Raw genomic sequence first — 72,089 nt, forward strand, 5'->3', positions numbered from 1 at the left:
CGGGCGAGGGGTATAACCCGACACGGGCACAGAGGAGCGGGCGAGGGGTATAACCCGACACGGGCACAGAGGAGCGGGCGAGGGGTATAACCCGACACGGGCACAGAGGAGCGGGCGAGGGGTATAACCCGACACGGGCACAGAGGAGCGGGCGAGGGGTATAACCCGACACGGGCACAGAGGAGCGGGCGAGGGGTATAACCCGACACGGGCACAGAGGAGCGGGCGAGGGGTATAACCCGACACGGGCACAGAGGAGCGGGCGAGAGGTATAACCAGACACGGGCACAGAGGAGCGGGCGAGGGGTATGACCAGACACGGGCACAGAGGAGCGGGCGAGGGGTATGACCAGACACGGGCACAGAGGAGCGGGCGAGGGGTATGACCAGACACGGGCACAGAGGAGCGGGCGAGGGGTATGACCAGACACGGGCACAGGGGAGCGGGCGAGGGGTATGACCAGACACGGGCACAGAGGAGTGGGCGAGGGGTATGACCAGACACGGGCACAGGGGAGCGGGCGAGTGGTATAACCCGACAAGGGCACAGAGGAGCGGGCGAGGGGTATAAACCAACACGGGCACAGAGGAGCGGGCGAGGGATATAAACCAACACGGGCACAGAGGTGATGGGTTAGTCACTAGGGGCAGTACTATAACTTCTGTTACCTATACTTTCCCTTAGGGGTGTGCCCCCTGTGATATTGGCACTGTCCAGGTCTCATGTAAATCACAGCCCTGGCACTATACAGCTATGGGGGCAGCAGAGCCGTTATGATGCCCCTCCCTGTTCCGGGGGACGCCTGGCGGGACCCCTCTATGTAATGTACAGTATTTGGCTGCATAGCAGTCACTCACCTCTCCAAGGCTACCTGCTGTGCGGTGCAGGGCTCAGATCACGTAGTCCATGGTGCGCCCCCTTCTGCCCATCCTCTTCAGTCCATTACAGGGCGCCCCCTGCAGGTAGCGCACAGATCAGGGGGGCTCTGGTCGGTGGGAAGTGCTGGCAGACTGCGGGGGCTCATCAGAGGCGGCCGGGGGCGCTGCTCACAAGTCCGGGAAGCTTTTTGTTTACTCCGTTGTAAGACTACGGGGTGTTTGAAAGACTCAAGCCACTCCCGGGGCGGCGCCTCCGGGGATGATGTCAGCACTTAGGGGGTGGAGCCGCGGGAGACGTCACCGAGTTATATAGAGACGCTGGAGGAAGCGCCTCAGTCTGTATACATCCACAAGACCGCAGGCCAGCGCCCCTAGTGGCGTAGCTCTACTCCTGCATCTTCAGCCTACAGTATCAGTATCATGTACGTGCAGTAATGCAGTGAGACATGATACATGCCGTGTTCTGTCCAATTCCTTATAATGTTTGGTTTCTTCTAGAACTATTATTAAAATTTTAGTAAATATGCCACATCACAACTGGCAGCAACTGGGCTCCTCACTGGCTGGTGCATTTCTCTGGGCTCCTTGCTGGCTGGTGCATTTCTCTGAGCTCCTCTATGGCTGGTGCATTGCTCTATGCTCCTCGCTGGCTGGTGCAATGTTCTGGCCTCTGTTCTGAGCTCCTCGATGGTTGGGGCAATGCTGAGGGCTCCTCGCTGGCTGGGGCACTGCTCAGGGCTCCTCGCTGGCTGGGGCACTGCTCAGGGCTCCTCGCTGGCTGGGGCACTGCTCAGGGCTCCTCGCTGGCTGGGGCACTGCTCAGGGCTCCTCGCTGGCTGGGGCACTGCTCAGGGCTCCTCGCTGGCTGGGGCACTGCTCAGGGCTCCTCGCTGGCTGGGGCACTGCTCAGGGCTCCTCGCTGGCTGGGGCACTGCTCAGGGCTCCTCGCTGGCTGGGGCACTGCTCAGGGCTCCTCGCTGGCTGGGGCACTGCTCAGGGCTCCTCACTGGCTGGGGGACTGTTCAGTGCTCCTTGGTGGCTGGGGCACTGCTTTGGGCTCCTTGCTGACTGGTGCAATGCTCTGAGCTCCTCGCTGGCTGGGACAATGCTCAGGTCTCCTCGCTGGCTGGGGCACTGCTCAGGGCTCCTCACTGGCTGGGGCACTGCTCAGGGCTCCTCACTGGCTGGGGGACTGTTCAGTGCTCCTCGGTGGCTGGGGCACTGCTTTGGGCTCCTTGCTGACTGGTGCAATGCTCTGAGCTCCTCGCTGGCTGGGACAATGCTCTGGACTCCTCACCGGCTGGTCCAATGATGTGGGCTCCTCGCTGGCTGGTGCAATGCTCTGGGCTCCTCGCTGGCTGGTGCAATGTTCTGGGCTCCTCGATGGCTGGTGCAATGCTCTGGGCTCTTCACTTCCTGGTGCAATGCTCTGGGCTCCTCTATGGCTGGTGCAATGCTCTGGGCTCCTCGATGGCTGGTGCAATAATCTGGGCTCCTTTGTGTCTGGTGCAATGCTCTGGCCTCCTCAATGGCTGTTGCAATACAATGGGCTCATCGCTGGCTGGGGCAATGTTCTGGCCTCCTCGATGGCTGTTGCAATGCTCTGGGCTCCTCGATGGCTGGTGCAATGCTCTGGGCTCCTCGATGGCTGGTGCAATGCTCTGGGCTCCTCGATGGCTGGTGCAATGCTCTGGGCTCATCGCTGGCTGGGGCACTGCTTTGGGCCACTCTATGGGTGATGCCACATATGGTGTTTTCAGTCTGTTTTTAAGCATGCATCCGTTTTTGACCATTTTCCCAATTATCTTAATAGATAAACAGGTTGTGAGGAGCCAAAGCATGGTAAAGTCTAATGATCACAGTGGTATCAAATTTACTGACACCGGATACTTATGAGGGTGCGGTCACACGTTGCAGTTAAAACTGCATCACAATTAGTTTTGGGGTGGTTTTAGGTGGTATTACTTATTTTAACAAGTGAAAGACATCAAATCAACAGGTGAATGACATTTGTAGAACAGCTTTCTCCTTCAAAATCAAATTCACTCGTTCAGTTCATGTCTTTCACCTGTGAAATTGACAAAACTGCACCTAAAACCACCTCAAAACTGATTGAGATGCAGTTTTAACTGCAACGTTTGAACGCACCCTTAGGGATTTCACTCCTAAGAATGTGTAAGTCTGGATCTTTCTCTGTGATTAGCTTGCATGTACCCTCATATTTTTGGGCATCCCCCTGAGACTAATTCAGTCCTAAATAAAAAGTTATTTTCCCACAAGTAAAGCAATCTGTGCTAAATAAAATAAATCAATGGACAGCCCCCTGCTGGCATACTAATGATATGTGCAGTGATGGCGAACCTTTTAGAGGCCGAGTGCCCAAACTACAACAAAGACCCACTTATTTATGGCAAAGTGCCAACACAGAAATTTAATTTGTGATTTATACTCCCTTCTCTGTCACAGTTTTCATTGATACCAGCACCTGAGGACACCAATAAAGCAGAAAATAGTCCAAGGTAGTCCTGTCACTTTAAAATAGCTCTGTGCACAGCAAGTCCTGGGCTGTCTGGGACTGCAGGAAGATACCTGGAGTCCTCTCTGGTGATGGCCTGAGTGCCCACAGAAAGGGCTCTGAGTGCCACCTCTGGCACCAGTGCCATAGGTTAGCCATCACTGGATATGTGCGAATCAGGCTATGGCTTGGAGAGGTTTCATCCGGAATATTTAGGATGAATATAGTATCATGCATATAGTATCACTATCACAAGTTGTATAACTTGATTTGCTTTAATATTTCATTGCTGTTCAAAGCTTCCAATCACAACAAAATATATATACATTATAAACACTACAGACACACACAAAATATTGTAATGGGAAGGTTTCACAAATAGCCCATGGAGGCACATTTATAAGGGCTTGTATGCCTTAAGTATGGTATTAAAAAAAAGGGTCAGTTCCTGTTGTGTTTAAAGTGGGCATGGAAGGGGCACGACCAGCACGGAGTGTTCCTACCCACACCTACACACAAGCCATATCAGAGGAGGGCTATGGCGCAGGAGCAGTGCTGTAACCGATCGGGATCAGAATGCCGAAAACTCCGATAAATCCAGCATTCTCCGGTGGTAGAAGGGCAACCTCATTTGATGAATGTGCCTTGTGGTGTTTTGTGTTGGAAGTTTAAAGGGTCTTTGTAACCAGATTTTATCCTATTAAACACCTCAGTGTGTGAAAAACATTTTTCTTCTACCTGCAAACTACGGATCTCTCATTCGTTTTTAATGGTCTGGGGGGATTCTGGTTGTTCTGATTGGTTGCCATGAGCACCTAGAACAGTTTTGCACTTGGACGTTTCTGATAAATCTCCCCCAGTGTGTCCTTGATATTTTGAAAGTGTGTGATCTGCAAAATTGGTCCTCATGCCACCAATTTTGTCAGTAGTTTGTCTCAGCCCCATGGAGTGTGACAGAGAACACCTGCATTGCCTCCGTATATATCTCACATTCCCAGAGACCTCTACTGCTCTGAGTTTTGTTTTCTCAGGGGCACTAGACTCAGACAAGGAAAGAAGACACGGGAGTCGCTGCCAGAGGTGAGTATAGTTTCCTTTTTTTTTTTGTTTTGTTTACCAGCAGCAAATAGATTGTGGCGGCCAGGGGGGCCCTGACATAAAAAAAAAATAATTAATTATGGGGGCATTATATAAAATAATTTATGATGGAGGGGCATCAGAAAATAATTAATGATGGAGAGGCATCAGAAAATAATTAATGATGCAAGGGGGGGGGGCATCAGAAAATAATTTATGATGGAGGGGCATCAGAAAATAATTTATGGTGGAGGGGCATCAGAAAATAATTTATGGTGGAGGGGCATCAGAAAATAATTTATGGTGGAGGGGCATCAGAAAATAATTTATGGTGGAGGGGCATCAGAAAATAATTTATGGTCGAGGGGCATCAGAAAATAATTTATGGTGGAGGGGCATCAGAAAATAATTTATGGTCGAGGGGCATCAGAAAATAATTTGATGGAGGGGCATCAGAAAATAATTTATGGTGGAGGGGCATCAGAAAATAATTTATGGTAATAATTTTCTAAATAATTAAATTATGAGTGGCAGTCTAGTAATTAATGGGAGGGGAAGGCAGCATTATTCAATAATTAATGGAGAGGGGTCCCCATATATTTCAAAATTAATTAACCCAATTAATTAATTAATTGGGCCAATATATAAAATAGTTTACAAGGGGGTGCAGTATATTAAATAATTAATTGAGGGGGCAGTGTATCACGGATGAGGTCACATGTACAGCTATTTATTTTTAAACTTTAGTCCAGCCCTTCAACGGTCTGAGAGGAACAGTGAACGACCCGCTATGTAAAAAGTTTGGGGACCCCTGGGGCTAAAGTCTCAAATATGTTTGGTCTCTGCAGGGATGCAATTAATGTATATAATGTAAGAGTGCTGTCTCCCAAACCAATGATGTAGAAACCCCATACACCGACTAGTCAATGTAGCTAAACATATTACTCTTACCTGTCTCCTTAGTAAAGGACATTTCTTCAATCTTGAAACAAATTTAGCAGGTCCTTTACAAAGTCCATTTCCAACATAAGGATTGTAGACTCCATCACAGCAAGGCAGCACATAATATGAGAGAAATCATTGTAATTCTCCATTAGTTATTAGGTTTGTCCACCTATGAATCATTCTCTGCGAGTGGATGACTAAAGCATAACACCTGAAAAGTTACATTCCTCCACATTTATACAGTAGTGTCATCATAATTATGTCTGCAGTATAAACAACATTGTCATCTCCCGCCATGTCTGCTGTTACGATCATCTCCATTTCTGTCCCCTTTCCTCACAAATAATACCTTCATGTCTGCCCCCTCCTCACACAATAAATACCTCCATGTCTGTCCCCTCATCACAAAATCATCACTTCTATGTCTGTCCCCTCATCAAAAAAGTCATCACCTTAATGTCTGTCCCCTCATCAAAAAGTCATCACCTTAATGTCTGTCCCCTCATCAAAAAGTCATCACCTCAATGTCTGTCCCTTCATCACAAAGTCATCACCTCAATGTCTGTCCCCTCATCACACAGCCATCACAATGTCTGTCCCCTCATCACACAGCCATCACTTCTATGACTGTCCCCTCATCATAAAGTCATCACCTCAATGTCTGTCCCTTCATCACAAAGTCATCACCTCAATGACTGTCCCCTCATCACAAAGTCATCACCTCAATGACTGTCCCCTCATCACACAGCCATCACTTCTATGCCTGTCCCCTCATCACACAGTCATCACAATGTCTGTCCCCTCATCACACAGCCATCACTTCTATGACTGTCCCCTCATCATAAAGTCATCACCTCAATGTATGTCCCTTCATCACAAAGTCATCACCTCAATGACTGTCCCCTCATCACAAAGTCATCACCTCAATGACTGTCCCCTCATCACACAGCCATCACTTCTATGACTGTCCCCTCATCACAAAGTCATCACTTCTATGCCTGTCCCCTCATCACAAAGTCATCACCTCAATGTCTGTCCCTTCATCACAAAGTCATCACCTCAATGTCTGTCCCCTCATCACAAAGTCATCACAATGTCTGTCCCCTCATCACAAAATCATCACTTCTATGTCTGTCCCCTCATCAAAAAAGTCATCACCTTAATGTCTGTCCCCTCATCAAAAAGTCATCACCTTAATGTCTGTCCCCTCATCAAAAAGTCATCACCTCAATGTCTGTCCCTTCATCACAAAGTCATCACCTCAATGTCTGTCCCCTCATCACACAGTCATCACAATGTCTGTCCCCTCATCACACAGCCATCACTTCTATGACTGTCCCCTCATCATAAAGTCATCACCTCAATGTCTGTCCCTTCATCACAAAGTCATCACCTCAATGACTGTCCCCTCATCACAAAGTCATCACCTCAATGACTGTCCCCTCATCACAAAGTCATCACCTCAATGACTGTCCCCTCATCACACAGCCATCACTTCTATGCCTGTCCCCTCATCACACAGTCATCACAATGTCTGTCCCCTCATCACACAGCCATCACTTCTATGACTGTCCCCTCATCATAAAGTCATCACCTCAATGTCTGTCCCTTCATCACAAAGTCATCACCTCAATGACTGTCCCCTCATCACAAAGTCATCACCTCAATGTCTGTCCCTTCATCACAAAGTCATCACCTCAATGACTGTCCCCTCATCACACAGCCATCACTTCTATGACTGTCCCCTCATCACAAAGTCATCACTTCTATGCCTGTCCCCTCATCACAAAGTCATCACCTCAATGTCTGTCCCTTCATCACAAAGTCATCACCTCAATATCTGTCCCCTCATCACACAGTCATCACCTCAATGTCTGTCCCCCATCACAAAGTCATCACCAGTGCCATATTTGCCATATTTGATGTCTAAAGCGGCACGCAGAAGGAGGGGGGCAGCTTGGCCTGGGGAGATATTTTTATAAAAAAAATTGAGTTGGGGGCACAATATTAGGGGAACAATATCAGGGGGTACAGAATTTAATAGGGCCATTGTGAGGGGCAGCTAGTAGAGTCACAACCTGATGGAAGGGACCCAAGTAGGAAATGTACAATTGTTTGATTTATTTAAAAAAAGTTCAGAATGGGAAAAAAAAGAGATTTTATTTATCAACCCCTCGCTAGTTCTCAGGTCTAGCACTGGTCTTTGTGTGGATCCACTGGACCACCGCGGTGGTGTTACTAGCCGACACCTGGGACCGCAGTCTAAGTGGCATCTGGTCTTCACCAGAACCCCCCGCAAAGCGGGGTGGACTTGACGCGGCAGGGTCTCACCAAGTTGTTCCAGAGGTGCAACTAGCCCGCGGTGGCAGCCGAGGTCGAGGTACCTTAACGGAAGACAGACTTGTGGTCGGGTCCAGGCACAGGGTAAGGGCAGGCGGCAGTGATGCAAGGTCAAGTCCAATCCGGGGTCAGCAACAGGAGGTCCAGGAAGATGGGAACGCGAACACAGGCACACGGGACACAGGAACACCGCAACGAGGGAACACAGCAACGCAGAAATACACAGGAACGCAGGAATATCGCTGGGGAGCTTTTTCTAAGGCTGTGAGGCACAAAGATCTGTCAGGGGACACAGGAAGGGGCTGGAAATTCAACTGAGAAGGCGGCTGGCCAGCGCCAATTATCGGCGCACTGGCCCTTTAAATCTTTGCGAGCCGAAGCTGGAATTCCCTGCTGGAATTCCCAGGGTTGACTTTATCTATTTGCATTTATGAAATTGCATGCATTGGGCCTAGTCTGTGTTTTTAACACCGGAGGCTCCACTTGGACTGCATAAGCATTAGTCAAGACATATGACATTTTTATTAAAAAACATAAACATGCATCTATCCGCTATTATAGCTTGGGATTTAGAGAAATAGATCAAGCTTATATTTTTTAAACTGAGTCTCCTGTGAATAGGGGAATCAGAGGGGCAATCTATAATGCATAGGGGCCCCTGAAATTATTTTGAAGGGGATACATGGTAACACAATCCCTGGAGATATTGTTTTTTTACTTGATATGTTCATAAAAGGGTTAATGTGTTTCTGTCACAGTTGAATTTTGCCGCTCTTTTTTTGTGTGATGTTTATTGCAATTCTCCTCATGAAAACAATGCCACCTGATTGGTGGTTAGGCAAGATCAGCTGTGATTGGTAATCAGCTGGGTCAATGGCATTCCTGTTTCCAGGTGAAATATAGTAGGCGATCAGCTGATTGGCAGCTGGTCGCCCTTACTTATGAATATAAGGAGCTGTCACCTGGGTTTCTGGGACAGTTCTTCAAGACCTTCAGAGAGCAGCGGCCCGCCCAGCCCGCTCTTAATTGATTCACTTAATCTTGTCGGAAATTATTTATTAATATTTATTCTTGGTTACCCAATAATAAAACATTGCGGCCATTTTTCTCCAATAAAAACATTGTCTTGTGTCATTTATTTATGCTATTTATATATAAAGTTAATGAAATATGGGATTTGTGTTACCATGTATGTGCAACATCCTCCACCGGGGCATAGCTTTTCTTCGGTGGCTTTAGACAGCCAGGGCCCAGAATACCAGAGTGGCTGGCTAGTGCGGCCTTGGGCACACTATGGTCACATGCTTGGTAATGGGACCGCAGAACAGGCATACAGCCTGGCAGGTCTCCAGCAGGTGGTGTGTGCAAGAAATATGGAGGAGAGGCTGATGCAATGGTTTTTCCCTGGGGCAACCTCTGAGGTGTATGTAGGAGTCCCTGGGTGATGGATGGGGAGTCCGTGGTGGTAGACAGCCGTATCCAGGGATCACACGGAGGCAACTTTGTGCAAATCAACTCACAGTTCTTTATTTGAACTGGAAAAGCTGGCAACAGGCTAACATCAGCAGCAGGATCAGCAGTCTTGGAAGCTGGTAGAAGATAGAAGTTACTCACAGCCTGGTAGAAGCTTCTGTAGCAGCCTTCAAGATAGGTTCTGTAGGTTTGTTATTAAGTTGAATTTGTATGTAAGTCATAACTGTATATTTTATAATTGTAACCCCAGACAAAATTTTTTTGGTCTCTGTGACAAATGGATTTTAAAAATGTTGGGTGGTCATAAGAACCAGTATTAACTATAAAGCTTCATTACAGACACCTTTAGTAAATGTTATAGCTGTTTATTGTAGCCTGGGGCTAAAGTACAATAAATTACCAACATCCAGAGGTCCGTTTGTAACTAGGGGTTACTCTCCGATCAGCTTCCAGCTTGCTTTACAATAGTACAAAGGATATCATTGGTTAACAACTCTTGCCCTCCCTGGCAGTGGTTCCAGCTGCAATTACTAAGTTTACCCGACAGTAGCCTCTGAGTGAGTTGCGCAGGCTCAGCAGATTCCTGATCTTGTCAGTTCCTGACAAGCAGAGGGCGCTATTCGGAACAAATACCCACCCTATGCATTGGCAGGGTTGTTGCATATTTAATAGTCAATGGGGGCTTAAAATGCCAGTTTTTTGGCGTTAAAAGCCAAGAAGCAGGGCTAATTTCCTATAACCTTCACCGGTTATACTTAGTCCCCTTTCAAACAGGAATTTGCGGCCACATATATGTCCTCATAGACACCTATGGAACCTGATGGTTGGTGAGCACACCTGTGTTACCGTACTGTCACCGGGCATGCTCTATCCCAAACATACAGCCGGGCACCCTGCCTCTCCAGCCACACATGTGCTATGACCCGGTCCTGGCCCGGGTGTAACACATGTTTGTGTAAGGCAAGTCTTGGGGTACATTTACATAGCCATGTGCCCGTCCGGCATATCGCTGTGCACAGCAGTGCATGGCTGCACACATGGGGAAAGATAGAGCATGCTCTATCTTTTTCCTGTGTACGGTGCAGAACAGTGCAACACATGTGTGGCACCGTACCGTCGCCCAGGGGCGGACTGGCCATTGTACCCACCGGGAATTTCTGGGGCCGGTCCGGAGCTGATCGGGGCCGCCCGCACTCCCTCCCTACAATTTTTGATTTAATGTATAGTACCTGCATCGTACAATTGTTCGATGCAGGTACTATTGATTAGTACACAGAAGCAGCGTAGCACCGCTGTTTCTGCATCTGTGTATACAGGCAGCTACACAGGTCGCGCAATCGACGTCTTTGCGCGACCTGTGTAGCGTGGAGGAGGCTGACACTTACCAGCTGTGACGTCACTATCCAGCGCCTCTACACCAAGCTACCGAGAACAGGAAGAAACCTGCGTCGAGAAGTGAGTATTGTTTTTTTTTTTTTAATTATAGAAAGGGGGAGATTAATTATATGTCTGGGAGGGGCATTATTCTATATCTGGGACTGGCATGGGGCATTAATTATATGGCGGGAGGCATTATTCTATATCTGGGACTGGCAGGAGGCATTATTCTATATCTGGGACTGGCAGGAGGCATTATTCTATATCTGGGACTGGCAGGGGGCATTATTTATGTGTCTGGGGCGGGGGGGGGCATTATTCTATATCTGGGGCTGGCAGGGGGCATTAATTATATGGCAGGGGGCATTATTCTATATCTCGGGCTGGCAGGGGGCATTAATTATATGGCGGGAGGCATTATTCTATATCTGGGGCTGGCAGGGGGCATTAATTATATGGCGGGAGGCATTACTCTATATCTGGGGCTGGCAGGGGGCATTAATTATATGGCGGGGGCATTATTCTATATCTGGGGCTGACAGGGGGCATTATTTATGTGTCTGGGGTGGGGGGGCATTATTGTATATCTGGGGCTGGCAGGGGGCATTAATTATGTGGCGGGAGGCATTATTCTATATCTGGGACTGGCAGGAGGCATTATTCTATATCTGGGACTGGCAGGGGGCATTATTTATGTGTCTGGGGCGGGGGGGGGCATTATTCTATATCTGGGGCTGGCAGGGGGCATTAATTATATGGCAGGGGGCATTATTCTATATCTGGGGCTGGCAGGGGGCATTAATTATATGGCGGGGGGCATTATTCTATATCTGGGGCTGACAGGGGGCATTATTTATGTGTCTGGGGTGGGGGGGCATTATTGTATATCTGGGGCTGGCAGGTGGCATTAATTATATGGCAGGTGGCATTAATTATATGGCGGGGGCATTAATTATATGGCGGGAGGCATTATTCTATATCTGGGGCTGGCAGGTGGCATTAATGATATGGCGGGGGCATTATTATATGGCGGGGGCATTATTGTATATCTGGGGCTGGCAGGGGGCATTATTTATGTGTCTGGGGTGGGGGGGCATTATTGTATATCTGGGGCTGGCAGGGGGCATTCATTATATGGCAGGAGGCATTATTCTATATCTGGGGCTGGCAGGGGGCATTATTTATGTGTCTGGGGGGGCATTATTGTATATCTGGGGCTGGCAGGGGGCATTAATTATATGGCGGGGGCATTAATTATATGGCGGGGGCATTATTCTATATCTGGGGCTGGCAGGGGGCATTAATTATATGTCTCAGGCAGGGGGGGCATTAATTATATGTCTGGGGCGGCTGGACACATTATTCTATGTCTGGGGCAGGCAGGGGGCATTTATAACATCACAATGTAGATAAACAATTGTCGTGCAGCTCACCTCTCCAGTAGTTTCCAGTGATCAACCATTCGAGGAGTGCGGTGGCGTGTGAATCCAACACGTCTAATGGTGTGCCTGCGTGGCCTGCTAGGACTGCAGGTGTAATGGTAGATTCTCAATCAAAGTGGACGCGGCACTTCCTTAAAATCTTGCTTCTTTATTAGTTCAAAAATTTAAAACATGAAAGGTAGGACAAAGTTACAGCTGATGCGTTTCGAGCTATTGCATGTAAGTGTACAATAAGTTAAAAATTTCCTTTATATTTTTAAACTTATTGTACACTTACATGCTATGACTAAGAGCTGCAATAGCTCGAAACGCGTCAGCTGTAACTTTGTCCTACCTTTCATGTTTTAAATTTTTGAACTAATAAAGGAGCAAGATTTTAAGGAAGTGCCGCGTCCACTTTGATTGAGAATCTGGCATTTATTATATGTCTGGGGTAGGATGGGGCACTTAATTCTATGTCTGGGGCGGGCAGGGGGCATTTATTATATGTCTGGGGTAGGCTAGGGCCATTCATTCTATGTCTGGGGTAGGCAGGGGGCATTTATTATATGTCTGGGGTAGGCTGGGGGCATAAATTCTATGTCTGGGCTAGGTTGGGGGCATAAATTCTATGTCTGGGGTAGGCTGGGGTAGGAGAGAAAGAAGAAATAAAATATCCTTAGTATTACAGTATGTTACATTATGGGGCACTATTTGTGTGGTACTAATATTTCAGGGGGCTCTATAAAGCTCTATTACAGTATTGGTGGAAGCAGAAGAAGGGACAATAGGAAAGTGCAGCCACGGAAGAACATTTTTAATGCTCAAATTTTTAGTCGGTGCCTGAAATATGTTCTATTTTCTGTATATAGAAAAAATTAGGAAATGTCTATGCCTATGGTATTGTTGATCACATCAGTGTCCATAACATGTCCACAGAATCTATAGGTCTCACCCGCAGAATTTATAGGCCTCACCCACAGAATCTATAGGCCTCACCCACAGACTCTGATCATCTGGGTCACAGCTCTCATAGGAGGCAGTTCGGGCCTTCACAACCGTTACTATGACAACTGCTACACCCTACAGCAGCACAACACAGCCGTCCTAGGGACAAGCGCTCCGAAACGTCTTCCTATTGGCTGGATCGCTTCCATCAATCACGGACTGGAACACAATCCTCCCATCTGTTTGCAGCAGTGAAACAAAACTCAGTGATTGGACGATCGCATACGCAGCCGATGTTCATCCTTTTCAGGCATTGGTTGAAATTCATGTCACTCAAAACATCTCACTGAACTCAGCGCATGCGTATAGCGAGAGGCTAAAGTGCTGGTCCAAGGAATTGGCAGGTCCCGGCCGAGGTGTCTGGGGCCGGTGTCGCGTCCGCTGCTCGGGATTGTCCCGGAATCATCACAAAGATGCCGGTAATGAGGGGCAGGGGCGAGGGCTGGCTGTGCCTGCATGGTGGAGCAGAGAGGACAATTCATCCATTCATATACAAGGCCTCCCCCTCCCAGAACATCCCTGCATGACACATCTCATACTGTACACAGCAGGGGATGTGCTGCCCATGACAGGAATATGGTATACAGCAGGGACTGGGCTCACTACAAAGTGCCAGGAAGGTGGGCACCGCACACTGGCATCACAGCATGTAATCATTTCATTATAAATGGTTATTTACTCTGTTTCCCCTCAAATAGGACGTCCCCGAAAATAAGACCTAGTACAATTGTGTTCAAGCTTAGAGATATAAAGCCTCCCCTTAAAATAAGACCTAGCGGCAGTCATTGCTGCACCTACCCCCACGCCGTACATTAGTGATAGTAGAGCATCTAGATGATGAAAAGGTTGGGACACGGGCGAAGAATTCTTGAGAAAAAAATAATTGCTGAATGTTGCGCTGCAATCATCTACCCGGACATGAGGAACTCATTTAAGAAAAGTTTTATTTCTAAACATAAGAGATTGGGGCCAAAGATTCCAATAGAAATGGAGTCACATGAAACTCCGAGTTTGGAGAGTTATAATGATGTTAGAGAAGTAGATTTTTTTTGTTCAGCAATAAATCTGAATCCTTGTTCATGCAAAAATAAGACATCCCCTGAAATTCAGACCTAGCGCCTATATAGGAGCAAAAATTAATATAAGACACTGTCTTATTTTCGTGGAAACAGGGTAAGTACCAGAAGTTTTGCAGTATCCTATAGCACCTTATGTCACTATATGATGGTTTCAGTAATTTTCTCCTAAAGTTCCCTAATGATAATTCTCGTTTATCCACAGATCAACAAAGCCGAGAAACCAGAGTCCTGTGACAATGTGAAGGTTGTGGTTCGATGTCGCCCTCTAAACGAGCGCGAAAAGGCCATGGGTAACAAGATGGCCGTCCACGTGGATGAAATCCGTGGGACTATCGCTGTCCATAAAGTGGATTCAATGAACGAGCCCCCAAAGACGTTTACCTTTGACACGGTGTTCGGGACTGACAGTAAACAGTTAGATGTATATAACTTAACAGCCAGACCTATTATAGACTCCGTGCTGGAGGGTTACAACGGTATGTATACACTGTGTGACACTGATTGCACCTGATCAGATGGGGGTCCTGAGCCCTGGTTTCTGAGGTGTCTAAATGTAGCGGTGGTGGAACCTGTAAGGCTCAGCTGCTATGTTTAGTCTGAGACTGATGGAGGTTGTTGGATATGACACTTAGCTAACTGTCTGTGGGTCAAGGGCAAGGACATTATTGGTAACTGTATATGGGTGAGGATGGTCCGTGCATCGGAGACGCAGAGCTGTCACTGTCCTCTGCTTTGTGGTCAGTGCATGAAAACCGTCCAGCATACGATTGCTGGTTAATGGATCAACTACACTGCAGAGGACGGGACTCTGTGCTTCAAAGTTATATTTGATTTTTGGAATCACTGATTGTCAACGCAGCTGTTTTGCGGGGAAGCAGGGACTCCTTGCATCATATGACTATGATGTTCTGCACTGGGGGCGGTCTGTGAAATCCGGCCATTGACCCACCACAATCGTATATTTGTAGCCTAAATCTGGGTGCAAATTTCCAGTGCATCTGAATGCAATGCATAAACACATTTCAATTTTGAAGTGAATTTTTCAATCATGAAGATGATTTTTCCATTCTTGTTGATAGAGGAGATATCTTTTGGTGATTTCGCAACAGAATTCACATTCTATGACATTTTAAATCCACATCGGCTTTCTGTTTGTTGTCTACTTCTGTAATATCATTGATATCATTGATTACCTGTCCGGTAGATACACCAAGAGGCTGGATGACTCCAGAGGGGTTGGGATTTCATCATACACTGGCACACAAGTGTTGGCGTATAATCAATCTCCCCCACAGTCTATATTACTTAACTGAGTGACCGATTTTACCCTCGTCCCCTACCCCTTACTAAAATGATGAGCTGTTCTCCCGTGTACAGCATGGACCATCATTGCTCTTTTTGGGCCAGACAACAAATCTTTTTAGCCACTCATGGCACATGTGATATTTGCACACGTGAATACAGTTTTTCTGTTTTGGCACAGACTATGGTAATGAGATAAGTTCTTTTTAACACATGACATATCTGTCAAGAGGAAGAGGTTCTGGACCCTATTACTGCATCCATCTTTTCTAGGACATCTGGATATCAATGTCAATCATTGTAACTGTATACTTTATTATACATCTGCGCACCATGTGTGGCAATTGCTGAGATCAGATTGCGGATGTGACACACAATTGTTCCCTTTGTATTTGTTGTCCTGCCAGAAGAATGACACGGAATAGAATATTTATTTGCACTATTATTTTGTGTCACTTATTTCTATAGAAATGTCGGCTTTTGCGCTCTAGAACTGCCGGTAGCTTGTTTTAGTAGCAGATAGTCTATTGCTTTGCTCTCTTAGTTCTCAATCTATTCTTAAATTTACAGGTACTATATTTGCCTATGGACAGACTGGGACAGGCAAAACATTTACAATGGAAGGAGTGCGAGCGGTTCCTGAACTTAGAGGGATCATTCCCAATTCTTTTGCTCATGTATTTGGACATATTGCGAAAGCGGAAGGAGATACACGGTAAGGTTGCTTGGTGAAGGTTTTTTTTCCTTGAAAGTGGTTGTCTTAAGTATTAAGTTCTTTTTAAATATGGGCCCCAAGGAGTGTAAAATGAATACATTCACTATATCTATCTTATCCCGGTTCTCTAGTCCAATGTGGCACCCACTAAAGCCTATGCCTGCGGTCTGCATCGGTCTATAGTGGGCATGTGGCTGTATGCTGCACAGGAGGGCTACAGTGAGTTGACCATAGCTAGTTTGATGTTTTTATAACCCTATATTTATTATTAAAGGAAAACTACCATCAAAAATCAAGCATTGTAAACCAGTGACACCTGCTCATAGATACAGGCACTGTGACTGTGGTAATCTTATTATTTTTATTGTGCATGGCCTCCATCCTCCTAAAATGAACTTTTAAAATTTGCTAATGAGCCAGAAAAGCTATGTGGGGTGTTATCAAATCTCCTCCCAGTATTAGCTTCGCAGGCTGTAACACTGAGCAGGTGCATGTCTCAAACCCCCCCTTTGGCACTCCCTCTGCCGACTGTAATCTCACACAGTGGGAGCACTGAACTGTTTAACAGCCTGTGAATCTGCAGCTTGGAAGGGCTCTGGTAATGCCCTCAAATAACAAATATAAGAAGATTACCACAGTCACGGCGCCTGTATCTATGAGTAAGTGTCCCTGGTTTATCATGCTTGATTTTCATGGTAGATTTCCTTTAATCCCCTTGAAACCTCCTTTAAATAGGATGATTAAGTGACCTACTCACAAACTGCCACTTGTGTACAGGTGCCCTGTAAACCAAAAGTCTGCAGTGCCATAATTCTAAAATTTGAAGAATCTCACCAATTTAAAGCAAACCTGTCATGACATTAACATCCCGAAGACCAAACATTACCTTCTTCTTTAATATGTACGTCCCCTGGAAGTGATTTGATCATATTTCTAGGTTGCAGAAAGAATAAAAACGGAGTAGAAGGGTAGGACAGCAATCTTTTTGTTTTAGGTGATGTTATGGTGGTTCTCGCAGCCAGAGTTTCTGATGCAGGAAACCGGGAATCGACAATCTTCAAGGAGGAAGCCACAGCACATTTAACCCTTGGTGCTGTGGCTCCCTCCTTAAAGCAAGAATAAAAAATAATATCTTATTCTTTTGTAGGATGCTGTCGGGCAAACCCGCCTCTTGGCGGCGGGAGGCGGGGTTGCCTGACGGCGGGAGGCGGGGTTGCCTGACGGCGGGAGGCGGGGTTGCCTGACGGCGGGAGGCGGGGTTGCCTGATGGCATCCTACAAAAGAATAAAAAATTATTTTTCATTCTTGCTGCAATCTAGAAATATGATCAAATCACTTTCAAATCACTCGCCTGCCTGACCGACTGCTTCCTACAAAAGAATAATTCATGCTGCAACCTAGAAATATGCTAAAATCACCTCCAGGGGATGGACATATTACAGAAGGAGGTAATGGTTGTGGGCTTGGGAGGGTTAGTTTGGTGATGGGTTCCCTTTAAGTACTTGTATTCCTCGATCATCTGAACTTCTATGTTTGGAATTCATTTGAACCTTTGTTAAAATAGCAGTGACTTATGGCATCCCCATATAGAATTCACAATCCCCACACCACATATACTATATATACTCTTATACATTTTATCATTGGTCTTTAACTGGGAACTTGTTTTTTTAGGTTTCTGGTACGAGTATCTTACTTGGAAATCTATAATGAGGAAGTACGGGATTTACTCGGGAAAGACCAAACGCAAAGACTGGAGGTACGGATTGCATGATATCCAGGAAAGGTGACATCTGTTTCTATTTAATATTTGACAAAAAATTGTTAAAGGAGTTGTCTATCCACCAGCTGCTCTGTTTATTCAGAGGTGAAACAGACCTTCCCTAAGTCAGAAAACTTTAGGTGGCTGGAAAATCACTAAGGCTACATGCACACAACAGTGTGATCACAGGGGCTGTAACCCGGGTGTAGCAGGCGGCCAGGTGGAGAAGGGGTTGAGCACTCCTCATCCTCCCCCTCTGCATAGTATGCCCAACTTAGTCAGGTTGTGGTGAGACACTGTGTGCTCACCGCAACGTCACAGGTTGTAATAGACCACTATGGAGGCTTTGATCTTGCTGCACAAATTGCACACACCCCCACCCCCAAATACAGTAGACGCCCAATATGGTAGTGTGAATGTAGCCTGAGCCATAGCAAGTAAACTTATTTTTATAAATTTGTTACAATTGATGTGAGACAATGTATCCTGAAAGTGGACCCCCCCCCCTACTCCTCCAACTGGCCATTGCTGGTCTCTGTGCTTCTTGCTCTTGAGATGACATCTCAGAATGGCCATGTGAGCACTTGGTAGTACAAGTTTTGTGTCTGTAATGTAAAGCATACATGACTTCTTAATGAGAACAACTCTTCCCTAGGTTAAAGAGCGACCTGATGTCGGAGTTTACATTAAGGACCTTTCTGGATATGTTGTAAACAATGCTGATGACATGGATCGGATCATGACTCTGGGACATAAGAATCGTAAGTTATGCCTGTGATGACAATCCATAGGAGCCACTCACAACCATTAACATTAGGTAAAAAAGAAGAGACCTGATTGGTTGATGTGGGCATTTGTATCTTCCTATTGCAGTATTTTATGAATCTTTATGATATGTAAATTGTCTGGGGGTTTAAAGTTGTCCGACAGCGTATCCATAACAGTGTGTTGAACGTGGAAGGAAAGGGGTGTAGGGGGTGCCCAGATGGGGAATTCAAATGACTACAACCATGCGCTAGCACTGACCTGTGTATCTCAGGTGAAAGAAAAGTCTATCAAAAAATTGATGCAGCGCTCACCTCCTCCTCTCCCGGGCGCTGACGTGTGCCCGCCGTGCTACGGTACGGCAGGTACACGTTCGTTTGAAAATAGCCTTACTTACAATTTATAATTATCATTAGTGACTGGGTAAAAATGCTAAAAATATGACTTTTTTCATTCTGTAGGTTCAGTTGGAGCCACAAACATGAATGAGCACAGCTCTCGCTCACACGCCATATTCACCATCACTATAGAGTGCAGTGAGAAAGGTGCAGATGGCAATATCCATGTGCGAATGGGGAAGTTGCATCTTGTAGACCTGGCGGTAAGTATATTTTCACATTTGGGGAATCTGTTTTACTAACATTTTTCATAATTCATAAAATGTGTACACCAGTGTTATTAACCATAGCAGGAGACAGCGATACACTTTGTTATACCTAATGCTGGGCTTGAAGCCCCCCCAACCAAGGCACTATACTTTCATAGGGTATCAGCTTGTAATAGATACTTTTTAAAGTTTTTTTGGAAGTAATGACTTTTGGAGAGTTAAAAAACTAATTCCATACAATGTACTAGGAAGCTGCATTTAGAAAGGCTTATTTCTAGTTTTGTTTTTTTTTGCTTTTATTCTTTGGGTCTGTGCAATAAAGTTTATATATTTTTGTCATGTCTTAACAGACTTGTGATGTAAAGATACGTTAAAGTTATTAAGGGAGTATTGAGTGGGCTCATGGATTAAGCTCTCTCCATACAAGCAGCTTGTTTACTGCATATAGTAGCAGAATTCCTACGGTAACACCTGTGATGAATTCTGGCACCGATCGTGGGTGCTAACCCTTTTACTGCCGCCGGCAGGTGGGCACCACCATTATTGGCTTTGATCGTTGCTACCCGTGATGTCATCAGGGAGAAACTATCAGTTGCAATGACAGCCTGGAGTCTTTATAAGTCTCCGGGACCTATCATTACTGAAGATCAGAATACAAACAGTTAATACCGGGATTGAACCCCACAACCAAAAATTGCACTCAAATTTTTGAATCGCCACTTTTTCGCTATTGTGCAACACCTAAAAAATTTTCTAAAAAGTGATCAAAAGGTCATAGTCCTCAAAAAGGTACCAATGAAAACTTCATCATGTCCTGAAAAAAATGACCAATTACACAGCTCTGTTCACATAAGTATGAAAAAGTTATAGGCATCAGATATTAAGAAATGTATTTTAGTACAGAATGTTTTAATTTTTTTTACATTTATTAAAACACAATAAAATGTGTATAAATTTGGTATCCGTGTGATCATACCGAACCACAGAATAAAGGAATCTTCTAATTTTGAACGCATAATAAAAACTGTTAAAAAACTGTTAATAGCAAAACCACAAGAAAATAACGCAAATGTGTTTGTTTCCCCAACTTCACTGCATTTGGAAATTTTTTTCCACTTCCGAGTGCAGGGCATGGAATAATAAATACCATAACTACAAAGTACAATTTGTTATGCATAGAAAAAACAACCCCTCGCACAGCTGTACATGGAATAAAAGATAAAAAAATTTAATAGATTTTTCTAGGTGGGGAGAGAAAATTAGAAATGCAAAAACAAAAAGGGCCACGTCATTTAGGGGGTTAAAGAAAAGGTCTTGGTATCGCCATAATCAAACTATTCTATACTTGGGTGTGTTAAGCAGCTCTTTGTGCGTGGTGAGATCACGTAGTTTCAGCTCATCTCAACTTGGTACTGATACCCTGATTGTTTGGAGCCGCTCAGTGGTACCTTTTATATTGGGAAATTTAAATCTTTTGCCTTTAAATCTTTTTTGCCTTTTAAAAATGTGTATGCATACTTTACTCCTAGGCCCTTCCCCTTTAATACTTCTATCTATAGATTGGTGAATATGTTGTTCACAGGGTTCAGAAAGGCAAGCGAAGACAGGAGCAACTGGACAAAGACTGAAAGAAGCTACAAAAATTAACCTGTCCCTTTCCACGTTGGGGAATGTCATCTCCGCTCTGGTTGATGGAAAAAGCACTCATGTGCCATACAGGAACTCCAAGCTCACCCGACTGCTGCAGGATTCCTTAGGGGGGAATTCCAAGACCATGATGGTAGGAGGCTTTCTCTTATTTACAAGACTTTACTATTAGGAGCCTTCTATATGGCCAACATATTCCACAGCACTTTACAAATCAATTTATATAAACGTATCTGTGCCCACAACAGCTTTACAGCACAATAGGAGATGGCCATTTCATTAGAACTTTCAATCTATGATAAAATGGGAATCAAACAAAAGGATAAAATGATTCTTTTATGCAATAATGCAACCTTTTTTATTTAACAACGTTAAATGTATTAATATTACATCAGCATTAATCCAGTCCCTATGTTTTTTTGTGTATGAAGTGCCTTTAAATGATGGCAGATGTGTAGCACTTACGTGTGCTTTCTTTATGCACTAAGTGGAACTGTTATTACTGCAAAAAGAAACGGCACATTAACAAATAAAAAGGCTTTTAAATGTAATGTAAGTTACCCGGAGGCGCTCAGGCTGAGGTCACTTGAGCACCTCTCCACATTGGCTGCTTTTAATTTATTCACGCCCCACACTGTAATAGTACCTCCTTCTCCTACCTGAGAAGCTAGGAGCCGGCCGGTGACGTCAGTAGAACTCTATCTTTGTAAGTGTGCCGTTTCTTTATCACTAAGAATGGTCCACTTAATGCATAAAGAAATGTGCACGTAAGTGCTACACATCTACCATCCATGAAACAGATGGTAGATATCCTTTAAGGGTATGGAGTGTACGGTAAAGGCTTGTGGTTGTAAAGAATTCTGGAGAGACGTTAGATTAGACAATCATAAGATGTGGTGTGCATGCTTTAAATTGTGGATGTTGGGAATTAACCAGGTTAGCGCATTCCAGAGAACTTGAGAAAAGTCTTGGAGATGACTTTGTTGAAGTGAGATCATGGGTAATGTAGAACACAAAGATAAATGAGCCTAGCGACTGCATTCAGATATTTCCAGTGTAGAGAACTCTTCTCCAGCCTTTACATATAGATCAAAGTGGGAATTTTGGCTCTGCTCCCTCATCACTTCCCCCTCTCTCTGTCTGATGTAATCTCATGGCCACAAAGCGTTTCATCACACAGTGGGAAGGGGATGTGCTCCATGCACACTGTGCAGCACAGAGGGGCTCTAGTAACATACCCCAGGATCCCTATGAGGCTCATTTGCAAAATTATGCAAGTTGATTTTTGAAGGATGGAGTCCATGGATAACAAATATAAGATTACTACAGTCACAGTGCCTTGGTCTATGAGTAAGTGCTCCTGGTTTATCATGATGGATTTTGATGGTAGATTTTCTTTTAAGATTCATGGCAACATTTTCTGAATGATCCATTTTGTCCTAAATTTTATTAGAAATTTACTTGACCATTCAAGACAGTTTCCAACATAAATCTTTATTGGATGCCATTAAATAGTTGACTGGTAAAAAAAAAAAAAAGAAGAAAAAACCCACCTGCATACACCTTCTATTCTCCAAGATCTCGGCTCAGATTGTAACATACATTATTAAGTAACCGAAATCCATAAACTGTACCTATCAAGAAAAGGCTCATGCTGTAGATCTCTGTTGAGAAGATGTAGCTACATAAGTGGCCACTAGATGTCGCTGCTTTCTAGCATAAGCAATGTATGTAATGGCTTATATTTTAGCTACAAGGTTGAACACAATAATGATGATATCTTTTTAAATCATTTTCTAAGTTTAAATATTTTTTTATATCTCTTTCAGTGTGCCAACATTGGGCCAGCGGATTATAATTATGATGAAACGATAAGCACTCTCCGTTATGCAAATAGAGCCAAAAATATCAAGAATAAAGCCAGAATTAATGAAGATCCTAAGGATGCACTTTTGCGCCAATTTCAGAAAGAAATCGAAGAACTCAAAAAGAAACTTGAAGAAGGTAAGAAGAAAGTTGATATCTCCAAGTGGTTTTGAGATTTGTTGGTAGTCCCACTCCACGCATAGCAGAGATATAATGAAATGTGCTTGTTTAGGAGAGGAAATCTCTGGCTCGGATGAAAGTGGTTCAGATGAAGATGATGATGAAGATGGAGAGATTGGGGAAGATGGAGAAAAGAAGAAGAGAAGACGAGGTAAGGTCCCAGACATATAACCACTTGCAGCCCTCCATGAGGTTTGACTTGCTTGGCAGCAAATATACCTGTTATTTACTGGATGGGAAAACATCCAAATCTCCTTTACTCACAAAAAGGGTCACCCATGGGCAGAGGAAATACTATATAATTATCTATAATTTATTTTCAATTTCTGTGCTGACTAATTGGATCCCCCCATTGTTATTATATGGAGAAGGTTCCACACCAGTACATTATACAATATAATGCTGGGGCTTTTGTCAAGACATCAGAGCTAGGAAGGAGGGGGCTGTATAATCGAGACACAATAGAGTTTTTTTTTTTTTTAACCAAATTTGATTTTATGTCATGTTTTTTTCCAGAAAAGCACTTAGGAATTTAATGGGGATATACGTTATAGTCCTATAAAATGATTATAGCCCTAGGAGCAACAGCGAGGGTCTGACTGCTGGGAACCCCCAGTGATCTAAAGAATAGGGGTTTCATTCTCACGAATGCGGAAGGGCAGGACAAGCTTTAGTGAGAACTGGACCCCTGTTGTCTGTAGCGCTTTGGGTCCTGTTTTCATGATCAGTGGGAGTCCCCGCACTTGTGGATAGGTGATAACGTAAAAACCTGGGCCAACCTGTCTAAAGATATAAAAGGGCACCCGTGTGAAAAACAACCCATAACATGCTCGCTGCCATGTCATCTTTATGGAAGTATGTTCTAGAAGTCAAGTATGGCGATTACCATGTCTGGCAGTCCCATTGAGCTGCTTGTAGCAGCAGCTTGCAGTCCGGCCTCTGGATCTCTATCTTGGAACTGCCCTGAATCCAGTGCTTATCTGCCATCCTGCTTAAAGGCAGTCCCTGGGTTACGTACAAGATGGGTTCTTTAGGTTTGTTCTTAAGTTGAATTTCGAAATCTGTATATTTAGTGTAACTCCAGATAAAGTGGGGCACATTTACTAAGGGCACCAGTTTTCTGATGGACTTTGCATGTTATTTTAATTGTAAACTGCTTGCGGCAATATTTAAGAAGTGTCTGCACCACAAATGTGTAGCCCACAACCGTTTTGTGGTGCAGCTGCACTAGCCTCCATGCGACACAAATTAGGGGGCGTTCCGGTGCTCAGTTACCGTGCGCAAAGTCTGTCGCACGCCCTGTGTTAAAGGTGCATCACAAAAAACGTTGGTGAACTCTGTAGGGCCAGTGCAGGGAAGCAACAGATTCATGATCTCTGGCGCACCGAGCACTGTACACAGGCAGGGCACTTTTAGGGCAATTTCCCACATTCTTAGTAAATGTGCCCCATTATTTTTTGTTCCAAATGTTTTGTTAAATTTGAAAAAATTAAGGAACAGAAATTAACAATAAAGCTTCATTGCAGACACATACAGTTGACCATTGCAGCCTGGGGCTAAAGTTTTGTAAATTATCTGCAACCAAAGGGCTTCACCAGGGGCCACAGTGGGCATAGAGGCCCATCTGTAACTAGGGATCCTCTGTAAGTCTGGTGTCTTTAAGCTGGCTCAAAAAATGGGCCTTTTATACTGATACTGGTTATGAATAGGTCCCCCCTCCACCTCACCCCTCTACCCTTAAGGCCTCAGGGAGCGGCTGCAGACACAGCCACATAATTTTTCGTGGTTGCTGTGTAATGCTTTAGGACTAACCAGCTGCAGGTCCTCTAGAAAAGCTATGCACTTGGCACAGTATAAACCTATTTTGTCGGAGAAAAGTATATTGAAGACATGTCCACACGATTTACCATCATTTTTCTGGTTTTCGTTAGTATTCTTTTAGTGGCTATTTCCTATTGTGAAGCATAGCTGTGTGATGTAGGTGAATGGTTATCATATGGTAGATCTGCTTTGTTTTGTATGCAGGAAAGTTCCATCTTAAATTTAAAATAAGTAAGGGCTGTTATTTTCAAAGTAGAAATCCCCTTCTAGTTTCCATAGTTTATACGACAAAGCTTACAAAACTTAGATCCCCTAAACGAGAGAACAATTTGCCACAATTTGATGGTTTTAAAGTGTAACTAAACCTTTGAAGCATTTTTTTTATTTCAGAAATGAATAGTGTGGTTCATAACAGTAACCTTTTTATATACTTCATTATTTAAGACTGATTCTGTGTACCCTTGTTCTACTTCTTTCTCCTGTAGTGTAGTTTTCTGAGGTCTACCCACTTCAGACAGATGAGGAGACTAATGACCAACTATTTCCTTGCCTAGAACCTCTTTATCTTCGATTCCGCTTTCTAATGAGATTAGATATTATACTGTATATACTCGAGTATAAGCCGAGGCCCCTAATTTTGCCACCAAAAACTGGGAAAACCTATTGACTCTAGTATAAGCTGAGGGTGGCAAATGCATTGGTCACAGCATCCCAGTATATAGCTAGCTAGCCCCCAGTAGTATATAGCTAGCTAGCCCCCAGTAGTATATAGCTAGCTAGCCCCCTGTAGTACATGGCCAGGCAGCCCCCTGTAGTAAATGGCCAGGCAGCCCCCTGTTTGCCCAGCACATAAAAAAATAAACTTGCATACTCACCTGATGGTTTTCTTATAAGTTCTTCCACTTATTACATGTTCACGGCTCCTTCATGTGATGGAAGCTGCCAGGCTGTCACCATATACCGTATTTTTCGGACTATATAGTCCAGTGCACCTTATAGTTCAAAAAATAGGGTACATACTGTATTTGCACTGTGCAAATACGCTGGATTTACTTGTGGAAAACATAAATGGATTTCATGCTAAATTAAATCCATCTTTGGGTCATTCGGGTCCTCTTGCGATGCTGGCGGCTCACAAACAATGACGTTGGCAAGCGGAACGACCTGGAACCACCCAAAGAGGCACCGGAGCATCCAACGCAAGAAGAGGAACTACAAGGGACGTCGGAAAGGTGAGTACAGTGTTAATTTTTTTTTTAATTAAAGGCTTAGGATAGTCAGAAACATCTTTTGTTTCTGGTGCAGACATTCGGTAGATGATTGTTATCTTATTTGGCTGGAATGACTATAAGTCTAGAAAGTGGTAAATTTTGAACTTTGAAAATTGAGAATTTTAAAAAATTTTATCCAAATTTCCATTTTTTTTCATAATGAAACGCAAAACATGTCACTCAGATTTGTAAACTCCAATTGACACAAAGAACAGAGATATGCTCCTAGGAGATCCAAGGAGAATACAAAATGTAAATCTTGATAAACATATGAGCAGAAGATATCAGACATCTAAAATCCTTAAAACCGTATATAATAATGTACAATACCACTGGAGAGTGAAAACTGGTATTATCGCCCTCCAACACTTTCATTCCCCAAAAACCGTCAGTGGTGGTCCATGGTAAACAAGACATATATATATATATATATATATATATATATATATATATACATATATTACACAATATCACATAGGTGTCAGTACGAAGACCCAGCTCCTGTCTGAACCCAATATTGCTATAGTCAGGTATAGTGCAAGTGCAATCCAAGGGGAATAAGACAAAGTAAACCAATGCTCAGGAAGTGCCATATGGACCCAACAGGGGCAAGTCACAAGAGCCACGGAGCAGGCCGCTGGGAGTGAGGGCAGAACCTGACGTGTTCTCTCATTCACTGCCATTTCATCAGAGGGGGGGAATATATTTTTAAACTTGCATGAAGTACAATCTCAAAATCGCCTGGATATGTTAAAGCTCCAAAGTTTTATAACCAAATATAGTGACGTGTGGCAGATTAAAAAAAAAAAATGCCCTAGGCAGGAAGTGGAAAACTGGCTTCGGAGTCGAGGGGTTAATTACTACAGGTCACACCCCTATTTAGGCTATGTGTAGTACCCGGTACAGCCACTATATGTTGCGTGCACCTGTGCCCAGTGGTGACGCCCCATCACTGCTTTCCGCCAAGCCCTTCAATCAAATGGTGGAGGTGTTGGGTCAGACCATCATTGATCTGATACTCCTGGTCTATTCATGGTTAACCATCATTTATAGACTCCTTAGCTCCGATCTGATATTACAGTAACATTGAGAGAGTGAGCGAGAGATCACATTTAACAAACTGTTTGTGACAATCACAGCTTGAACCAAAAACTCCTTAAAAGGTTTCAGACGCTTTTGCGACTGGTGCACCTGAAGGGACGCGGCATTTGTTCAAAGTGGGTGTGGCCTCATTGTAAAGGGGGAGTGGCTTAATCTAGATAAAAATACTGATTATTCTGTACTGGGTAATAGTTGATGCAACTAGACCAGACAGTCACAATGATGCCAGATTTCTCATCCAGCTTCATTGATAGATCAGTCACAGACTTTGTGAGATAGTTTTGATATGTCCGTCTCATTGTTTCTTGTGTTTATAATCGATTTATGTATTTGAAAACTTATGGTTCTGTCCGGTTCTATAGTAGAATGGATGGACGTACAGTATTTGTATTGTTGAACATGAAACTCCAATCCAGCCTGGCCGGCTTCTCCTACGATTGTGGTCAGGATGTAGTTACCTTCCATCTCCGGTAGCTTGTTCTTGTGTGTCTCTTCATGACGTGTGTGATCCATGCATCTCTCTCTGGGGCCATCTCTCTCTTTGCAGGCAGTAGCAGCAGCAGCAGCTCAGACTCCACAGTGATAGAGAGACCAGTGGATAAGTACTTACCTAGTGAGTGGCAGCTTTGGAGCTATTGCTTTCCCATGCCCCGTGCATCCCATTGAGTTGCTGCACTGCTGCCTTACAGATCAGTGGAAATCTTCATGCATGCTGTCTTACCGCAACCACCTACCTTCACATCCAGAATTTATGCCGCTACCGCTTCCTTTTCCTAACAAACATCCTATGTCCACGTGGCTTTTCCCTTAAAAGCTTGTGTTAACCCTTGAGCATCTTACATGTAGAGTTATAATAAGAATAAACTTCTGGCTGATGTTTCTGGAGTTACAAGCTATAGAATTGTATATAGAGTTCTGTCATATTACCCCGGAAGAGTTAAATCCCTCTGGAATTAGAACGTTAATGATTGGGATATAAATTAGAGGATCAGTATAATAGCCCCAGTGTGTTCTCTCTGAGATGGCCACACAGTTTAAGGGCGTCCCCTTCTGATAACCCCTTTCTTTCCCCTAGAACACCAAAAATTCTGCTACAGTTAACCCTTCCATGCTATAATCTGTAGGGTTACAGATTCTTCACTGTCCTAGGAATCCTTTCTCAGACCCAGATAAAAGGGGTGCTAAGGAAAAAACCCTGCCCAGTCCTGGTAGTTACCCCTTTGTATCCTTAGACCGCCAGTGACTGAGCCTGTTGTCTGTTTTACCAGCGGCAACTAAGTAAGTTATGAACTGAACCCTGACTATAGGATGTTACTCTGGGTCACTAAAATGTATGTAGAATATGATGCTCAAAAGGTGGACACACACTATAAAGGGAAAAACTCAAGGCAGTGCGTTGTTCTGGTTATTGCTGTCCTATATATGTTGTGGCTGTTCCTCTATAATATTAACCATTTTAATAAATTACAATATTTACGTAATGGATTATAAATGTGTATCTTTAAAAGCTGCTTTATTCCAAGTACACATCTATCCCGAATGACATTCACATGTATAATGAATGGTTCTGTCTGTACCAGTATCCACATTGTTACTTATAACTCGTTTTATAGAAGTGAATAACTACTGCTATATCCAAAAGTCTTGCTTGTGGTCCCAGCAGTGAGGCCAATGCCGTGGAAGATAGTTGGAAAAAATATTCAAAGGGGTTGTCCATTTTCAGTAAATAATTGGTATTGTTTGTGTAATGAAAGTTACACAATTTTCCAATATATTTTCTGCATTTCTAGATCTCTGCTTGCTGTCCTGCAATAGGAAGCGTCATTGTTCTTACGTCCCAGGATCAGGTCAGGCAGATGCATGAGCCGTTATATTAGGGCTCTACCACATTGGCGTTGTTTTTCACATCCACGTTTTAGTGGCTTTCACGAATGCCTCACAAAGCTATTTGGTTAGATTTATCAGAAGTTTTAATTGCCCATTAACCCCTTCACGCTCTGCAATGGATATATCCGCCACAGAGCTATGAAGGGTGTATGAAGAGGGCTCACGGGCTGAGCTCTCTTCATACAGAGATGGGCTTTGCTGCATATTGCAGCAAAGGCCCATTGCTATCACTCGCGGTCGGTGCTTGCAGAGCAGTGGGGCACATTTACTTACCTGTCCACATCGCGATCCCCGATCCGGAATGTCCGGCGATCATGGATTGTGCCGCGATTCACTACGAGCATGCGCCGGATAACCTGCATGTGACGCTCCCCTCTCTGATCCGCCGGAGTTCACCATCTTCTTCCCGGTTCATGTAAGTGCATGGCTCGCAGAACAATTTAAATGTTAAATCCCGCATTTAGTCAGAATCCGACGGAACGATCCCCCCCCCAATTTGTGTCGCATGAAAGCCAGCGTCGATGCGCCAAAATCCAGTCACGTGCGCCAAAAGCTAAATGTGGCGCGTAACAGAAATCAACAGAATATTCGACGATAGTGCGGTCCGCGGACCCTTAGTAAATAAGCCCCAGTGAGTTACAGCATCTAAGTCTGTGCCCAGCAGATCAGAGTGGATTGTAAATGTGCTGCAAAGACAGCAGAGAGAACCCGTACATAATAAAGATTGCATATTGCATAGTTCAATTGGAAATCAGTTGTAATAAAAAAATGATTTAAAGAGAATCTTTCAGGCAAAATAACCCCTTAAACTAAATATATTTTTTTAAACTGCCATTAGAAAGCATTGCCTCTATCCCTTCATTCTCCCTCTACATGCTGGTGAACCTAAGCAATGAGGTCCAAAAGCTGTATGCAAATGACCTGTGAAATGTCCAATGAGTCATTAGCATATTCAAGCCGTCCAGCTTATTCAGCCTGTGTAATGATGTGAGGCTGTATAATGATGTGCTTCCTGGTGCTGGCGCCCCCTGCAGCCTGTGTGTGAGAGATACAACAGCTCCAGGCTGCAGCCATGTTATAGCAGAACATGTCAGGTACTTGTGTAGCTGATGCCTGTGTATCACACAAGTGTATTAGGAGGATGTAGCATGTCAGCAGATGCAGCACACACACCAGCAATGCTTTACTATACATTACATACAGGCATGAGCGGGGGGGGGAGAGGGGAGGGGGAACGGTGGTGACATCACTGCCTCTGACCATGTGACCAGTCTCATTTACATAATAAAGAAAAGATAATTTTATAATGATTAATGTATGAAATAACTAGATAAAGGCTGGGATGGTTCCTTGTGAGCTGCTCCAACAGGTAGAGGTGACAGGACTAGTGACAGAGACCTGATGACAGGTGTCCTTTAATATTTATGCAATATCAGCCATCGTTTTAGAATATTGTAATGTTAAAGGAAAACTACCATAACATATCTACATATTTAGATATTATACCAGATCTACCTTATGTTTAATAGGGTAGCCTTTTTTTAGAGTTAATCCTTTAGACCCCCGTAACTTTTATAATCTTTCATTACCCTAATATGTAAATTTCTGAAAGAGGCAACTGGGGAGTGGAGTAGCCAGAGCTAAAGCTACACGGTCTCGCTACTCCATGCCCCGGTTGCCTTTTTTGATACTCATAGCTCCTCATAGCTGCGCGCACTCGTCCGTGAAGCTGGAGTTCTGCTCATACACAGTAGCTCTGGCTTCATAGCCGAGACCGCGCAGCCGCCAGCTCTGCATAGCGTATTGGGATAATAAAAGATTATAAAAGTTACGGGGGTCTAAAAGATTACCCCTAAAAAGGGCCATCCTAGCATACATTAGGTGAACCTGCCACCGGATCTACCTTAATAGCTAGATCCGTGATGGTAGATTTCCTTTAAGTTAAGAATAAATATGAAAATGTACAAGTGAGGTTAGACATCAGTAACACACTCTATTTCAGTTTATAAAGGCAAAATATGTGTTGCCACTTACTGAATGCAAGTGTTTTGGTCTCACTGCATTTATGCATCCAAAGTAGTATTTCATCCAATGCCCCTGGAAAGCATTCCAAAACATATTCCAAGTGCAAAGTGTGAACGCGGCCTCAGGGCACCATTTCTGTATTGTTAACTATTTGTTAACATTTGCAGGAGTGTTGCACTTTTTGCTTTGTCAAGCATAAAATCTAAGCTGTAGATGACGGTATAAATCTGCAGCACTGCTTTTTTGCAGGTTACATTACGCATTCACTGCTAAAGCGCCATAGACTGTCTGCACAGAGAACCCAGTTTTTGGTGTGTTTCCACATTCCTTTTGTATGCAGTTCAAGGTTTGGGTCACAAAAAGGGCATAATGGTGGTCATGCACAAAAAATCTTTGCGGGCGTTGCTTGCTGCCCATCTGCCGATGTTCATAGGAAGGACAGCTGGTGCCGTAAAGACGGGCAGGATAAGGACTTGCCCTATTTTTTTGTGGCGCAGGAAGGTTAGTTGTTCTAACACATATGCATGAGGCCTTACTGTACTTAAAATTACTAAATGAAGAGGTTTTTGGTTTACATTCTTGTCACCAGGAAGCGATACATGGATATTGCTTCTTATCTGCATTTTGTCAGTGAGACGATTTCCCTTTTTATGGGGGCTACAGTCACTTGGATCAAATGAAATACTTCATTCTCTGCCTTTTATATTTCAAAAATGACATGAACTGAGAGAAAGTATAGCATGGGTAGATTTTTTCAGGCTGTATAGTTTGTTCACAACACTAACCATGGTGCACAAATATTAGGTAGCACTTCTCTAAACCTGCGGATCTTATCAGGAGATTGCCCAAATCCATCCAGACATCACTGGCAAAATGCAATAAAATGAAGAAAACCTCTGGCACTTCAAGGTAGTTTGATGCAAATTTTATGTTCTAATAACATCAGGTAAAAACATCACTTTTAGAAACCGGGGGGGGGGAGGGGGCAGACCAGTTCAGATACAGATCAGTTGCCAAGCGGGTTGAGAGTTCGAGCATCTTGGGTGTAAACACGAAGGATGGGCCCATCAGTCTCTTATGCCCTCACTTACATGTTGCTAGTTACCAGACACAAGTGCTTGGCTACATTCACACTAACATATAGCCGGGTCGTAGCACAGCAGGCATATACATTCGCCACGATGGAAAGGAGGAGGGGTGACCCTTTCCGTCTCCATTGTGAAGCACCGCGCTGTAACGTGGATGATATCACATATCCTATCTTTTCCCAGTGTATGGAGCAATACGGTGCCGCACGTGTGCTGCACCATACTGCTCCGTGCTACACCGTGTGCTCATTGCCGGCCTATGGGGGACATATGTACGTCCGCAAGCTTGGGCCGTATATACTTTCCCCAACGGTGGTGTGAATGCAGCCTAGCGCTGTTTTTTAATCACTTAAGTGTCCGGTCAACATTTGTCACAGCGCCAAATCCTGGTCATACACATGAGGTAGCTGGATCAGCCATCTCCCCTGACTTGCATGTATATTTGAGCTTTCCTGTTTACGTTCCTCCAAAGGTGATCATTGCACCGGTATGAAGCATGTGAATGAATGAGGTTTAATTCTTTAACTAACAGAAGGGTTTTTTTTACTTTCTCACATTTGCTTTCCCTCCCGGAAGCAGAGGTCACAGATGATCAATCCCTATAGGCACTATATACCATATAGCTAATCTTTGGGTATTGTAACCAGCTGTTTTTTTTTTCTCTCTGCCCCGCTGCCGCCTACCTGCGATAAAATTTCAAGAACAAGCAGGTTGGTGTAATGGGTTTGTGCTCCGTTTCTCTAAATAGTTCTCTTAGGAGCTTTATAACATCAGCCAGACACTGAGCAGCTACTATTTGAGCTTTATGTACTGGTTTTGCTGTGACTTCCGTAAAACAAGATAATTTTACCTTGTTATCTTGAAAATGATTGATTCTGTCTGGTCCTTTTGTCTCATTGAAATAATGTTAAAGGTAAAGATATTAAACTCTGGTGTCCTGTTAAAACACAATGTAATTATTTAGAGCCAAATGGGCAACACTATGATAGGTGATCTCTTGTGTGTTATATGTTTCCATTAGAAGAGTGCCTTTTTTTTTTAAGTACTTTTCAATCTGCATGAATCCATCTGTCATATTAATATATTTCCCATAGGCAAGAAGAAGGTCTCCCCAGATAAAATGGCAGAGATGCAAGCACGGATCGATGAGGAAAGGAAGGCACTTGAAGCAAAGCTTGACATGGAAGAAGAAGAACGGAATAAAGCTAGAGCGGAGCTAGAGAGGAGGGAGAAAGATCTCCTAAAGGCCCGGTAAGTACATCAGGCAGTGCAGTGTAATGTCTACCTCAGTGAAGAAAGCTGAACTGTACATGCTAAGTCATCAATTCATTTAGGTGAGGAAATACTGCTCCCTCTTTTGATGATCATTGCAGGGCCCAGGGCCTGTACCTCTAGCAGACTAATAAATCATTACTTACAGGACAGCTACCACCAGGATGAAGGATTGTATGCAAATGAGGCTAGGGGACTTCAGGCTTTATTAATACCTATGGAGCCTGGAGCCTCTCAGGCTAATTTGCATACAATCCTTCATTCTGGTGGTAAATTCCCTTTAAAGGGGATTGCCCATGAAAGAAAGTTCTCCAATTTTAATCCCCTATCCATAATCCATTCACAATAAAGATCATTTTTAACCCCCTTACTTTACAATTTTACTTGTTTTATTGCTGTTTTTAGCTCCTATCAATCAGTGATTGTCAGTGTAAGATTCCAGAGTGTGGGCGGGGACTCCCTAAACAGAAACTTCATGATTCCTCTGCGCTATGAGATGCTGTGAGCTAACCAACAAAGAGACAAGATGCACCAATGAAGCTCATCTAACATAATACAATATCAATTGATATTGTATTATGTTAGATGAGCTTCATTGGAGCATCTTGTCTCTTTGTTGGTTTGCTGATTATTGCTTATGCACCAGCTCAATTGTACCATTCGGTTGTGCTACCCTACTTATTATTAAAGAAAAGATGCTGTGAGCTGACAATGTGCTTAGATTATCAGGGTGCAAGGTTCATCTACACTTTTATTTACCTTCTGAACATTCTACTAGTATCTGACACATATAAAAAGAGACACAAGACAGATCATAGATGATGAGATTCATTAACTAGTTATAAAACACAATTACACTCTTAGATTCTGCTCCGTCATTTAATCAATAAAACAGCCAGCTTTACTATCAAGACCTTATCTTGTTTGTAGCTAGTAGAGTAAGGCTACATTTACACGAATATATATGCTGCCTGGCTGTAGCCATACATAAGCTGCGCTGGAGAGGAGGAGGGATGACCTTTCCTCTCTCCATTCAAAATAATGTAATAAGGCTGAAGATAGAGTATGCTCTATCTGTTTGCAGTTCCGTGCAGCTATTGCCGTCTACGACCATAGTCATAATTTCAAACTGCCTGGATACAACTGAAAAACTGTGAAATGCTGTATTTTTTTTTAAAATAACATTGAATTAGAGAATGTGTTATTTTGTTATCCTGATTACAGTATATTTAAGAATCTTGTCTTAGTGGGAATATCCCTTTAATATGACCAGAATACCCTACAATGCGCTGCATTTCATTTTAGTAAATACAAAGCCTCAGCTTACCAACAATGCATGTGAATTAACATTTTGTGGTTATATATCGCACACGGCCACAATCATATGTTTTTACACTACTCAGAAAAAGTTTGGCATATTTGGCTTTTGCATAAAATTAATGGAACAAGTACTGGCTACAGTGATATTTAATCATGAATGGAGGGCAACATGGAATGGGGATTCTATTGAAAAGCCAACAGCAGTGGTGGGTATACTCCTACAAAAAAAGTCTCAATAACTTGTCTCATGATCGTCAATCAGACCTTGACAATGACATCTTCTTCTTCTGGTCACAAGACATGGCATCCCACAGTTTTTGAAGGGTGACTCTCTGGTCATTGAGGTTCTGGAGTACAAAGTCAGCTATTTAGCTGATCCTATAGGTTTTCAATGGGATTCAAGTCTGGAGAAAGTGCAGGCCACTCCATTTGAGGAACCTTATTCTCCAGCAGCCATTATAATGCAACCGCAACGAGCTGGCACAGTGTTGGTTGTGAAGATAAAATTGTTCTGTGTTGTTGTATATATATAGGCACAATGACTGGGTTAATGATGTTATAGAAGTTGTATGAGATTGTCACTACCATCAGCAAAATGTAGGGCAGTTTGGTATTGACTAGACGCTTCTGTCCACACTGTTACACCACCACCAATGCAAGTCGCTCTCCTCGGCATCTCCAACATCATTGGCCACCTTAATTCCGGATTTGCTTTTATTTTTGAACACCAGTGACTCAGAGTCCCATTGTTCAGGATAAATGTTCTCTGGCCGTTGTAAAACAATGTGGGGTCATTTATCTTGGGATTTTCTTTTGTTAGGATTTTTCTTATGTTAGGATTTCTCTTATGTTAGGATTTCTCTTATGTTTGCCACTCTTTTGGCACAATTTGTTCCTAAATTTATGAATTTTACACACTAAATTAGCCACGCAAGAATGTTTCTGTGCTGCGCCTGACATATCTTTAAAAATAACTGTGTACGTATAAATAACTGTGGACGTTGCAATTTTGGCGCAAATCGGGGTTCAGAAGTCGCAAATAAACTCCAGTTCCAGTCAGGTGTAGGAAAAACTTTAGAAGGGGCTGAAAAACTGTTTGCAACTTCTTAATAAAACATTGCAAAAACCTCCCCCCCCCCCCCCCAGACTCAGCTACCTTATTTATCAACCACTAAGATAAATGAAATAAGTCCAAAACCAAGAAAACGCAAAGAAAGACACTCACAAATGTCCTGACTAAAGAAAAAATGACCCCCAATGACTTTTGAGTCTGGCGTTGTGGTTTTGCAAAAAGGAATGAAACATTGAACAGTTGGACATTTGCATTAAAACGTTTATAGCAGGTCACCTCAGGCTTATCTGTAAAGGTTAGAGGGCATTTTAGGTTCTTGAAATTTCGACCAAGTGGAAAGTATATCCCTATCTTTTTCTGTATAAATATATAATACTGTACTTCTGAAGTATGTGTTGAGACCTATACTGGATGGACACTTAAAGGGAATTTCAGCACTAAAAATATTGGTAGAACCTAAAGATAAGTCCTATATTCAAGCTTGGTGGTGTCTCTACCAATATATTATTGAGAAGACATTGGGTGCTCATTTTTTTAGCCTGAAATTCCCTTTTTATGGTGGCATATTCATACTAGAATTGAGATATTTTTCATCTTGTTAGTATTAATGGTATATATGGTAATTTATAATATTTGTTGTGTTGGTTTGTATCAGAATCCAGAGCAAGGGTCACTATATTCTACACCTCCACAGTATACCAATAAACGGCTCTTCTGTGTCACTTCAGTGACTCGTCATTTTCAGTCTATCAGCAAGATCTTCTTCTTTTTTATGATTTCCTTCTGTTTATATTTAAAAATAGACAAAAACTCTTCTTTTTTTTGTCTGTGATTATAATTGTAGATCGGTATCGCAACTCCCTACCAATGTGACCGCTAAGTAGAAGTGTGGTATTACCAGGTTGTTCCGTTTGCGGTATATTTACACATATACTTTTGTTACTTATGGAAAAAAACATTCTGAAAACTCTGTAGTCATTAAATATTTCTATTTTCGTATTTTTTTTTCTGTTTGTTCAATTGTGACGTCTATTTCTTTTACAAAGAAAGCCCATACTAAATGTGTGGTATTCCTGAATGGCTTACAGGGGGGGTTTTTACTAACAAAATTAAAAAAAAAGATCTATAAATTTTATGATTCATGTTTATCCCACTTTTCTTGTAGACAAGAACATCAGTCGCTCCTTGAGAAACTGTCTGCATTAGAGAAAAAGGTCATTGTTGGAGGAGTGGATTTGCTGGCCAAGGCAGAGGAACAGGAAAAACTTTTGGAAGAATCAAATCATGAGCTTGAGGAGCGGAGAAGGCGAGCAGAGAAACTTCGAAGGGAATTGGAAGAAAAGGAGGTTTGTGGTTCTAGGGAATGTGATATCTGGAATTCAACGCTGTTTAAATAAGGTTTTAATGTCAGAAGGTTCTAGGTCAGTGATGGCGAACCTTTAAGAGCCTGAGTGCCCAAACTTCAACCAAAAGCCACTTATTTATTGCAAAGTGCCAGCACAGCAACTTAAGCAGTAATTTATTTCTCCTTGTTCTTTGACAACTTTCAATCCTTCAGCCTCCTAAAGACACCAACGCAGTTGAAAGGAGGAGGGCAAATTCCTCTATCATTGTAGAAAGATTCTGCAGGCAGATTCTTTGAGTATTGTCTGGTGAACATCATGCTGGGGTGATGGCCTGGGTGCCCACAGAAAGGGCTCAGAGTGGCGCCTCTGGCACCAGTGCCATAGGTTCGCCACCACTGTTCTAGGTTATCATATTACAGAATAAAGCCCAGTTCACATCTGCATCAGTTTCTAGGTTATCATATTACATAATAAGGCCCAGTTCACATTTGCATCCAGGGTTTCTGTTTATAGAAGAGCACGATGAAAATACTGAGGTTAAATGGAAGATCTTCAATACACCCTTCATTACCCTCCAGGTTCCATGTTTGGTAGGGTAGCTTCCATCATGCTCCATCATTTAGAGAGTAATAAAATGTGCATACTACTGTGCAATTTTTTTCTACTATAAATATCAGAAGAGTATAATGGAATCTGTGAAGCTTAGCCTTATTTTGTAGTCTTCTCCATTGGTTGTTCAGCTTCGCCATAGGCTCACACTTCCTGTTCTGAAGAGATCACTTTTAAGCAGTCATATCATATCATTATCACTGCACAAAGGGCTAGGCTGCAATCACATCTCATTTCGTGCCATAAGTTGTAAGGTCACAACGAGGAGTCCCTACAATGTATGGCACAGACATATCCAACTGTATGCTTATAGGGACCTGAATGCGGAGGGAGTAGTGAACAACTGATGTACGGGGTGTTCCCCTTATATGGAGAGTGACATCACCAGTTCTCCCTGTCCGGCTTAGTAACATATGCGCTATGCTGCATCCGTTCCCCAAAAGCTACTATTCCCTCCGCTGAGCGCATACCTCACACAGCAGGAGGGAGAAGGGTGGAAGAACATAGTTTGATATGTCTTTCCATTATGCCTTTTTCAGCCAATGCAACGTATACTGGTATTAGATCGAGGCAACAACTATGCCTATGTCTGCTAATAAATGTTAATGTTTACACTCCGCGTCCATGCCGGGAGCTTTCCCGACGTATACGCTGAGCGTATACAAAAAAAACCGAGGTCGGAACCCAGCCGTTCAATGAAAGGCATCATTTCTATGTATAACACAGGATCACAATACTTCAATTTGATGGCCATGTCTTCTGTCACCTCCCTGCTTAGCAACTTCTGCACAGATGACCAGCATGCTTCCAACACTTTTCTGTAGAATGAACATCTCTAGATTGTAGGTTCTGAACTATGTGCCCGCTGTAAAGCACATCTCAAAATCCTATAAGCAGCTGCAGCTATGGCAAGATAATAATAACTTCACTATACTACAGAAAATGCATTCTAAACTCTAAAACTAATCTACTTTTAGAATATTAAAAAAAACGATAAAAATATATATTTATTAGTATCTGGTTTTAATTTGGAAAAGTATATCTACACTTTTTTTTTTTTTAATAACTGGAAAAAAACCTTTTCAATAAAAATTCACAAAGAAAAAAGGCATAAAATGGTCTGAACAATACGTGCCAAACAATATAAGATGGTACATGGATATCCTACAGCACATGTTTGTTAAGTATGGCTAAACCAATCTCTCTGAGAATGATGCAAATTGTAACTAGAGGCTTAAAATAATCATCAAATATGCGCGTTAGAATTATGTCATGTAGACAATCAATCTCCAATGGTTCTTTCAAGTTGTTGTCATCCATTCTGGGGGACAGAAAGCTGAAAAAAAAAATACTGGAAAATCCGGAATATTAAACAATCAAACCACATTAACACAGAACTAAGGAAAAGTACATCTACACTTTAAGGCTATTTTAGCGGTGTATCCAGCATCTCCATTTCTTTCTACAGGCTCATGCCCACACCCATAGATTCCTTTGCCTGTGTAGGAGCTGAATGAGATATACTGATACTCTGAACGCCCAGTCCTGCCTTCCCCTAACATCATCTTGATATTAGGATAAATAAGAAAGAATAATGGAAAATGTGCCTATAGTCCCACCAAAAAAATTCCCATTGGGCCATATAATAATATGGTTTATTACTGTATATATCCATTCTCTTTATTTATGTGGAAGTGTTTTCATTCTTCTTCAATATTTCAAATTCTTTCCATTTTACAGCAAGAGCGATTAGATATTGAGGAGAAATACACCAGTTTACAGGAGGAGGCACAGGGTAAAACCAAAAAGCTGAAGAAGGTGTGGACCATGCTAATGGCGGCAAAGTCTGAGGTGGGTCTCTCAACATATTACTGTGTTGTTATTACTAAGATGTAGCTTTCCGCTGCCTTAATTGGTGAACAGATAAAAGTTACGGTATATTTAATATTTGTCGCTGCGGATTTGTAGGAAAAGGTTTGCTGGTAAGTTCAGAGTGTTGGGAAAATCTGAAACAAAATCCACTTCCCATTTGGAATTAATGGAAGGTCACAATCTACAAAGATTTATTCCACATAGATTCTGCTAATTATGTAGGACCTTTATGTCAGAATCCTGGCTAATTTCACAATGGCATTTGTCATTCATACGGATCGATGTTTTAACAAAAAAAAAATCTGATTTATACTAGGTGGATGTCACTGTAAAAATACATAAAATAACATATATACTCGCGTATAGGCCGAGTTTTTCAGCACAAAAAATGTGCTGAAAAACGTCCCCTCGGCTTATACACGAGTCACAACGAGTTAAAAAATACTTAAAAAATAATAAATTTATATACTCACCCTCCGGTGGCCCCGATCTGCAGCGCTGCTCCCCCGATGTCCTCTTCTGCAGCGCTGAAGTATACTACTGGGGGCAGGCTGGGCAGTGCTGTATACTACTGGGGGCAGGCTGGGCTGTGCTGTATACTACTGGGGGCAGGCTGGGCAGTGCTGTATACTACTGGGGGCAAGATGGGCAGTGCTGTATACTACTGGGGGCAAGCTGGGCAGTGCTGTATACTACTGGGGGCAAGCTGGGCAGTGCTGTATACTACTGGGGGCAGGCTGGGCAGTGCTGTATACTACTGGGGGCAGGCTGCATACTATAGGGGGCTGGATGGCTATATACTGGGGGGGGGGTGTCTGTGACCAATCCATTTCCCACCCTCGGCTTATACTCGAGTCAATAGGTTTTCCCAGTTTTTGGTGGTAAAATTAGGGGTCTCAGCTTATACTCGGGTCGGCTTATACTCGAGTATATACGGTACATAAAATCACTTATGACTTTCCAGTTTCAGCAGGAGAAATTGGTATTGAATATGTCACCCATTTTCTAAGTAGATCTTAAATCAAACATTTTTATTAAAACATTTTCCATCTTTTATGACCTAATAGGCACAAGACAAAAACACTCCAAAATACATAGAAAATATATAACTTCTCTCCCCCCCCCCCCCCCAACCATGCAGGTATAACAACATGGCAGGATATACATGCATATATACAGACATTACAAATATATATATATATATATATATATATATATAGCATTTCCACTTTTTTCCTAGAGCACAAGGGTCACCATTTACTGGCCTAAAGACGATAGCTAAGACTTTCACCCAAATCTAGAAGTACAGTACCTTGCTTAGGCCTGATGTATCCTACCCCACAATTTTTTTTCAATCTTTTTTGGGGAATTTTCGTTTTAAATTTCTAAGTAGATCTAATATCTGAAGGAGAGATAGACGTGAAATCCACCAATCCACACTGAAAAAAAATCAAGCCATAAATATCCATAGTACGTGTTATAATGAAAACTATTGAGTGCATATACTGCCATTCATTCCTCCCACAAGGTGTCTCTGAGTCCCCTCTATGTTTGTTGAATTCTGTATGTCGGTTTTCTTAGCTGCAAAGATTACGGTAGATGTGGACTGTGATAGAGATGACCAGATTGGACACAAGCTAAAGTTAGTTCTTGTAACCAAAATTAGTAACAACATTTTCTAGTATGTATTGCAGTTCAAGAATGCAATAAAAAGTAAATAAAATGAACGGAAAATTGTAAATCTAGGCTAATATTCTTTCATCAGGTGTGATAATGGATAATAAATAATGTTTTATAAACCATGGATCTTTATGAGATGTCATGGCTGTATTTTTAGGGCATTTAGAGATCACAGATTGTGCTCCTTTCATAGGGTGAAACAGGCTGACTTGTGGATTGTCTTAGTAATAACCATTCACGTTATACAGGCAGTCCCCGGGTTACATACAAGATAGGGTCTGTAGGTTTGTTCTTAAGTTGAATTTGTATGTAAGTCGGAACTGTATACTTTATCATTGTAATCCCAGCCAGAACTTTTTTGGTCTCTGTGACAATTGGATTTTAAAAATGTTGGGTTGTCATAAGAATCAGGATTAACACTAAAGCTTCATTACAGACACCTGTGATATCTGTTATAGCTGTTTATTGTAGCCTAGGACTAAAGTACAATAAATTACCAATATCCAGAGGTCCGTTTGTAACTATGGGTCGTATGTAAGTCGAGTGTTCTTAAGTAGGGGACCGCCTGTATATGACCAGAGCTAACCCCAAAGGTCACCGCTCATCGCCTTCACCAATTATAGGGTGTTTATTCCACAAGACAAAGTATAGTGTATGCAGTGATTCACCAGTGTTTGCCGTGATAATAACAGCTCCCGCATGGGGAAGTTTCTGCTGGTTTTCTATAAAAGTTTGATTTCAATCTAACATGCATTCATTTCACAGAATTACAAAAGGAAATGGGGTCTATCAGCCCCTCAGAAACCACAATCTTGCTAAAAGTGTCAATGAGGTATTAAATGGGGATTTGAAAGCTTAAAGACTTCACAGGTCATTTAACCCCTCACTTATATGTACATGTACATCATTGATCATGGTCAAAAGTAAGGCGTTGGGCCCAAGAGCACTCTCTCTACACCTGATCGCCACCCACCGCTCTACAGACAGAATGGCAGGTACCAAGTGGTTGTCTTTGCATGCTGCAGCTTGTTGTATAAGGTGGATTTCACATTAGTTCGTAATCACAGATGTGAGAAGTGCTGTGCCACGGACTGATCACTCTGCTGGGGACTAAACTCCTCACATAATATTGATATATGATGCAGAGTTCTTGTTTCTCCGATATACAGCAGGGCCGACACTGTACTGTACAGCAGATTGATCAGTCCATGGCGCGACACTTCTCATGTCCATGGATCATGGACTAATGTGAAACCAGCCTAAGGCTGCGTATACACATGGGCCCACATTTACTAAGGGATGTGCTCCAGTTTGCTGGCAGACTTTGCCCGTTCTTTTATGTGAAAACTGCTTGCACTTGTAATTAAGAAGTGTCCGATAGACTTTGTGTCGCAGCTGCTCTATTCTCCATGCGACATAAATTACTGCACTTAAATGGGCATTCTGGTGCTTAGTCGGGCCGTGTGTCACATTTATCATGCAAAGTCCGACAGAAGTGTTGCATGCCCCATGTTAAAGTGGTGCACTGTGTCAGGACCGTGCAGGGGCCGTCAGATTCATGAAGAACAATGCACACTACACAGACAAACTGCACATAGCGGGGGACATTTACTTACCTGTCTGGTGGCAATCCCCGAGGTGCGTTGTCCAACGAGGATTTGGAGCTGCCGCGATTGACTAAGATCATGCGTCCAATTTTCTGCATGTGTCGCTTCCCCGCTCAGGTCTGCCGGAGTTCACCATCTTCTTCCCGGTGCATGTAAGTGCTTGGCTTGCGACACAATTTTGAATGTTAAATCCCGCGCTTAGTCCGAATCAGTCGGGTTGTCGTACAGCCACGCCCCCAATTTGTGTCGCATGAAAGACAGCTTGATTGCGCCAAAATCCAATCGCTTGTGCCAAAAGCCCCAATTAAATGCGCCGCAAAACGGAAAAAGTCTGTAAACCCGACAAAAATGCGGTCTGCGGAACCTTAGTAAATGTGCCCCAGTGTTTTGAAATGCAATGCAACGTTTTGGGAAAGATTTGTGTAATTACTTGCTGTTAACATTTGCATTTACAAAGTGATGTTACAAAGCCTTCACAATGAAAATGCAATGTAACCGAAATGTAGTTAGGCAGATCTCCTCTCCTCAGTTGTTGTATTGCGTTTCAAAATGCAATGTAAAAGCCCCGAGTGATCACAAGTCCCTATGTGAAAAATACATATGAAAAAAAACCTCTGCGTGTTATGGAAATTCCAAAAATGTATGGCACCACGTGGATAAAGGATAAATGTTTCATACCATTATGGCTTCCAGATTTTAGCTAACCTGTAAGCCCATGTGGAAGTCAATGTATCGCAGGATGGAGTGGCATGCTGGGCTCTATTGGCTTCTATGGGACTTCCATACTCAGAAATCCCGCTGGTATGGAGCCAACCAGGGGGACCGTGGATCCTGTATTCTGTGAACTATGGTGGGGCCACAGCTGTTGAGTGTTCATGTCATCTGTTTTAGTAATTTAGCTCCAACACACATTGGTGAAGATAGATGCTGCCATTGCCCTATAATGGGTCCATCTGGTTGCATCATGGGCTTTAGCACAGATTTGATCATATTAGATGGAGGGAAACTAATCAAATGCTGGGCCATGTATGCACTATTCCTCATTACACTTTACCTGCTAGCCTTGATGAACTGTGTCATATTTCTTGTAGATGGCTGACCTGCAGCAAGAACACCAAAGAGAAATTGAGGGCTTATTGGAGAATATCCGGCAGCTGAGTCGTGAGCTTCGACTGCAGATGATCATCATCGATAATTTTATTCCACAGGAATATCAGGTATCACAATTTGTCACATTGCATTTGGCGTGTATACAGTGTATCGGTAGGCTATTTATTCATTCACCATTGGCATACATTAAGGAATTCTATCATGTTGATGGGGTGAAGGATCGCTGGGAGTGGAAAATTGCTATTTGGCTCTTTTTACATCTTATGATGGGTTTATAGTTCTTATTGAAATCCCCAGGGGATTTACAAACCAGTGGTGATGCTTCTGTTTAGTCACTGCTGTGATAGAATCTTCCACCCGTATACACAGATATTTATTGATAAGAAAATATTTTTTTTTATGATTGAAAAAAATCATAAAATCAAAAAGCCCGGGTGGGAAGGACTGACTAACGGGGGTCAGCCTGGGCGGGAAGCATTGACTGACGGGGGTCAGCCCGGGTGGGAAGGCCTGACTGACGGGGGTCAGCCTGGGCGGGAAGCATTGACTGACGGGGGTCAGCCCGGGTGGGAAGCATTGACTGACGGGGGTCAGCCCGGGCGGGAAGGCCTGACTGACGGGGGTCAGCCCGGGCGGGAAGGCCTGACTGACGGGGGTCAGCCCGGGCGGGAAGCATTGACTGACGGGGGTCAGCCCGGGCGGGAAGCATTGACTGACGGGGGTCAGCCCAGGCAGGAAGCATTGACTGACTAATGGGGGTCAGCCCGGGCGGGAAGCACTGACTGATGGCGGCCTCCTGAGCAATAATTTGCTTGGCAAGCTTCTCTGAACAGTGTCTTTTTTTAATAAATAAAAACAATGCTAACCTGAAAATATTTTGTCTAAGGCATCATTTGTGTACGAAATGATGTGGTATTTGAATAACTTCATTTTCTCTGTTCAGGACATGATTGAAAACTACGTCCACTGGAACGAAGATATTGGAGAGTGGCAGCTGGTGAGCAGTGTCCTTAGTTTGTATAAATATGTGCTTTCACATTACAAGGAAGTCTAACATATATGTTTTTGTCTTTTATGTAAGAAATGTGTTGCATACACTGGGAACAACATGAGAAAGCAGACTCCAGTGCCTGATAAGAAAGAAAAGGACGTAAGATTTTTTTTATTTTTTTTCTGAACAAATATATTTTTATTAAAAATTTTAAAACTTTTCAGAGTTATCAAATATGTGCAATTCTCTTGTGATAACACTCAATACACAAATAAAAGGTGCAAAAAAATATTAGCACCAAAAACCTACCAAATTCAGGACATAACATATCAGACATGTGGAAGACTGAAAAGGCAGGGGAGGGGCACCACTGTAAGAGTAGATACAGTAGGTTTACTGCGTTTCATAGCATTTTCATAGCATTTGATTTTGTGTCTCCAAAAATCGTTCCACGGACCCCAGATAAGACTAAAAAATTAGAAGCCCTTTGATTTCCTGCTCCCCTGCCCCTTCTGCCCCTAGAACTTTGACCTTTTTGTCTTCCATGTCCCATAGCTAATCCTGTATTCGTACTGTCTGTATCTGTATCCTGTTAAAAATTGTGCAGGATTGAAATTTCAGAATTTTCTTTAATGGGAAAACCCCTTTGAACTGCTCCCACTAGATAAGTGTTTATAGATGTTAGTCACATGTGAGTTGTACTTACCGTTTTAAACAAGATGATAAATGGTAAGTTATATCTATATATCTAGATAAAGTGTACATCGTTTATAGATGAAATTGGTGAGAAGACTAACAGGTGCTGGGGAATGTTATGGAGGTGGGCCTCCGTTTTTCCTACTTTAGAGGGAACCTGTCACCAGAAGTCAGAATTTTACTGGCAACAGGTCTGAATAGGCCTTGCATAGTACACTATATGACCCCCTGATTGATAGCTCTGCTCTCCTCTGCTCTCCTCTGTTCCCATAATATCCCCTTATATAGATTAGCTGGCTCTCTACCAAAAGTCCTTGTCAAGTCCTGGGGTGATGCCGCATTTCAAATGTCAACGCTCTCCTCCTCCTTAGCATAAGTCTTCACTCAGCCCCCGTAGCTAATTATTCAATTATTTCCCCCCCCCCCCCCCCATAAAGTTTATGCCAATTCTGCCTCTGCGGTGAGCCATAAACCCTTGCACCTGCGCAGTTCGCTGCTCTGAGGCTCCATGCACCCGCAGCGAACTGTGTATGTGCACAGTTTCTGCGCACTTCAACTAGGTAGCGCTCAGGTACGCAACTACATACAGCGCAGAGACTCCACGCATGTGGAGCGAAGATGTGTGCTAATGAGGAGGCGAGCGTTGACATTTGAAATGCGGCATCCCCCCAGGGCTTGACAAGGACTTTTGGCAGCCAGGTAATCTATATAAGGGGAACAGAGCAGAGCAGTCAATCAGGGTGTCATATAGTGTACTATGCAAGGCCTTATACCCTGGCCGCATACCATAACTATCTAACAAACCCTGGAGATTAGGGAGGGATGTGTGGGGCTGTGTATCTGTCGAGAGGACAGTGGGGCACATTTACATTTCACAAGGTTTTTGCGCCAGTTCTCTGTCAGACTGTGCACGCTCTTTTAGGTGCAAACTGCTCGCATAGGTATTTAAGAAGTCTCTGCACCACAATTGTGTCTCACACTACCGTTTTGTAGTGCAGCTGCACTACACATCATGCACCACACATTTGGGGGCATTCCAGTGCCCAATCGGACTGTGCGCCAGATTTAACATGCCGAGAGAAGTGTGTTGCACGCCCTATGTTGGGGAGCACCAGATTCGTGAAGAACGGGCACAAAAATTCTGAATCTACCGCACCTTGCACACTACACAGGCGAACTGCATTTAGTGACTGGTAACTGGACTGCAGACTGGTAACTTGAACGTAATAGGCTTATACCATTAGATCCGCAGGAAACAGATACATAGCTTGTTCCCTGCAGACTTGATCCCGTATGGTAGTAGTGTAAATGAAAGAAAATAAATATTACATACTATATGAAAAAAATATATATACCAGTAAATAAAGGTACAAATAAAGTTCCAGAGAGTCAGCTCACCTGGACATCGGGTTTGTTTCAAGTCTCATCAGCAGTTTGCACGGACAACTCGGGTCTCGGGTATATAACATGAAAAAGAAAGAAACTCCAGCTCCCGCACCAGATAAAAATACCAATGTTCCAGCTTTATTTTTTCAGTTTTAAAAAGCATGCACATGGTAGGCAGAAGCACAGGACAGAGAAAACAAGGGAACAATGACGCAAGACCCTGCTAGCTTACGCGTTTCGATAAAATCTTAATCATAGCTATGTGGTACAAAGTTTTTGGGGTTTTTTTGGATGTTGCTACCACACTGGATCATGAAAGAAACCAAAACTAATGTTCTGCTGCTTGATAATATTCTGGCAGGGGTTTATTGGTCCAATTTCTGATAACCGGTTCCCTTCAAGAATGCCACATCGTGCTCCAGTCTTAATACTTCTGAAACTATCGCAAAAAAAACCTCTAGAATTACTGATAGCCCCTGCCTCTTAGGACCTGGCGTGGATTTGATTTGCATGCCGGAACTACTGTATGACATAGATTTCTGCTATAACTTGCACCAACTCTAATAGTTTTAGTAAATTTAGCTGCTCTTTTCCCGCTTTTAAAAAGCAATGGCAGGGGGAATTGAAAGTCGAAATTTCTTGGCCATATGCCAGGATTTGCTACTGCCTTGTATGGCAGAACACTGGCCTGCAAGGCATGATACGTGCCGCCATAGTGAGAGATATGAGAGAAAGCAGAGTCAGAAGCATCACTGTCGTTGTGGGATCATCTGTTGCTATTGTTCTGATGTAGAAGATAGTGAAATAAACTTGTTTCGACTTTATCTCCTAAAATATATACCACAGTGGCCTCACAATACCATTTACTATATATTTCCATTTCTGATATAGAATAACATCTTGTCTGAATAATCTGATGATTTGCACTTTTATCATTTACACTTTTCCTTTATCTCGTGTCATTTTCATGTGTATTACTAAGCTTTCTGCAGATCTTTTATAATTTTGTTACCATAAAATAATAATGTTTTTGTGTGCCACAGTTTTACTATCTATTGACTTATTTTTTGTATATAGTATGGGATTTTCTATCTATTTTTGGAATATGAATTAAGCTATGCTTTAGCCGTCTGTTGTAAGGATACACTAGGAGTATTCCCGATATGTCCTTCTAATGGAAGGCTACAGGGTATCCCAGTGTATGCTCATAAAGTGGGATAAGTTCTCCAATTTGGCTCTTCCCTCCCTAAAGCGGGATTAGTAGAGAACATCGTCGGCAGCCAGTGATTTGCTGCTGCTGATATTATGAGTGTCTCCCAAGTGGACAGTTGCATCACTCGGGATTCTTCCAGAGTGTATGGTTAGCGAAGGCTGGAGATGGATGCCATACAGTTGCATTCATTTCCCAATAGCCTCTATTGTGATTTACTCAAACCCGATGAAAAAGTACAGACTGCTTCACTTTTTAATCCAGTATTTCCTGCTTGATGTGAAATATGCTGCACAGATGGAGGCAAAAAAGAGGCTGTCAGTATATGCCTATGGTAATGTTTTGGGAAGTAATAGTTCTCCTTACGGAGACTGCCAGTTAAGGCCACCATGTAGGCGTGTGGAGTCTTATAGCCATGGATGGGACAAGGCAAACCACCCCTCTTTTAGCTTCCTTGTAAGGCAGCCCCTTTGACATGAAGCATCGCCTACAAGAAGCCTTATGATATGATGTGTTATTAAATGGTAACGTCTAGCATGTACGCCGGGAGCTTTCTGTATATGCTGAATGTATCCAAAAATGAAGGGTGAATGTAGCTTTAGGCTATTCATTTGCCAATTTCAAGCTCAGATGTTGGGTGCAAACCAGAAAATTCTTTTTCTCTGCTTCCGGTTTTTACATGATGGTAGTGCATTTATTTTTTTGTGTTTCATTCTTTAACTGTAGATAACCTGCTTTTATATATATAATATAAGAACCATATCTATAAAAGTCTTCTGTATAGCTCGGTTACTTTATCCTAAACTTTCAGCCATGGTTTGATGACTTCTATCTCTTAATGTTCCCTCAGCCCTTTGAAGTGGACTTGTCCCATGTATACTTGGCATACACCGAGGAGAGTCTTCGTCAATCTTTAATGAAGCTAGAGAGGCCCAGAACATCTAAAGGAAAAACACGACCCAAGACCGGTCGGAGGTATGTGTAAGTCTCCTGATGGTATCATTTTGGGTTTACATATAACAATCATGACATTTAGCCCTATCCTGGGATTGGAGATAAATGTCTGAACATTGAGGGTCCAGCCACTGGGAACCGCACCAATAGGGTTTGGAAAAGGCCCTATATTCCCCATGCAAATAGAGCAGAAGTGCACAAGCACTGCCTTCTTTTTCACTTCTGTGGCACTGCTGAAATTAGACTGTTCCTAAACAATCTCCTAGAATAGAACAATGTCAAGCATGCACACCACCACACATGCACTTGAGGACTTGATTTGGGAATATGTTTCTGTACTAAGCACCAACCATTATTGTTTTCTGCTGTTGTGATTTGGGGATTTTTTTTGGGGGGGGTGACACTTAAAGGTGTTGGTCACTCTTTTACATATGGTAAATTCCACATTTGCCTGTGTGCCTTAATAATAAACCCTGGATGTTCATCAAGTGATTCAGCATTCCTGCTACTTACTTTAGTGCTGTCTGCAAACTCTGAGACACAGTTGGTGACGCTATTAGGAAGGACTGAAGGTGCCAGAAATAGGAAATTGTGTGTATATATGTAGAGGGCATCATGGTGAGAGCAGGGAAAGGCTGAATCTCTCAAATTAGGCAAAGATACATATGCATGCAGAGACTGGTCTAATGGAACAGATTTATTGAACAGTAGCCAACCCCTTTAAACGATTATACCTTTTTCTTCTCTTAAATTTTCCAGTTGAAATACAGGGTGCCTTGGGTATAAAAGGCAGGGTATAGTCATTTACTTTTTTTCATTACGAAAATGTAATTTAGTAGTAATATATCCTCAAACAGCTTTGCAATGATGTACATCAATGCGATACATGCGCAATGGGTGTGCAGTTTTAACAGAAATGACCCCCTGTTGGTTGCTGATCCTTTGGTAACTTATAAAGCTAAGTGACTGACCTGAAAAAATGTGTATTTCTGGCTCTTCTATGTGAGTATTCAATTCCTTGAGATGACAGGAAGCAGATATTATCTTGTTATCTGAGTTAACCACATCACGTTATAGTTTGTTAACTCATGAAAGAGTAAGGTGGACACTTCTGAGACCTTTTCACACTACAGTGTTTAAAGGAAATCTGTCACCAGACAAGACTGTAGACAGTGTTAGGAGGCAGTCCCGGAGAACCGTGTAGTCCTGCCTTAATATATGTTCTAGGAACTTCAGGATTGTGGAAGTTCTAATTTAGCTCTGCAGCTCTTGCAAGGGCTCTATCAACCTGAAGAGCTTTCTACTCTCGGCACTGTGCTGCTCCACAGCCTCTCCCCTGTATCAGCTGTATCAAGGTTTCGGTTGGATACTCCCTTCAGTCACTCAATAGAGGGGAAGGCTGGGGAACAGTTCCTAGCAAAGAGCCAAAAGCTCCTCAGGCTAGGAGATTTGCTCAGGGCACTTGCTTGCTCAGGGCACAGGGCAAAAGCTTGGATTATTAAGCTCATTTATTTCTGCCATTTACTACAGACACAAAGGTATGATTACACAGATCTCCAGGTCCTATACCTAGCACTGTCTATAGTTTATTATCAACAAAACTGATAGCTCCTTAACGACGTGTGACGTATTATTATGTCAGGCATCATCTGCGGGTGTTTGGAGAGGGCTCACAGACGAGCCCTCTCCATTTCCAGTGTTTGTAACACCAATTGCACATTTTAACCCTTTAATCGCCACCAGCAAACCTGTCAGTGGCATTTAAAAGCCGAAGGTGTGCAGGCGCCGCCATTTTGGCTTTGATCGTCACTCCCCATGACGTCATCAGGAATGGTGATCTGTTACTGTGACAGTGTCTGGTCATGCAAAGACCTGTTTCACACTATGTATTAAAGTGTACAAGGCAAAACGGATGAAGCAGCACTCCAAACATACCAAACTTGCCAACATGTATTAAAGTGTGTGATTTGCACATTGTAATAGATGATATGGAAAATCATCATATACTGCCATACTGTATGTAGTATGGCAGTATATGGAAGGATCAGACAACCTATGGTTATAGATTTTTTTCAAAATGGTAAAAAAAAAAAAAAAAATTACATTAAAAAAACTAAAAATTCAAATCCGCCCCTTCCCCTAAAATTGATATAAATATAAATAAACAGTAAAAATCATAAACATGTTGGGTTTCGCCACGTTCTAAAATGTCCGATCTATCAAAATATAATAATAGTTATTCCCAACGTTTAACCTTGTAACCGAAAATAACAGCCGAAGTCAAAAAGGTCACTTTTTTGCCATTTTGCTAAATATAAAAAATTCACTATAAAGTGATCAAAAGACTATACAGTGCTAAAAATGGTAGCATTGAAAACCCCATCAAAAGTTGCGAAAAATGACACCACATTAAAAGTTATTAGTGATTGGCAAAATGAAGATTTTTTTTTTTTGTGCAGGAGGTTTTAATTTTTGTAGATGTATGAAAACATTATAAACTCTATTCAAATTTGATATCCCTGTGATCGCACTGATCCAAAGATAAAAGTAGACATGTCATTTGGGGCGCACAGAAAAAGCCATAAAATCCAAGCCCACAAGAAAACTGTGCAAATGCATTTTTTCCCCATTTTCACTGCATTTGTAATTTTTTTTTTTTTCCGTTTCCTGGTACAAGGCATGGAATATTAAATAATGTCACTATGAATCGCAATTTGTTACGCAGAAAACAAGCCAGTACACAGCTCTGTACATGTAAAAATAAAAAAGTTTATGGATTTTTGAAGGTGGGGAGTGGAAAATGGAAACACAAAAAAGGACCTTGGCGTTAAGGGGTTTATACTGTATAGATTTGTTGAAACGGACCACTGTGTCTGATTTATAGAACATTATATTGTTCTTGTCCATTCTTTTTCAAATCTGCCATGACAATGGTTCTCTGACATGGCCAAAATGTGAAAATGTACCCTATAACAGTATGTCAGAGTCACTAATGGATTCTGCAGAAAGTAGAAGTTCTTCCCTTTTTAAATCCACTTCCACTCGAATGTTACCTGTGAACTGTAGTTGTATGTGTAGAATCTAATTATCTGTCTGAAAATACATGGTGAACCTCCACATACACATGGATTATTCACCTCATGTCATCTGGGTGGTTTCCTGTAACCTTTCATATATTTATCTACATTTCTATCGTATGGTTTAATAACTATCCAAATATATGGATTTTATTAGATTTTGTGCTTATTATCATCTGTTCTTTCTTTCCTTGTAGGAAGCGTTCCACAAAACCAGAAGCAGTGATTGACTCGTTGCTACAGTAGTTGTCGTCTGCCCCGGGCCTGTGCACCTCTGGAGATGGGTGACCTCTGTGTCATGTAAACTGAATGGAGGCAGATCCCAACGTGTAGGCTTTGTATAACTATTCCTGTGAATCCTGTGTCTCTTCACATTGTGAAATGCCTCATTCTCTTGCACTAAATGCATTAGAAGTTTTATTTGCTCACATTTCATTAAGAATTGAACAATGGACACAACGAAACACGTCTCCCTTGTCCTGTCAGGACACGTAGCATTTCACATTGCTTTTAGAAATTGTAAAGGACCATACACAAGAATGTTGTTTTTGCCCTTTGGTATCTGTGTAAGCTTCCATGGATGCCGCAGGGTATGACCAGGCTGGGCTATCCCTAACTCATTTCATTTCAGTTTTATTTATCATCTTCCAAACAGAAGTGGACTACTGCTGACTGGATGTAGCCGGGATTTCTCTACACAGATGAGGTGACTTCACCCATTCCCGTGTAAAGGTGCCCCTCACTGGTCTAAGCTTATTGGTCAAACACAGGAAATGCTACTTATCCAATCAGTGACTGAAGCTGCCCAGAGGGTAGTGATTGGATGAGCCATTATTTTCTTGTTTGTCAATAATGACCAAAAACAGATTGTTGTATGTGACCAGGCAATTTTGGGAACTAGAGCAGTTGGGGAATGGAAAGTATCACATCTTTTATTGTTTTATAACTCCTTATTCCTCTTGTCCAGATGTTTTACCTGCCTGTTTTACCTTTTAAAAAAGCTTGAAGAGATCATCATCTTCGGAAATGGGGGAAGCAATGGCCATCTTGCCACATAGATGTATATCAGTTATGGAAATGGGGCGACAGATTAGACAATAGCGGGGCATACCGGATTGGTTTTCACTACTCCACTGCAGGGCACTCGGCGTTATGCTCGCTCTGTGTGTTAATTAATATTATCTACGGTAGATTAATGTAAATGGCCAATTTTGCTGTTGGTAGCTCCAGCCACCTCAGAAGCACTGGATAGGTTTTAATATGTTGATCCTTTGAGCACTGTTACACAGCAACCTCCAATGGACCCCAGCCCATAGTCCATCTCCTGTAGGATGTTAGATTACAATAGCTTCATTACCTTTTAAGTTCTAATATTGGTTTCTATTTATTTTATGTATATTTGTGTGAATATTTTGTGCCCTACTGTACAGTTTTTTTTTTATTTTATGTTTGTGAAATACCTTTAAATAGCATTAATGTCCATTTTTCACATTTCACTATGCTGGCATTGCTGGCCTGACTTCACAGTTCTGTACCCGTAGCAGGTAGGCAACTATTTAAAAAGAATAAGAGAGAAAAAAAGTTAATGTAGGAGTAGTGTCCCAAAAGCACTGGTAACATGTCACGTATACTTCTAGTATGATGGATGCTATAGATCCTACAGCCCAGTTGTGATTTAATTGTTAAACCTGCAGCTGGACCCAGTTCTTGTGTCATATTTAGCTATATCATGAGGTAATTGCTATTCTCTATACATAGCCAGATAGCCCCCAGTGATAGTCTAGTCTTCCTGTGCATGAACTATTGACTTCTAAAGGAAAGTGCTGATCGCTTGCACTACGTGACTTGCCTTCCCTTATGTGATTAAGGACAGAAGGGTAAAGGAAAATTGCAATGGTGTGTGGCCATTCAGGGTTTGATACCTTGGGTTTGGGGCGGATCAGACTTATTTATTTCTTTCCACCACTTTCTCCACATGATCATTACATCACAAGGGGTAAAAAAACTATTGGTTTACACACAATGCCCATCATCATTTCATAAGTTCTCTGTCTGAGTCTGACTTCCTTCAAAATAAATTCTACTTGTATTTGAAGACTGTGTTTGTTGTGGATTATTGGATTGTTAGTTTAACCTTTGGGTCATTTGCCATATTCCATTGGGAATGATATTATAATTTCATAGATTGGGACACTTCAAAACGTGACCTTTTTTAACAGATCTCTCTGACAAACCCTCCAGGCTGTCTAAGTGACAGGTCATTGCCCTCCAGATGATGTCACATGGGGGCAACTATCCCATCCATCCCTTCCAGGGGCATTGCTAGGGCTAAAGGTCCACAGCATGGGCCCTGCTGGAGCAGGAGGCACAGTATAATGATGTTGGGAGTGAAGAATGGTAAGTATTAAAGTTGTTGGGTTTTTTTGCGCTGTGGGGGCACCTAATATACTGGGTGCTATAGGGTGAAAATATACTTGGGTTGTGGGGACAGCTAATATACTGGCGGCTGTGGGGGGTTCTTTAAATTTCTGTTCGGATAGGTGTAAGGGGTGTTATGTATGAGGGTGTACACTAGTGAAAATTTGGTACATATGCGTTGGGGTCTGTGCCCCGGATCTTTTACAACCCTACCAACACTCAGGGCTTTTAAATGTCGCCAGTGTCTTTGCCTGCACCCTAGGTTATGTTCGTGTTGAGTAGCGAACACCCACCATGTATGGAAAGGGTTCAACCTATGCCTTTATCCATACTTAATGGCATTATGACATAAAGGTACGTCATAATGCGTTAAAGGGAACCTGTCAGCAGATTTTCACTTATAAACCTAATAAAGTGTTCCCATAGCACTATGCTAACTATTTCCTAGACTGTTTTAAGCTAAAAGATGCCACATCTTATGCCACAGAGAATTAACTTTTTAAGCCTACCTGTCACCCTGCCAGAAGTAGCAGCGAGTTATGTGTGACGTGTGTTATTCATGCAAGTCACTCTGTGACTCAGCTCAGACCATGTCTCTAGCATGCCCTTCATTCCCCTTCATTTTGCATTTTAGCAATTTTTTTTTTCTCACTGTAACACAATTTTACCATAAAATAGACAATATAATATTGTTTGGCATTGTATTCCGCAAATTTTGATATTTCACATGTGGTTTTTAGGTTAACTGGGTGTCATATAGGGTGACGTTAGTGCCTGGAGGGACGAACACATTTTTAGGATAAATTTTTATCAAGGTATTTTTGTATTATTTAAACTTTTTTATTTTTACTTTGATAGTTTTTTAATTTATTGTTTTGTTTTTAGTAGTAGCATTTTACTACTGGGATCTCGGCTGTCATCTGTTGAGTCACGTACAGACAGCAGACCCTGCCACCGCCTCTTCTCTCTGCACAGTGTTTTGAGAAGAAAAGAAGAAGGAAGTTATTAGTACTGCCTGCAGTGAGGGTAACTCGGTAACATTGGCTCGGACATCCGGCTGAAGCCGGTGCTGTAAAAATGCTATGGCTCAGGCTTTAAGGACGCAGAATACTGGTCTTTCTTTAACTGCTTCCCGACAGCCCACTTTAAAACAGATTAGACCCACCTAGATTAGAAGCCTTTTAATACAAAATCCCTTCCTGGGTTTGGTTCAGTGTGCCATATACTAGGCTGATTTCAACCCCTTACTATTACGGTGGAGACTCCTGCAATTCACGCTCAGCACACCCATTGCATTGTGTGTAACCATGTCACGTGATTACACGTGACGTCAGGTATGACTGGCCAATTGGAGCGTTTTGGAGCTGAAAACCGAGGTTTTATCTCCTACCTCCTCCAGGTTTGGTACCGAGGTTTGGTATCGCTGGAGAGAGGAGCTGAGCGTTACTGTTACACCAAAATCACTGATCCCTAACTGTTCCCTCCTGTGTCCTGTATATTCCCTCTGTGAGAGATGCTGTGATGGTGGTCTGGGGCTTAATCATTGCTTGTAAGGTACTTGGTATGGTGTAACACCGGGTTGGGTAAAATTATTACTTGCACTTATTGCACAGCCCTATCTTGTATTTAGTCTGGATGTCTACAGTGATGGTACATATTTATTATGGATTGACCACCACCATTCTTGTTTGTTTTTGTAGATTTTAATGTGTGTTTTAATGTTTTCTGATAAAGAATTGCTATATTTTATTGATACTGGTAATATGATTTATGAGCTATACTCTTTTGGTCCTTTTATACTATTGTTGGTATTCATCTTTTGGTTAGTGTAGGGATTGTATACAGTGGAAGTGGGTGTTCTTGGAATTCATTGTTCCCTCCTGTGTCCTGTATATTCCCTCTGTGATCACCCTGTGATCTCCTGTCAGTGCACTGTACCACACCCCGATGTTCCGCATGGCGATGAGCAGGATGCGCTTTGAAGCCATCCATAAGTTTTTGCACTACACCGACAACACACAGTGCCCACCCAGAGGTGACCCCAGTTATGATCATTTATTTATGGTCAGGCCCATATTAGACCATTTTAGTGCCAAGTCTGCCCAGGCATATACCCCGCCAAACATGTGAGCATAGACGAGTCCCTGGTACATATTAAAGGGAAACTTAATTTCCGCCAGTACCTGCCCAATAAGAGGTCAAGGTATGGCGTAAAGATGTAAAAACTGTGCAAATGTACATCAGGGTATACCTACAAGTTCAGGGTATATGAAGGGAAGGACTCCACTATAGTGCCCCCAGAATGCCCCCCCCCCCTTCCTGGGTGTTACAGGGAAGATAGTGTGGGATTTGGTGCACCCACTGCTGGACCAGGGCTACCTCCTCTACCTGGACAATTTCTACACCAGCACTACCCTGTTAAAGTGCCTAGCTTCCTGAAATACTGCGGCATGCGGCACTGTACACAGAAATCAGAGAAGTCTCCCTAAGTCGCTAACTGTGCAAAAAAATTAGAAGGCACGATAGCATGGCACTATGCAGCGATTATGTGTTAAGCACAAGAGAGAGGTCCTTGTATTACCTACAATACATGGGCACACCAACACTTCTGACCCAGTACGAGGTACCAGTACAGAAACTCCCAAACCTGACTGCATACTGGATTATAACATGTACATGGGTGGGGTTGACTTGTTGGACCAGGTGCTTCCATGCGGAAATCGAGGGTGTGGTATAAGAAGCTGGTCGTGCACACACTCAGATAGTACTATATGACTTTTACGTGTTATAGATGTGGAACTTTCCTGGAATTTCAGGATGTGGTTATTAAGTATTTTCTTTTTTTAGACCAGGAAGTGAGGATTTCTAGTACATCCGAAAGAGAGTTTACATCACGGGCAGCACTTTCCAGGAGAAGTTCCCCAAACTACCAAGAAAGGAAGGACACAAAAAAGGTGCAGGGTGTGCTCCAAAAAAGGCAATCGGAAGTACACCATGTACCATGGTGAAACATGCTCACGAAAAAAACAGGACTATATATGAAATAGTGCTTCTGTATTTATCACACATCCCTGGACCTGAAGGCTACATTCACACGAACATATGGGGGATGTACATACAGCCGACGTATGCATATATATGTCCCCCATACATCGCAATGTCCTCACGGTGCCATACCGGAGCGGTACGGTGCCGCACCGTTCTGTAGCCCGTGGAAAGAAAGGACATGTCCTATCTTTCAACGGAATACGGTGCTGGGATCTATGTTAAGCTATGGAGAGGGACAGGGATGAGCAGCGCTCTCCCCCTCCTCCTCTCCCCGGTGCCGATGTATGCTTGCCGTACTACGGTACGGCGGGCATACATCGTGTGAATGCAGCCTTAGATGCAGATTTTACCCTGATGTACTATGCACAGCTTATACATCATGCCGCATGCTGCACCTTCCCTTCTAAGCCCTGCCATGTTCCCAGCCGGTAGATTATTGCTCCATGGTGTATTGCCATACACTGGTGAACACACATCATTTTTTCACATGATTTTTGGCTTTTTTGACTTCCGTCCATAGTGTACTATGCACTATCCATTATGCATTTTATTTGGGGTCCACCTGTGGGATTAAAATATTAACTATACCCCTGGATTAATTCATGGAGGGGTGTAGTTTCCAAAATAGAGTTATTTCTTAGGGGTTTCTACTTTTATGGAAATATAAAGAAGACAAATGGCAATAAGTTTCTACAAAAAAAAATTGTCGTATTGTCTAAAAGTAAAACATTTGAAACTTTTGAAAACTGTCAATTTTTATCAAATTTCTCCTAAATTATTGAATCCCCCCCAAAAAAAGGACCGTAACTGATCAGTGAAATTATACTACTAACATAAACTACAATGTCTCACAAATAAAACAATCTCAAAATCAGAGGGATATGTTCAAATTTTTAAGCAAAAGGACTGAGCCTTAACGTACAAACAGTCTATGTCCTGAAGGGGTTAAAGAGTTTTTCCAAAGAGCAATATTGACATCAGACTGGCCACAACCAGCACCCCTACAGCTATAACCCTGCCTAGTGTATTCATATTTATTTGGATTCACCTTGACCTTATCAACCTTGGATCTCCCCTTTGTCAGAATGTCTGAACATTTACGTTCATGAATCTACTTGTGTAAGGATATGAAATGAGTAAGGCTTAGCCGCCTCCCCCGATCATGGCGTCATTTGTGAGAAGTACTCTCAAGCTATATTTATCGTCCATATCAGAACTTTCCCCTCGCTGTTGATTAGCATCTCTGACCTAAAGCAGCCCTGTTCCTTTTATGTTATTTCTTACTGCTAATAATGTTTAGCCTATAACTACATGTGTATAGTGTCTCCTAGATAAATATCATTGATAGAAATTGATAAATAATTATGCATCAGAACAAGCTTTTGACATTTATAGCCATGTATAGTATACTAGATATTTAGAGATGCAGCCGTATCGGCCTCATTAGCTATTTATTTTTATAAGAGATGAACAAATATATCTGGCAATTCTTCAGGCACCAAATCAAATCCAAATCTCTTCACATTCGGACAAATCTTCAGACAAATCTTGTGTATATGACAACGGAATACTAATAGGGCCAATAAAATGTTCATTGATTTCAGTGGACTTTGGATGGTTTGTGTTACTGTCCATATGCACCACTTCCATTAAGCGGCGTAACAAGAAACTAGTTTTAATCCAAATTTAGGATTATATCCTAAGTCCTGCCATCCCCATATTGTACATTATACTTCAGAATACTTCAGAAATATGCTATATATTTATACACACAAATAGTTAATATTATACACATCACCATTTATGATACATTACACACAGCATATACATGCTACATGTACATTTGTGCATATTATATGCTGTATACATAACACTCATCATATATATGAAACACTGCAATATAGGTGCGCATAAATATTTATCCCCCACACTATATACAATACCCACATTATGGTTCAATACTGTAAATGTACCAGCATTGATTATACCACACATAAAAAACATACCTACAGCGAATATACCACACAACTACATGGATAAATATACTGCACAGCAGGACAGGCACCAGGCAGATATAGACATCACTTACTGTATAATCAGTCGTAGCTTCTCCCTACTTTCTCAGTGTTTTACTGGTCTATCCTAGTCTTCATCCTGGTGGTCCCCTCACGGATGACAATTCTTCTCCATCAAAAATAGAACAATGACTTCTATTGGCCATAATTTATTGCTGATAAATTTGCCACCTTGCTTTCTTCAGCTCCGTGGAGCACAACTCCACACTGCGCCCCTAAAATACAGTCACTTACATCATAGTGTCCCACAAGCATGACACTTCCTCATTCATTTCTAGGCAGCTCCAGAAACACAATTGAAGCTCACATTTGTTGATCCAGCAAACAGGACACTTGTATTCAAATCTTTGTGTAATAAAACTTCATGCTTTATTTCTGGACCTTGATCCTGTTACAATCCTTTTATGTTACAACTTAAAAATTGTGTGTGTTTCTGATTAGTTGCAACACAGCCATGAAGAAGAACGCAGAGTGCGTTTGAAACACGTTGCTGAATATGCCATTTTTAAGCTGCAACGTGAAAGGATTGTAACGGGATCAAGGTCCAGAAATAAAGCATGAAGTTTGCTGGATCAACAAATGTGAGCTTCAATTGTGTTTCATCTCCAGTCCAGGAGGGATCTTCAGCACGGACAAAGACTCACATGCAGTTATCGATGAGCAGACTTTTTACAATTTTTTGTTGAGCTCCAGAAACAACTTATTATGAGCCACAGCAGTACCCCACTTCATTAATATGTAGCACAGCACCCCATTGTTAAATGATGTTTAGCACTGCACTCATTCCGTAATTACTATGCAGCAACCCCTATTATTTAAATGTAGCACAGCAGAACCGGCTCTCGTTAATTACCGTATATACTCGTGTATAAGCCAAGTTTTTCAGCACAAAAAATGTGCGCGGCTCCTATTCTGTCTTCTCTATGATGTAGGGTGGACGCGTCTCTGCCGGCTGTTACAGCAGAGAGAAGAAAGGAGCCACTGGGACTGGAGTATTAGGGAGCCGTGGCGAGTATCGGGACCGCCCAATGGTGAGTATGTAAGTTTGGTTTTTTTATGTGCTTGGCAAACTGCAGGCTATATACTACTGGGGGCTGGCTGGCCATACACTCACCGGCCACTTTATTAGGTACACCATGCTAGTAACGGGTTGGACCCCCTTTTGCCTCAATTCTTCGTGGCATAGATTCAACACAGTGCTGGAAGCATTCCTCAGAGATTTTGGTCCATATTGACATGATGGCATCACACAGCTGCCGCAGATTTGTCGGCTGCACATCCATGATGCGAATCTCCCGTTCCACCACATCCCAAAGATGCTCTATTGGATTGAGATCTGGTGACTGTGGAGGCCATTTGAGTACAGTGAACTCATTGTCATGTTCAAGAAACCAGTCTGAGATGATTCCAGCTTTATGACATGGTGCATTATCCTGCTGAAAGCAGCCATCAGATGTTGGGTACATTGTGGTCATAAAGGGATGGACATGGTCAGCAACCATACTCGGGTAGGCTGTGGCGTTGCAACGATGCTCAATTGGGGCCCAAAGAGTGCCAAGAAAATATTCCCCACACCATGACACCACCACCACCAGCCTGAACCGTTGATACAAGGCAGGATGGATCCATGTCGCAGCAGAAATCGAGACTCATCAGATAAGGCAACGTTTTTCCAATCTTCTACTGTCCAATTTCGATGAGCTTGTGCAAATTGTAGCCTCAGTTTCCTGTTCTTAGCTGAAAGGAGTAGCACCCGGTGTGGTCTTCTGCTGTTGTAGCACATCTGCCTCAAAGTTCGACGTACTGTGCGTTCAGAGATGCTCTTCTGCCTACCTTTGTTGTAAGGGTTGGCAATTTGAGTCAATGTTGCCTTTCTATCAGCTCGAACCAGTCTGCCCATTCTCCTCTGGCATCAACAAGGCATTTCCGCCCACAGAACTGCCGCTCACTGGATGTTTTTTTCTTTTTCGGACCATTCTCTGTAAACCCTAGAGATGATTGTGCGTGAAAATCCCAGTAGATCAGCAGTTTCTGAAATACTCAGACCAGCCCTTCTGGCACCAACAACCATGCCACGTTCAAAGGCACTCAAATCACCTTTCTTCCCCATACTGATGCTCGGCTTGAACTGCAGGAGATTGTCTTGACCATGTCTACATGCCTAAATGCACTGAGTTGCCGCCATGTGATTGGCTGATTAGAAATTAAGTGTTAACGAGCAGTTGGACAGGTGTACCTAATAAAGTGGCCGGTGAGTGTATACTGGGAGGCTATGACTTATGTATTTCCCACCCTCAGCTTATACTCTAGTCAATAGGTTTTCACAGTTTTTGTGGTAAAATTAGGGGTCTTGGCTTATATTCAGGTCAGCTTATACTCGAGTGTATATACGGTAATGTGTATCACATCAACCCAATGTGGTAATCAATTATATGTGTGTCTTAAAGACGCACATACAATTGAATCTCTCTTCTGTCTTTTGTATCCATAATCTTCTGGCTGGCAGAAGATCCTGGTTGGCACCCTCCATCTCCGCTGTTGCAACCTCTGTGACTGTGATTGTTATGCACCTGGTTACTTTATTGTTTTAGTGAAATCTGAAATGACATAAGTCCTTTTTATATAAAAAAAAAAGTGTTTTAGAGGAGCACTGAGGGGGGGGGGTTATATACCAGTTTCTTGGACATTTTAAGCAACATTGCTTGGGACATAAATCGTGTTCCACAAAAAATGTAGCAAAGCGATTCATGAATCATTTGCTGATCTTCATTTACAACATACCAAATACAACCAACCATCTACCATTTATTTATTCAGATTTTTTATTTACACATTCATCCCACAATTTCACATTCATTTTTTATGTTCCAATTTTAGAAGTTTGAGTCACATAGGGATGACCTGCTTCCTGTGACACTATTACAGCATAGGCTAACCTACACAGTTTGTTTCATCACTATGACCCACTGTATTGTACAGGGGAAAAATGGGAAGTGAAATGTACACATGACATTTTGAACCTGTAAGTAGTGAGTAAATTGACATGACATCTTTATGTTAGACCTTTGAAATGACAAAAAAGGCAAAAACTTTATTGAAGCAATGTACTATAATAAGGTTGGAAAATAGAAGTTATACAACCATCTATGTCTTAGTCAGCTGGGCAGGGGATCTACAGGGTGAGCAGATTATTATATTCTCATCACTGAAAACCCCTTTTTTGTGAATGTTATCACTGCCCCTCCCAAATCGAGGCAGTTCAGTGGGAAGTTCCGTAGCAGTTTTTATTTTTATTTTTTATAGGGTGCTGCAATAATCATATCTCTCTTGATTTTTTTTTATCGAGGAACGAGGGATCACATGGATTTAGAAGAAACTATTTTGGCACTACCCCTGTTCAAGCATAACCAATCTAGTCTAGCCTCTTCCAACGGCAAAGCAACCCTACAGGGTGTCACTGTCATCCAATAAAAATACACCTCAATAATGAATCGTGCGGAAGGATTATGCCAACATAAAGTCAATTTTCCTGAAAACAAATGTTTTCTCTTACTGCATCTCTATTACTTGTATTACCTTAGGAATTTATTATAATGTATATTGTAGTTACTTCCCTGCAATGCAGCTTTCTGTCATGCAAATTCTTATGTAGACAGTCTGTTGTGTACATTGGTGTGTGAAAAAATTAGACCTACTCTTGTAAAGAATTACAATATTTAAAATATTTATATTAATATAATATTTAAAGTAACCTTTTTGTGTCTAAAAGAATTGTAATTTACATTTTTCAACTTTATAGCCTAGATTTTAAAATACACCTTTAACCAATTATTAATAAATATGTTTGCATACCTACCTGCATAGTCTATATAGATATAGATCTATATGCTCTTGTATATATATAACAATACAGCCACCATGGTAAACAATATGGTAAGAGGGCCAGGACTCCCTCAATAACCAAAATAGTAACAGAGCCCCCACAGTAGCCAATATAGTCACAGTGCCCCCACAGTATCCAATAAAGCAACAGGGCCCTCTGAGTAGCCAATATAGTAAAAAGGCACCTACAATAGCCACTAATAGTCACATTCTAGTGTCCTCTAGTATCCAATGTAGTCATACTGCCCTACAGTAGCAGAACACATAAAGTATATATAATGTAGAAGTTGTGGCACTGATGTACAATTCTACCATTTGATAATCTGTCATCGCAATGAAAGAATGGTAACAATATATAAAGTGGAGATAATTTATTAAAATACAATACAAATTGCTCGATAAATGCACAGCGTGCAATTTCATACCACACCATATTACAATAATGAGATAAGATACACACAGCGGGATCAGTTGGCCCAAAGTCTCATATTCTAGTATTATATGCTGGATACATCGAATATCCTGGGTATGGCAGACCGATGTAAATAGTCTGACTTGAGCTTGCACATTGTGAGTAGGTCTTATATCAACAACAATGTGTTGTACAAATAAAAGTCTTCACCATCGGTGAACTTACAAATACTCTAGGATCTGCACCAAAATGATATAGTAGAGTGGACAATGTATAGCTCTAACGGTGCATATGTTGATAAACATACACAGTACAGACCAAAATTTTGGACACACCCTCTCATTCAAAGAGTTTTCTGCATTTTTAAGACCATAAAAATTGTAGATTCACACTGAAGGCATCAAAACTATGAATTAACATGTGGAATTATATACTTAACAAAAAAGTGTGAACCAACTGAAAATATGACTTTTATTGTAGGTGCTTCAAAGTAGCCACCTTTTGCTTTCGTTACTGCTTTGCACACTCTTGGCATTCTTTTGATGAGCTTCAAGGGGTAGTCACCTGAAATGGTCTTCCAACAGTCTTGAAGTGGTTCCCAGAGATTCTTAGCACTTGTTGGCCCTTTTGCCTTCACTCTGCCGTCCAGCTCACCCCAAACTATATTGATTGGGTTCAGATCTGGTGACTCTGGAGCCAGGTCATCTGGCGTAGCACTCCATCACTCTCCTTCTTGGTCAAATAGCCCTTACACAGCCTGGAGGTGTGTTTGGGGTCATTGTCCTGTTTAAAAATAAATGAAGGTCCAACTAAAGGCAAACCGGATGGAATAGTATGGAATAACATGCTGCTGTAAGATGCTGTGGTAACCATGCTGGTTAAGTATACCTTCAATTTTCAATAAATCCCCAAAAGTGTCACCAGCAAAGCACCCCTACACCATCACACCTCCTGCTCCATGCTTCATTGGGGGAACCAGGCATGTAGAGTGCAACTGTTCACCTTTTCTGTGTCGCACAAAGACATATATTAACTAAGGAAATACCAACTAAGGACAGCAACCTATATAATATTTATAATTTTTTTTAAAAATCACTCAGTTTATATTTAATATTTCTTTTTGATTATCAAATTCATTAAATACGAAGTTGTTATACCATAACATTAAAACGTATATTTCTAAAAGTCTAAAGATCTATTTCATGTCTCTTTTTCTGTGTCATATACTAGTAGACTGTTCATAAGCTTAATGAAAATGTAGATAAACCTGTACCCTGATAAACTAAGCACATTGTCAGCACACGGCATCTCGTAGCACAAAGGGATCATGTAGTGTCTGCTTAAAGAGTCCCTGCCCAAACTTTACACTAACTAGCCTAAACAGTGATAGGAGTAAAAACAGCAATAAAACTGACTAAAATTACAAAGTAATGGGTTAAAAATTATCTTTATTGTGTAAACATGACTAGGGGATTAAAATGTGAGAAATTTCTTTTATGGGCAAACCCCTTTACAGGATCCCCTGGATCCCTAATCTCCGTGTAGCTTGCAGTTTGCAGCCTCTCTCTCTGCTCACCATGTGCCGACAGGATGTAATCAGTCAGTGTCTCTGAACTCCGTACAGGGGGCCTGGTTACAGACTCAGCAGAGACGGAACGTAATCTCATCTACACGATCTCATTCAAGTCAGAAGTTACAGGGTCGTGTCTTGGGGCAACTGAAATCGCATACAGCAGGACTGATAGAGACAGGTTGGAATTATATTTGTGAAATGCTGTATTTTTGTTAATAACAGTGAATTAGAGAATGTGTTATTTTGTTATCCTGAGTAAATATAAGAAACTTGTCTTCATGGGAATACAATCTTTAAGGCATAGATGTTGTCGATCCTACAAAAATCAAACGTTTTTCAAGTGCAGTTTCTGTAAAAAATGTTTTGGTTCCCAAAAGGGCCTGCCCTCCTGACACCCCAGGAATATATTTGTCTGACTGTCTACTAGAGATTGGGATAAGAGTTAAAAAATCTGTGATGAGAAAACACCCTACATTAATGCTATTGTAATGCTTATCCATAGGTGAGTAAAAAGAGGAGTTCTCATTTTATATTAGAAAAAAGTGTTTATTTGCTGGGTGGTTATTTGGGGGAAGAAGAAGAAATGCATGCAGGGTTTGAAGTTTTTATCTATGATACTTTCTTGGAATGTATGTGGGCTCAACAACATATTGGCATGAAGTTATATCTTGATTCCAAAATCTGGTCACTTGGGGTTACACTTTTCTGGTATCTCATGGGCTTTCAAATGTGTTATGGCACCGAAAAACTATTGTCATAATCTCTTCTCTAGAAAAGAGAAAATTAAAGGGACTAATAGGACTAATAGGGAAATAGGTCTAATAAACCAATACCAGTATGTTGTCAATCAGCTGAACAACTTCTAGATCATGTTTCTTCCATGGTCCAGAGTGGTGGCATCATCCACTTTGAAGTGATGTTTAACACTGAAGTCAAACTTCCCGGACTTTGAACAACTCCTCCCATGTGATTGACATCATGGACCGGACTTCATGAGACCTGATCAATGATGTTCCTGGAAACGTGACCATAATGACAGTGAAGGGCCGTTCTAGGGCAGGGAAAGCTTGACTTCAATGTTAAACTATCCGCCTACTTGACTTCATAAAACCAATTTACCTAGTAAATTGGGGTGGAATAAATCTTCACTTTTTTCATCTGGTGGAATAAATCTTCACTTTTTTCATCTTAATTGGAGTGCTGCTTCATCCTCTTCAGTTTTTGTCTAACAATTTACCTAGTAGATTTTCTGGATGATGCCACCACACCAGGCCATGAAAGTAACCTGATCTACAAGCTGCTTGACAACATACTGGTAGTGGTTTATTAAGCCAATTTATGATGACAGGGTTAAGCTCTGCACACACCTGCGTGCCCAGGTGTAATGTCTTCTGCTTCTGGAAATGCAAAATATTGGGTAAAAGTGATTTTTTTGTTAAAATTTAAGTTTTCATTTTTTGGAGCAAATTCTCTGACACTCTTTTAGTATCAAAATGCTCACCACACACCTTGATAAATTACTTGTGAGATGCAGTTTGCAAAATGCTTTCAGGCTACCAAAATAAATCTTGTTACTTCTTTCTAAACGTAATCTGCTACCTAGAGGTCCAATGGTGATCCTTCCCTTCTGTGTCTTGCCATGTGCCTATACAGCAATTTACACACACATGTACAGTGTTTTTTTGGGTGGGGGAGTTTTCTGTAAATTTATATAGGCTTCTCAAAGGCTCTTGAAACCGGCACTATTCCCTACAAAAAAATGTTTTGGCGATTTTTGCTAAACTTTTCTCTTTTTCCATTTTTTTTGTTTCAGCTTTTTGCTTACCTCCTTTCAAAAGCCATTTATAAGGACTTAATAGCTGCGTAACAAATTGTTCTTAGTGGCAATATTTAATTTTTTTTGTACAATGTACTGAGAAGCTGGAAATAAATCACAAATCATTTATGGGGAAATAGTGCATTTGTACCATTTTAGCCTCGGTTCACACTAGCGTTTAAACCACTCTTCCTTATCTATGTTAAGGCTCATCCAGACAGGCGTTTTTAGCATCAGTAAGCTATCCGTTTTTTTCCGCGGATGACATACTGACCAATTGATTGTTAAGACTTACTAATGTGTGGACCTTAGGGGAAAAACTGCAGGAACCTGCCCCTTTGCCCATACTTCCCCCATTCTACAGCCACTTTTAGGTGTTAAAATTCTTCTCATCTCTAGTTTGAACGTAACAAGCAAAAAATGCAAATTAATTTAAAAATCATACAATGGTATTTTTTAAATATTTCTTTAGATTCTGACTTTCATAGTTGAAGTGTTCCTACAATAAAATAATTGCCGACCTCTCAATTCTTTGTAGGTGGGAAAACTTGCAAAATTAGCCTGGGATTTATTCCCCCACTGTATTTGACAGCATGTCATATATTTGTTTGATTATATTGTACACAGAAGGATCTTGGTAAACAAGGTAATTTGGTGAAATGTGAGAACTAGGAAGTGAATGATTTGGAATACAAGAGGTGAAAGTACAACAGGGTTAGGAAATACAGGCAAAAGGCATTCAAAATTGCAGAAGAAATAAAGGTATATATTTAAAACTGCGAGAGATGAGAGGTGTCACAGTAGATGTAAAAAGTCCTCTATTTTGTATGAAGTGCAGGATTAAGTTAAATGGAACTTGTCCCCAGGTTTTACCCCACTAAATTACTAGGCTGTTCAGGATAAAGGGTTACAAGTCACCCCCATATCAACTAAAATTATCTGCCAGTGAGGCACTGAACCTTCATTACAGCTATTTTTTGATATGCAAAATAGCTAGAAGGGTGTCAGTAAGTTAATAGGGCTCTATAGGAACCTGTCAATGGCTGTATACGGTATGTGAAAATGTGGTGACAGGATCCTATTAAAGTTCCAACGCAATCACTTCCTGAGGACACAATGTTAAATTCATTCGAACATATACAGACAATATAAAAAAATATAAAAACTATATAGAACTATGACTTAAATAAAATATGAGCTATGTCAAATACATAAACAGTACTGAATGATAGAGTGATACACCCCAATGGTATCCTGTGAAGTGATACAGGATACCATTGATGTGTATCACTCTATAATTCTATTTAGTTTTTATATAGTTTTTTTATATTGTCTGTATATGTTCTAATAAATAAAATATTTGGGGGGATTTAACAATGTGTCTCAGGTTCTGCCAGTCTGTAGCTGGAAAACACTAGTCCTTTGGTGCGCCAGATTTATCACTGTGATGATAAATTCTGGTGCAGTATAAGACTGTCGGTTCCTACTTTAGACCTACTTTTAGTAGATGTAAACTGTGTGCCAGAATTTTGGGCGCACGGACAATTTCCCACAAGCCACGCCCCTTTCTTGTGAGGTCATGTCCATCTCTCAGAGGCCACGGACCCTTAATCGGCCAAGTTGGGAAAGTGCCAAAAAAAAGATCTAAAAGCCTTGACAACTGTGATGCAAGGCATTTTAGAAAGTGTTTTTGGCGCAAAACCACCAGAATTGAGGTGCAACTGAGTTTATAAATCCCCCCCCCCCCATTGTGTCCTCGGGAACTGGTTGTGCTGGAACTTACTTGTTTTTATTGCTTATTTCTTCTACACATGAGATACATTCACTAAGTTTCGTGCGCCAGTTTTCTGTTGGACTTTGCACTTTCTTTCCAGTTGGACCATGCACCACATATAACACGCCCCGTGTTAAATGTTCCCAAAAAAAAAGCTTTGCAGAGGGTGCCAGATTCATGAAGAACAGGCTCCAGAAATCCTGAATCTGGAGAAGTCTGCACTATACATAGGCACACTGTTCTTAGTAAATGTGCCCCATGGTCTTGTACCAAGCACATCATCCCCTGGTGAGGGAGAATATACATTTGAAATCTCACTCATTTACCCCTTTTTCACATGAGATGAGTCAAGGTTAATGGTTGCAAGAGTAGTGTCACCTTAGAAGCCCATATCATTGGTTCCACAGTACCTTAAAATAAGCTTTGTATACCATATTAAAAATAGAAATCTCATCTTCCATATGGTTCTGTGATCTACAGAACTGGACACACAGGGAACTAAAAATAGACAAGAACTGGGACTTTATTTGCAGCTTGCACTACAACTATGTCTTTAGCTGCCTGTATCTCTGTAGCTCACAAAGCCATAAACCTGATGTGATCTGAAAAAGAGATTCTTATCTTTAATACGACACAAAAAGCATATTTTAGGTACTACAGAACCAAAGAGAGGGGCTTCTGAAATGACACTAAGTTGATTTGAGAAGAGTCATATTTCCCTAACTTTGGGGGGTATTTTTATCATAAGTTAATGGGAGGAATTTCACATAGAAGAGGGAATTCTAGAAAGGACATTCTATACCCTAACTGAAAGGGCTAGTAGATTAGTGGGGTAAATTGTCGTGATGGTTCTTTTTTAGCAAAACTAAGGCTGAAAGCCTTAAAGGAAACCTACCACTTCGGGTAGGGCTTATAAGCTGGACATGCCGTGCACCAGCTCAGGGTGAGCTGGTGCCGGCGCTTATCTCCGTTATGTTTTTAAACAGTTTGAAAGTGTTTTATCAGTTTATTAATGTTTATATCCTTACTATCTTCCCCGCACCGGGGTCCGCGTTCGGCGCACCATGCGCGCTACCACTTCCTATTCAGATGCACGCACGGTCGCGCGCATGGTGCGCCGAGTGCGGACCCCGGTGCGGGGAAGATAGTAAGGATATAAACATTAATAAACTGATAAAACACTTTCAAACTGTTTAAAAACATAACAGAGATAAGCGCCGGCACCAGCTCATCCTGAGCTGGTGCACGGCATGTCCAGCTTATAAGCCCTATCCCAAGTGGTAGGTTTCCTTTAAAGGGGTTGTCCGAGTTTAAAAAAAAAACTATATGTGGCCGGGAGCGGGGTTACTAAAACAATAAAGCTGTACTTACCTCCCGGTGCCCTCCCGTATCCAGCGCTGCTGTCGCTCCGGTCCGGGGGCCATGTAAACAAACATGGCCGCCGGAGCAGCGCTGGATTCAGCTTCCGGCCGGATGCGACAACCTTCCGGTCCCCATACACAATGCAGTATATAGGGACGGATAGGCGTACCCGGCCACGGCCGGCCGGAAGCTGAGTCCAGCGCTGCTCCGGCGGCCATGTTTGTTTACATGGCCCCCGGACCGGAGCGACAGCAGCGCTGGATACGGGAGGGCACCGGGAGGTAAGTACAGCTTTATTGTTTTAGTAACCCCGCTCCCGGCCACATATATTTTTTTTTTTAAACTCGGACAACCCCTTTAAGCCTAAATCAGAATCACATAAATATGCAGACAGAACATTATCAAGGCACAGGAACAGCATTGGGATACAGGCTCAGAATAAGGGTATAGGCTCTGAATTAAAGTCAGGAGAAGGGTACAAAGAACTGCCTTAGATAAAGGTTTGGGGTTCCGGATCTAGCAGGAAACAAAGTTCAGGATCAAGATCAGATTGGGGTTCAGGGTTTTGGATCAAGCAGGATACTAGGTTAAACTACAGGTTCAGGATTCTGTATCTGAAAAGAAAATCAAGGTTCATGGTTCAAGATCAGGTAGAATAAAAGGTTCGGGTACATGTTTGGGTTTCTGGATCAGGCAGTGTGCATGGTTCCTGGACAAGAAGAATACAGTGTCAGTTACAGATTTGGGAATACTCATCTGGCAGGGGTCAGGGTTCTAGATAAGGCAAGATCCAGACTCCGGTACAGATTTGGGGCCCCTCATCAGGCTTGGGTTTTGAATTAAGCAGGATCCAGGCTCAGCCTGGATACATGCTCAGATTCAAGATTCAACAGCAAGGCAGCCCTGGTTGTTGCTCACAAGCTCAGAAGCCTGCAACAAGAACCGTTCATAGAGTTTCCATACCCCACTTATGTCTTCTGAATGATAACACACTGTAGACAGGCGCCGAGGTACAAAATGTATTGCAAGATGAAAAACTGAATTCATAAAATTCTAAATCTATGCATGAGATGGCTGGGAAGGAAAATATATAAATCAAGGGGATTAAGATTTTTTTAAATTAACTTCTCTCTCTCTCTGTTTCTTTGTGTCCATGGAAAGGTAGAGAGTGAGGTGTAAGGGTAATAATTGCAGCACAATCCTCAAGGAGAAGTAACGGTTGTTTGGTGCTTACATTTTATATGACAAATAATGCTAATATTATAAATATAAATAGCTGTAAAGAAGATTTATTGAATATTTGTAAACGATTAAATCATCAAGAATGAGAGGAAGTAGTTATTAATAATGAGATATATATAATGTTTTATCATTTT

General features: G+C 42.1%; 1 protein-coding gene across 3 annotated transcripts; it reads left to right on the forward strand.

Moving 5' to 3' along the window:
• Positions 1-13,298: 13,298 nt before the first annotated feature.
• KIF3A (kinesin family member 3A) lies at positions 13,299-54,448 on the forward strand. Of its 3 annotated transcripts, XM_072146086.1 has the most exons (18): positions 13,299-13,454; positions 14,317-14,590; positions 15,987-16,131; positions 17,806-17,890; positions 18,549-18,654; positions 19,120-19,259; positions 20,848-21,045; positions 22,742-22,916; positions 23,011-23,109; positions 27,699-27,764; positions 33,246-33,402; positions 36,981-37,161; positions 39,511-39,621; positions 44,021-44,146; positions 44,983-45,036; positions 45,121-45,189; positions 49,173-49,297; positions 52,551-54,448. In XM_072146086.1, exons 1-18 carry the CDS (start codon positions 13,449-13,451, stop codon positions 52,597-52,599), a joined length of 2,166 nt encoding a protein of 721 aa, XP_072002187.1. In that variant the 5' UTR covers positions 13,299-13,448; the 3' UTR covers positions 52,600-54,448. The 3 variants fall into 3 exon arrangements, with proteins under 3 accessions (XP_072002187.1, XP_072002189.1, XP_072002188.1); XM_072146088.1 differs by lacking the exon at positions 27,699-27,764 and having other exon boundaries at positions 23,011-23,114; positions 33,251-33,402; XM_072146087.1 differs by lacking the exon at positions 27,699-27,764.
• Positions 54,449-72,089: the final 17,641 nt, after the last annotated feature.

Source organism: Engystomops pustulosus, chromosome 4 (assembly GCF_040894005.1).
Source record: "Engystomops pustulosus chromosome 4, aEngPut4.maternal, whole genome shotgun sequence".
In the NCBI taxonomy this organism is placed as follows: Eukaryota; Metazoa; Chordata; class Amphibia; order Anura; family Leptodactylidae; genus Engystomops; species Engystomops pustulosus.

What these genes read in the sequence shown, in the direction of transcription:
- KIF3A (XM_072146086.1), top strand. An exon ending in AAAGCGGAAGGAGATACACG is followed by an intron (nt 16,132 to 17,805) that starts GTAAGGTTGCTT and finishes TTGTTTTTTTAG; the next exon opens with GTTTCTGGTACGAGTATCTT. An exon ending in ACCAAACGCAAAGACTGGAG is followed by an intron (nt 17,891 to 18,548) that starts GTACGGATTGCA and finishes ACTCTTCCCTAG; the next exon opens with GTTAAAGAGCGACCTGATGT.